Source organism: Capsicum annuum, unplaced genomic scaffold (genome assembly GCF_002878395.1).
Source record: "Capsicum annuum cultivar UCD-10X-F1 unplaced genomic scaffold, UCD10Xv1.1 ctg4861, whole genome shotgun sequence".
NCBI lineage: Eukaryota > Viridiplantae > Streptophyta > Magnoliopsida > Solanales > Solanaceae > Capsicum > Capsicum annuum.
Genome location: NW_025856328.1, coordinates 243,466 through 315,554, shown reverse-complemented (window position 1 = coordinate 315,554; position 72,089 = coordinate 243,466). Strand labels below are relative to the sequence as shown.

The window sequence follows — 72,089 nt, the reverse complement described above, 5'->3', positions numbered from 1 at the left end:
TGGCTCATTCTAATTTAATGTTGCATATGTTAAACAAGTTGTTCCACATAATATTACACATTCAAACCATAAGGAACTCATTTAACACACTAGAATCCATCCAAACCAACTAGACACACACTTAGCTCAAGCTAGTAACACTAGTTTTCTCGATTAAACTCTACATAACTAAATTAAGTGCAAACTTGTTTGGAAAACACTTTGAACATTGTAATCACGTCCTTTGAAACTTAAATGCTTATTTATATCAATATTAACACATTAAGCACACGAAATACTCTCAAAACAAGGCTAAATAAGCTAGAATCATAATGCTAAAGTTTATAAATACACCCAACATCACCACCTTACACGTAAAGCCTTGTTCATCCTCGAAAAACTCTTAAATATAAACATCATAAACTAAGGAAACTCTAAACTTCTACTATATGCAAGACACTCAAGCTACTACTATAATGAATACACATAATGCAAGTTTCTACACTAAGAATGTTACAACACAATTGAAAGCTCATGAACACCACTCCAAAACATCATAGCCTCAAGAATTTACTCACAACATGGCAAACTCATGCATATTGCTCAATCAAGGACATCATATAAATCACCCATATTCATCAAACATGTGCCCCTCACAACATGAGATTACCCATAATAACTCACATAAAAGTAATTCATAATACAATGGGTATAAGAATCAAATTTCGCTCACTCTCACAAGGAATTCACAAGTTACACACAATGAACCATAGGCTTTCCCTTAGTGTAGTGCTCCACTAATATCAGAATGATGAATATTAGGATCAAATAGGTTTTTCTGAGTTGTAACGTAGGGTAAGGGATGGGTAGAAACTATTTTTGGAATAATAGTGACTATCTTCCCTAAGTACTTTTAATACATCATTTTTTTACAATTACAACCAATCTCCAACAACTAAATTACACCATCTTTGTCTACCCTATTCTTTTATTTTTCACCCCATCTTTTTAAGCTCATTTACACACACTATGGTGGGATTATTTTATGCATAAATATTCACTTTGAATAAATTTATATTCTTTTGATTACTCACTCCCAACCATACATAAGAATTCTTTTTGAACACCAATAGCTATCACTTTAGAGGCTTCAATGTCACATTATTCTTCTTCAATTTCATACTCCTAACCTAATTGATATTTCATTAAACATGTAGGAGCTTTGGATCAAATTATGGTCTATCAAAGAAGGGATTAGGATACTTATGTAGTTTCCAAAGAAAAAGATAAAGGATCAATGGGGCATACAAGGATTATGCTCAAGGGTAAGTCAAAAAGAAGGCCTAAAACAAGGCTATTAAAGAAATACCTAGATCATCTCCTAAACCCACACTCTTTATTTCACTTTACACACACATCGGGCAAGTTTTAGCATCACATGCAAAAAGAAATATACAACACCTTACACGTACATGGCACATACTCAACTCACATAGGATCATCATTGACTCCTAACCAACTAATAGAATGAATTCAAATTTAAGCCAAAAAGTACAAGTCATAAAAATTAGCCTAAGAATCTTAAAAGTAGAAATTCACTCATTCAACATGCTTTTACAAACCAAAACACTTGTGCCATGCAATCAAAATAGCACCAACAAGAATATCTTACATAAAAATTTTAAAATTGAGCCCAAAATTGGGAATTTCCCCACCCCACATTAAAAATATACTTTGTCCCCAAAGTGAAATTTTAAAATAAGAGAATGAAATACTCTATGAGGACTATAGGCCTTAGTAGTAGCATCTTTACACATAAAAGAGGTCCATAGAACTCTATACTCAGTCTTTGCCATGCTTCTTAGCTTACGTTTCTGGTGCTCAGACTTCTCATCAACCCGTGACTGAATCAAAACAAATACGTGAAATAAATACTAAAAACTTAAAAGAAAACATGCCTACTTAACTTGGGTTGCTTCCCAAGAAGTGCCTGATCTAGTGTTGTGGCTTGACCCAACTACGACATAGTCATTTTTTTTCCTTCTCTTTCTCACACTTGATCTCTATATTTTTAATTTTTTTACCCCTCTTGGGTGTGGCTTCTCAAGGGCAATAAATTTTTAGACTTTCACCATTTCAAGCCCATCAATTTCCATTATGTCAGGTTATGGTGTTGGAGGCTTGGGTTTCTCAATGAGGGTGTCCGAAAAGGTCCTTGGCACCCACACTTATCCCCTTCAACAACAGTAATCATGCACAAGTCTTTATAGTGGGATAGTGTGTTCTGTGATTTATAAACTTTAAAAACTACCTCTTCATCCTCCAACCTCATTTTAAACATACTCTCTCTTACGTCAATCAACACTCCTCTCGTTGCTAAGAATGGAAGCCCTAAAATTATTAGTACCTAGTTGTCAGCCTAAAAATCTAGGATAATAAAGTTAGTAGGAACAACAAATTTACCAACCTTTATGAGGACATCCTCAATAATTCCTTTAGGATAGGTAATTGACCCATCTACCAACTGTAGTCACACAGAGGTAGGTCTAGGATTTCCCAAGCCCAATGTGTGAAACAAAGATAGGGGCATCACATTGATACTTTCCCCAAAGTCACTCAATGCGTGACCCACCTCACTATTCTCAGTTTGGATAGGGATAGTAAACTTCCCTAAATCATTCAATTTTTTGGAGATTTTTTGTGTTACCATCGAACTACACTCCTCAGTGAGTGTTATTGCCTCCACATCCTGCAATTTTACCTTATTAGCAACCACATCCCTCAAGTACTTAGCGTACTTAGGAATACCCTCCAAAATATGTAACAAAGGTAAGTTAATATGAAGCTTTCTTAATGTGACAAAGAACTTCTTAAAATACTCATCCTCCTTTGCATTCATATGCTTTTGTGGAAAGGGAAGTGGCGACATCTTTTTCTCCTCTTCTGCAATAATTATTCTTTTGAATAGTCAAACTTTCTCAATTTTTCAGCAACTCTAACATTTACCTATTCAGCCACCATATCAGCATCTACGTCCTTAGTTACCTTTTGAGGTTCTCCTTGAATCTCTTTACCACTTCTCAAGGTAATTTCCATAACTTGTTTTGGATTTTCTATATCTTTATGCAAACTACCTTGAGGTCTTATTTTTTGTATCTGTTGTAACTGTCCCAACTATAACTCTAAACTTCTTATGGCAGCTTGCTGATTTTTTATTTCTACCTAGATACTCTTCATATCCACAGCCATTTGTGTTTGACCAGCTAAGAGTTGTTTGAACATCTCCTTCACATTGCTAGTTGACTAATTTCCTTGTGCCTATGGTTGCTAAAATTGTTGTGGTTGTTGGGTGTTCTATGACTGATAGTGGCTGAGATTTTCACTTTATGTTGTAGGTGTTACCAAAATTATGCCTCTGAACATTGCCTACATACATCATAGATTCTGGATTTGAAGCACACATGGCCATAGAATGGCCAATATTCCTACAAACTTCACACCAAACTGTAGCTTGTTGGATTGCATTGACTGTGGCCGCAGGTCATGCTACTCCAAACTTTAAACTTCTTATTTGATTTTGCAAGGTAGAGATCTAAGCAGATATAGCAGTGAATTGATCAACCTCTAATACACCTACAATTCTCTTTGTGGATCTCCTCGAGTCTGAATCCCACTCAAGATTCCCTTGAACAATGTGGTTCAATAAAGGTTACAGTTCATCGTATGTCATCTCAAGAGCTTGACCACCTGCAGCTGAATCTAGTTACATGTTTGTATTGTGATCAAGAGCCTCTACAAAAGTATAAGCAAGTGCTTCATTGGACTGTTGATAGTGTGGACAGTCTCAAAAAAGTTCTTTGAAGTGCTTCAAAGAATGATAAAGATTCTCGTGGGGCTTTTGTTTGAAGCACATTATCTCACTACAAAGACTCATAGTCTTACCAGATGGAAGAACCGGGTAAGGAATTTTTGTGCCATACTGTCCCATGATGTGATTGAATTATTTGGTTCCACATTCAACCACTTTTTTGCTTCCCAATCAGTGTAAAGGGAAATAATGGCATCCTTACATAATCTACATTCATATCTGTGGGGATGAATGTTTCACTGATTTCCAAAAGATTTCTCAAATAGACCTATGGATCTTCATGTGAAATCCCTGTGAACAGTCCACTGTAAATTAGAAGTTGTACCATATTCTGTTTAAGCTCAAAATTACCTCCACCTGTCAGCTTCTGAAATGGGGAGGTCAAATTGGTTGGAAGTGGGATTGCCACATCTCTTACTGTCCTTCGGGCTGCTTTTTCATCAGCCATGATGGCAGGATTCTCTTTGTCCTCTGTAACTTAAGGAATATAGGGGAGAAGGATTGTTTCTCTCCTTTATTGATAGGAACGTTGCTCAGGTACGAAACTTAGTTTAGCCAAGTCCTGATCCCTTGATGGATTACTACTTTGAAAAACTATTTTCTGCAAAAACAGAACCAAGACCAAGCGTAAAACACCAAAGAAATATCAAAGGCAAAGCAAAAATTAAAGAGTTGCCAAATTTTCAAGTGCCCGACAACAGGGCCAAAAACATAACAGCGTCCAAGCAAACACGCAAGTGTACGTGTTCTACCAAGTTGTAAAGTGGCCTTCAAGAATGTAACGCCCCAGAAAATGGGTCCCAGAGCATCACACGGTGGTTGAGGCTACGAGTAGCCCCAAGCTAACCCTTTGAGCCATTTTCATTTAGTTCAACACAAATCAATGGGGTTTCTATAAATAACCCTCAAATATCAACAGAGTAATCATCATCCAAGAATAAAAGAATTTCAGAAAGATAACAAAATATGACTTATTTAGTCAACTCCCAACATCTATACTAGTCTGACAAGCCTCTAAGAAAATTAATAATACCAGTGAGCCATTGAGACATGCCCCAACTGACTCATACTGAGTTATCAAATGTAAATAATTCTGTGAAACCAACATCAGACATCACATCCTCGGAACATGAGGACTCACCACAACAGAGGATGTAGAACAGCGTCCCCAAATAATCACTGTCGAACCTAGAACTGAGCACCTGAACCTATATTCCGAGAAAATATAGCCCACATACGAAGATGTGGGTTAGTACCATGGAAAGGAATCAAGTATTGGGGGTGTATGCAATTGTATAAACATCATCATCATAAATATTTATAAGAAACATGCAGGATGTATGAAAGACTCATATAGCCCGAAGAAAATCATCATAATCATGAGAGGATGAAATAAGTACAATAACACATGTGAGTCATCATATAATTTGTTAATCACTTTCAGTTCATCAAGAATATCAATTATCATAATGTAAGTATCATTTAAATCTTTTGAAAGAATAACTTTCACAATTCCACTTTCAAATCACTTCACCATTCACCATAGACACAAGGAAACACACACACACTGGGAGATCCTATAATCGACATAAACATTTGAGCTATATAGAGTCCAACGTACAACCCACGTTGGGGAGAGTCATCCTATCCTTGCCATCGGAGTAAGACTATCGATATCAAATCCACACAAACTAGTGATTACTATATAAATCAGCCTTAGGCTCACTCCTATGGGGGCAGGTAGTTCTAGGGAAGTAAGGTCATTTTATACCTCCTACTCGGTGATAAAGATTTCTCCCAGAGTTAGGTCAGATCATTTCAAAGACAATCCACAACAAAACAATTTCAGTAATATATAAATATACACCGGGAGCCATCATGCTTCCCATCGATCAAAATCAACCATGTTGTAGATTTCTTTCACACTCGAGTTCAATATACCTCCATTATGACCAAAAGGTCAAATCATTCAAAATATATCAAATATTCAACATCAACGTGCTTATAACACACACTTTCTCAAAAAAATACAATTTCCAATGGGTATTCACGACCCAAATATCAAAATTATCGTAAATATCATTCAAGATTCATGCTTTATATCTCCACACGTGTAAATTCATCTTTCAAAATCATAAATATCAGGATTTCATAATAATCATCATAAGATATGGGTTCATGCTTAAAATTCAAAAAAATCAAATAAAAATCATGCCTTTATAAAGAAAATTACTTTTGGGCACAAGAACAAAAGAGAGTTGATGTTGAAAAACCCCACACACCTTGAATGATGAACTTTAGATCGATACTCATTTTTGAGATGTTAATCGTGCCTTTGAATGATGGTTCTTGGAGTTGTTGAACTAGGAACTTGGAATCTTGAATAAATTTGCAGAATTAATGGTGAACTTTGGAGGTTCTTAAAGTTGGATATAGGAGCTTAGGGTTTTCTTTTAGAGGGAATTTGATGAAATATAACATATAATGCCTCTAATAGGCTTTAATATATGGTTTGGATGGATTTTGGGTGAGGAGGAATGACCAAAACGCCCCTAAAAATAAAATAATTCTCAAATCTGTCCTTTGGTGGACTGTTTTGATAGTCTGAAGTAGATCAACCATAACGTTTTACTCCGATATCCAAATTGGATAAAACCAATTTCATTAGAAAGAGAACACTCATATCTTTCCATTTATATATAGTATCTCACCCAAATCATTGTGTACGAGGAGTTAAGATCATTTGAAGTTAACCCAAAAATTCACTTTTGATAGGCTGAAGTAGATCGACCATCACTTTTTTCTCCGTTAGACAAATTGGATAAAGCCAATTTCATTAGAAAGAGGACTCACAGAGCTTTTCGTTGATATAAAGTAGATCACCCAGATCATTATGTACAAGGAATTATGATCACTTAAAGTTGGAGTAAAAATACACCAGGCCTCAGTACTTTTTTCTGCACGTTTTACTGTTCAGTACTATTCACGGTTCGATCGGAATGTTCATAACTCGTCGCTCGAGTGTCTGTTTTGGATGATCCACATATTGTTCGAAAGATTATTCAATACTCTACACAATGGTGTGTCATAATCTAAGACATTCCATACGAAAAATTTATAATTCATTCTAGAAGATAGAACCCAATACGTTTACGCACAAAATTTCAACAAAAAATTTATCGGGGTATTACATCATCCCCCCCTTAGGAACATTCATCCTAAAATGATGCTAGATATGCCAAGATTAGATAGGGAATAGAGCATACAGCTGAAACCATTGGTTAGACTCATCACCACATCGTTTCTCACTCCGAATACAACATAGAATGCATAAATTCAAGAAACTATAGTTGAACACATTATAAATGACAGCTGAACTGCTGCAACTTTTATCAAAAGTGCATGATTTAGGAAAGAACGGTACCTTTGGATTGATCGAAGTTCGCAGAAAATAGGTGCGGGTACTTGTATCTTGTATCCGCCTCAGCTTCCTAAGTTGCACCCTCAACAGATTGGTTTCGCCACAACACCTTGACCAAGGGAACTTCTTTGTTCCTTAGTCTTCGGATACTGAAATCAAGAATCTCAATAGGAATCTCATCAAAAGAAAGATTTTCTTGAATGTCAGCACTCACAGAGGAATCCACTACCACAGCATCGCTAATATTCTTTCTAAGCATGGAGACATGGAATATTGGATGAATAGAGAACAACTCAGAAGGCAACTCGACCTCATAAGCTACCTTACCAACATGGCTAAGAATTTTGTAAGGACCAATATAACGAGGACTAAGCTTCCCCTTCTTTCCGAATCTCTTCACTCCCTTCATGGGTGAAATTTTCAGATACACTAGGTCACCAACTTCAAACTCAAGGTCTCTCCTTCTAACATCCGCATATGACTTCTGATGACTCTGCCCAGTTTTCAACCTTTTCCTAATAGACTTAACTTTTTTCATAGCCTCAAATACCGAATCAGGACCACTTGCATCTGCTTCACCCACCTCGAACTAACATATGGGTGATCTACACTTCCTTTCATATAAGGCTTCAAATTGAGCCATGCCAATACTAGAGTGGAAACTGTTATTGTAAGCAAACTCTATCAACGGTAAGTGATCATCCCAACTTCCCTTAAAGTCAAGTGCACAAGCTCTCAATATATCCTCTAAGGTCTGGATGGTCCGCTCATCCTGACCATCGGTCTGTGGATGAAAAGTAGAACTCAAAAGCACTTGGGTACCAAGACCCTTCTGAAAAGCTTTTCAAAATTGCAATGTGAACTTAGTACCCCTATCCGAAATGATAGACAAGGGAACTCTATGCAGTTTGACTAGATCTCGTATATACAATCTAGCATAATCCTCAGTAGTATATGAAGTATGAATAGGCAAGAAATGAGTAGACTTAGTCAACCTATCAACCACAACTCAAATGGAATCATGATGGCATCGGGAAGAAAGTAGACCAATCACGAAGTCCATATTTATCTCTTCCCACTTCCAGGTGGGAATACTAAACTCTTACATCATACCACTAGGTCTCTGGAGTTCAACCTTAACCTGTTAGCATGTTGCACACTTAGCTACAAACATTGCTATATCTTTCCTCATGCCACTCCACCAATAGATTTCCCACAAGTCTTGGTATATCTTGGTGGCACCAGGATGAATAAAATATCGCGCCCCATGAGCTTCAGCCATAATCCTCTGTCTTAGATCATCAACATTTGGGATATACAATCTACCCTGCAATCTCAACACACCATCTCTCCCTTGAGAGAAAACCTCTACTTTTTGGTCCTTGACTGACTTCTTCAGTCTGACTAAACTAGCATCTAAGTATTGCTTTTCTTTCACTTCAATAATCAAGGAGGATTCGGAACTACTCTGAACCCCTATACTACCTTCAGCAGAGTCAAACAACCTAAACCCCAATCTAGCCAAATGACGTACATTATGAGCCAACTCTTTCTTACCTTCTACCACATGCGAAACACTACCTATGGCCACTATACTTAGGGCATCTGCCATAATATTGGCCTCGCCCGAATGGTATAGCACACTCATATTATAGTCCTTTAACAATTCTAACCATCGTCTCTGCCTAAGATTCAATTCTCTCTGAGTAAACACATACTGCAGACTCTTATGATCAGTGAAAATATCAACATGGACACCATACAAATAGTGTCTCCAGATTTTCAAAGCAAACACAACAACATCAAACTCAAGGTCATGGGTGGAGTAATTTTACTCATGGGGTTTAAACTGTCTAGAAGCATAATCACCTTACCGTTCTGTATCAATACGCAATCCAATCCATCTCTCAAAGCATCACAGTACACCACAAAACCATCAACACCATCAAGCAAAGTCAAAACAGGGGTTGAAGTGAGTTGAGTCTTCAGCTCCTGAAAACTCTTCTCACAAGATTTGGACCACAAGAACTTCACTTTCTTTTGGGTCAATCTAGTCATAGGAGATACTATAGAAGAGAAACCCTCAACAAAACGGTGGTAATATCCATCTAAACCCAAGAAACTTCGAATATCAATTGGAGAAATAGGTCTAGGCCAATTTCTAACAGCTTCGGTCTTTTAGGGATCAACACTAATACCCTCGGAAGAAATGATATGACCCAGAAAAGCAACTGACCTTAGCCAAAACTCACACTTACTGAACTTGGCAAACAACTTGTGATCTCTAAGGGTTTGCAAGACCGTTCGGAGATGATCAAAATGTTCATCCTCACTACGGGAGTACACCAGTATATCATCAATGAATATTATGACAAACATATCCAGATATGGTCTGAACACTCGATTCATGAGGTCCATAAAAGCCGCTGGGGCATTAGTTAACCCGAAAGACATAACAAGAAACTCAAAATGGCCATAACAAGTTTGGAAAATGGTTTTCGGGATGTCACACTCCCTAACTTTGAGTTGATAATAGCCGGAACGAAGGTCTATCTTTGAGAAATAACTTGCACCTTGCAATTGGTCAGACAAATCATCTATTCTTGGAAGGAGGTACTTATTTTTTATGGTGACTTTATTCAGTTGGCGGTAATCAATGCACATATGCAAAGAGCCACCTTTCTTTCTTACAAACAACACAGGAGCACCGCAAGGAGAATTACTGGGCCTTATGAAACCCTTATTTAGTAGATCTTTGAGTTGATCTTTCAACTCCTTAAGTTTTGTAGGGGCCATATGGCAAGGAGGAATAGAAATGGGCTAAGTGTCGGGAGAAAGATCAATCCTAAACTCTATCTCTCTATCAGGAGGTATCCCTGAGAGATCATCTGAAAAGACATCAGAAAACTCATTGACAACGTTAACAGACTGGAGAGTTGGAGTCTCAAACTTAGTGTCTTTGACTCTAACCAAATGGTGAATACACCCCTTGGAAATAAGCTTTCTAGCTTTGAGGTAAGAGATAAAATGACTCTTAGGTGACACAAAATTCCCAGACCACTCAAACACGGGTGCACTCAGAAACTGAAACTTGACCACTCGGGTCTGACAATCAATAGAGGCATAAGAAGAATACAGCCAGTCCATACCCAGAATCATATCAAAATCTACCATGTCTAACTCAATCAGATCAGCCAACAAGACTCTATGAAGAATGGTAACAGGACACTTTTTATACACTTTCTGGGCAACAATCGAATCACCCACTGGGGTAGAAACTAGGATAGGCTCAGTAATAATCTCAAGACTCATTTTAAAATTCACAACAATTAAAGGTGTAACATATGAGAAACTGGATCCAGGATCCAACAAAGCATACACATCAAACTGAAATATATGAAGCATACCAGTAACAACATCGGGAGAGTCCTCCTGTTCCTAGTGGGATGGTAAAGCATAGAATCTATTCTGGCACTGCCCGCCAGCATTGCTAGAAGAGGTGCCCTGATCTGGGGCTAGGTGAGTCCCTGGAACTGGAGCACTAATAGTCTGAGTCTGGGTTTGAGGGTGATAGTCACGACGCCCTTGTCCATCCTGTACACAATCTCTAACTCTGTGACCCATGTCACCACACCAGAAACAACCCCTTTTCTTACCCCAACACTCACTTGAATGAGCCCTACCACACTTAGGAAACGGGGGATGATTTGGCTTACTGCCAGCACTGTACTGGGACCTGGATGCATATGACCTGCTACCTTGCTCCTGCCTACCTCTAGGCACTGGAGCACTAGCAGATAATGGTGCTGGCATAGATGAATGATCCTGATACTAAGGGTGACTCCCTCCCTGCAATCTAGTCTGACCCTGTCTATGCTGCTCGAACTTCGCTCTTTTATTCCCTCTTATTCTATCTCTCTCCTTAATTTTGTCTGCCTTAATCTTTTGGGCATGTGTCATCATCCTAGAAAGATTCATTTCACTATTCAGGATAACAGACCTACACTCCTTAACCACATAACTAGACACTCCAGTCACAAACTTACTAATACTATCCCAGTTATCAGCCACTAAGTCAAGAGCATACTTGGCCAACTGATTGAACTTTAAACAGTACTCCCTAATAGTCATACAGCCCTATCGTAGGTTCTTAAACTTTTCCACCTTTGCCTCCCTCACCTCTACCTTTCCTCCAAACAACAACCCAGTCATCAGCAAGGTCTTTCAACCTATACACACCCAACTCCATGCTATGTTCCTCAGCTACATGCATCGATTGAGTAATGTTCCGCACCTCTTCTAAAAACAACCGTGGATCCTCATCAGACTTGGACCCATAGAATTCTGGTGGATTCATCCGTATGAAGTCACAAATCCTGGAAGAAGCTAAATCACCTCCCTGCTGCTGTGGAGCTGGGGTCGGGTTGACTTGAATATTTATAGTAACAGCTTAGGCCAGCACCTGAAAGGCTACCCAAAATTCAGCATCAGACACATTTTCATTCAATAGGTCAGTGGGTTGAGGTTGCTGACCATCATTATTTCTTCTCGCTCGATGTGGAGGCATATTTTTGAAAGAGGAGAGAACGAATCAATAGCAGAGAGAGCCACTTTAAGGATGATTGACTTCTGAAAGAAAGAATCACACTTTTTCCTAAAATGTCTTGTAGCCTCTTGCTTATAGATATGGCGCGCTACACACCGATGATGAAGACTCTACTTAACGTGGCTTGTCAGACTCCCTACGATACCTTAAAACCTTAGGCTCTGATACCAAGTTTGTAACGCCACGAAAAATGAGTCCAGGAGCATCACACGGTGCTTGAGGCTACGAGTAGCCCCAAGCTAACCATTTAAGCCATTTTCATTTAGTTCAACACAAATCAACGGGGTTTCCATAAATAACCCTCAAATATCAACAGAGTAATCATCATCCAAGAATAAAAGAATTTCAGAAAGATAACAAAATATGACTTATTTAGTCAACTCCCAACATCTATACTAGTCTGACAAGCCTCTAAGAAAATTAATAATACCAGTGAGCCATTGAGACATGCCCCAACTGACTCATACTGAGTTATCAAATGTAAATAATTCTGTGAAACCAACATCAGACATCACATCCTCGAAACATGAGGACTCACCACAACAGAGGATGTAGAACAGCGTCCCTAAATAATCATTGTCAAACCTAGAACTGAGCACCTAAACCTATATTCCGAGAAAATATAGCCCACATCTGAAGATGTGGGTCAGTACCATGGAAAAGAATCGAGTATTGGGGGTGTATGCAATTGTATAAACATCATCATCATAAATATTTATAAGAAATATGCAGGATGTATGAAAGACTCACATAGCCCGAAGAAAATCATCATAATCATGAGAGGATGAAATAAGTACAATAACACATGTGAGTCATCATATAATTTGTCAATCACTTTCAGTTCATCAAGAATATCAATTATCATAATGTAAATATCATTAAAATCTTTTGAAAGAATAACTTTCACAATTCCACTTTCAAATCACTTCACCATTCACCATAGACACAAGGAAACACACACACACTGGGAGATCCTATAACCAACATAAACTATGTGAGCTGCATGGAGTCCAACGTACAACCCATGTTGGGGAGAGCCATCCTATCCATGCCATAGGAGTAGGACTATCGATATCAAATTCACACAAACTAGTGATTATTATATAAATCAGCCTCAAGCTCACTCCTATGGGGGCACATAGTTCTAGGGAAGTAAGGTCGCTTTATACCTTCCACTCGGTGCTAAAGACTTTTCTCCAACTTAGATCAGATCATTTCAAAGACAATCCACAAGAAAAATAATTTTAGTAATATATAAATATACATCGGGAGCCATCATGCTTCCTATCTATCAAAATCAACCATGTTGTGGATTTCTTTCACACTTGATTTCAAAACAACTCCATTAAAACCAAAAGATCAAATAATTCAAAATATCTCAAATATTCAACATCAACGTGATTATAACACACACTTTCTCAAGAAAACATAATTTCCAATGGGGATTCACAATCCAAATATCAAAATCATCATAAATATCGTTCAAGATTCACGCTTTATATCTCCACACATGTAAATTTATCTTTCAAAATCATAAAGATCAATATTTCATAATAATCATCATAAGATAAGGGTTCATGCTTCAAATTTGAAAAAATCAAATCAAATCATGCCTTTGTAAAGAAAATTACTTTTGGGCACAAGAACGAAAGAGAGTTCTTGTTGAAAAACCCCACATACCTTGAATGATGAACTTTAGATCGATACTCATTTTTGAGATGTTAATCGTGCCTTTAAATGATGATTCTTGGAGTTCTTAAACCAGGAACTTGGAATCTTGAATAAATTTGCACAATTAATGTTGAACTTTGGAGGTTCTTGAACTTGGATGTAGGAGCTTAGGGTTTTACTTTTTAGGGAATTTGATGAAATATAACATACAATGCTTGAAATAGGCTTTAATATAGGGTTTGGACGGATTTTAGGTGAGGAGAAATGACCAAAATGCCCCTAAAAATCAAATAAATTCTCGAATCTATCATTTGGTGGACTGTTTTGATAGTCTGAAGTAGATCAACCATAACGTTTTACTCCGATATCCAAATTGGATGAAACTAATTTCACTAGAAAAAATACTCTCATATCTTTCCATTGATATATATTATCTCACCCATATCATTGTGTACGAGTAGTTATGATCATTTGAAGTTGACCCAAAAATTCACTTTTGATAGGCTGAAGTAGATCGACCATAACTTTTTGCTCTGATAGACAAATTGGATGAAACTAATTTTATTGGAAAGAGGACTTGTAGAGATTTCCATTGATATATATTACATCACACAGATCATTATGTAGAAGGAGTTATGATCATTTCAAGTTGGAGAAAAATATGCCAGGCCTCAGTACTTTTTCTTACACGTTTTACTGTTAACTACTATTCACAGTTCGATCGGAATATTCATAACTCGTCGCTCGAGTGTCCATTTTGGATGATCCATATATCGTTGGAAATCTTATTTGATACTATACACAATGGTGGGTCATAATCTAAGACATTCCGTAAGGAAAATTTATAATTCATTCTAGAAGATAGAACCCAACACGTTTATGCACAAAATTTCAACGAAAAATTTCCTGGGTATTACAAAGAAAGACGAGTATCTATCCCACAAGGACTTGATCTAACAACAATTCAATTCTAGTTTGAATTTTAAGATTAATTTGATTCAAAGGTAACCAACAAGAATTTTAAATATTGTAAATTGCAAGTAAAGTAAACAATGCGTAAATTAAAGTCTTGAAACAATCAGTGGAGTAAAGCCTAGAGTTAAAGCACATTGAACAATCATACTATGTTATTGAACTTTATTCGTTACATTTCTTATCTTTATTGTTGATTCATAGGGTTAATTGTATGATCATGGTCTCCTGACCTCTAATCGTTTACCTAATTTGGACATTACAACTATATCGTTGAGTGGGGATGTAGTAATCAAATTAATTTCTTAAATCTATCATCCTACGGGTGAATCAAGTAAGGCATCTAAGTACATCCCTGTCCTAGACGCTAATTTGAATTCCTTATTTTATAAAATAATACAAACTCTAGTTTGTTTATCCCCATGTTCTATCTTCCTATTCTCTCTACCAAGATCATAAGGTCAACAATATATATATTCTAAGAGTTATAAATCCTCAAAATAATTAAATCAATAATAAACAAGAAACCAAATATGATAAGAAAATTAAACAAAATTAATCCAAAAAATAATAATCATGTTCTTGGCTTTAACCGTGGAAAGGGAGTTTTTAGCCAATAATATTCATCATCATGATCCAATATGAATACATTATATGAATAATTAAAAAGATAAAGAAAGAATTGTTAAACTTAAAGAATAGTAGCAGCCACCTCCACAATATTCCACCACGTCCAAAAGTTCCAAAATTTTACAAGATTCCCTCTAGAAATTGTGTAACGTGTGTGTATATATATTAAAATATCCTATTCCCTATAGGATTAAAATATATCACATGATTTTAAGCACCAAAAGTAGTGTATTGAACTGAAGCATGCAACGTGTTCATGGGAGCACTGAAATACCGCATGTGTCGCCTTTGCTGCACTGATATATATCACGCGTCGTGGCCCTTTTTGCGCCATAATATAGCATGCATCGTTGGCTATTTTCCTGATGACCCTAGAAGTTGAGCTCAAAATATTTTCTAGGTACAAAAATCATGCTTTGGATCCTGTGTCGTGTGGTAATCTTGGGCAGCCACTGGAAAATGCGTCCTAATATTTTGTTATGTATTTTAGCGTCTTTCCTTCCATCCATGCCGTTGGTGTTGTGTTTCCTTTAATTTCCAACTCATTTAACATCCTTTTTTCACCATAATTAACCCAACTAGCTTACTAAAACAACAAACAACATGGATTAGAGCTCCATACAACGAGACCTCAAGAATAGCAAGCCATAAACTCAAGCAAAGTACTAGTCTCGACCAATTTATACTTAAACTTATTGTTGACTCTTGGCTCATTTTAATTGAACATTTCACACGTTAAACAAGTTTTTCCATATAATATTACACATTAAAAACATAAGGAACTCATTTAATACACTAGAATCCATCAAAATCAACTAGACACACACCTAGGTCAAGCTAGTAACACTAGTTTTCTCGATTAAACTCTAAATGACTCAATTAAGTGCAAAACTTGTTTGGAAAACACTTTAAACATTGTAATCAAATCCTTGGACACTTAAATTCTTATTTATACCAATATTAGCACATTAATAACACGAACTGCTCTCAAAACAAGGCTAAATAAGCTAGAATCATAACACTAAAGTGTATAAATACACCCAACATCAGTACCTCTACTCATAACACATCAAACTCCTACTTTATATGGACTAGATTTGGTGTAGATGTCTTTGTGTATTGTGTTGTAACCTATCTCAAAAACTCATCAAGCTATGTCTAGAAGTCGGCACAAATCTCGGATAGTGCAGTACTCAGTGCGGTATCCCATCGGGCCTGTGCCTTCTCAAATCTAGTCCTATCCCTTGATCTCATCTACTCATAGATGTTAGTCATCTCAGTCTCAACAACCCTCACTCTAGCATCTATAGCCCTCTGGTTGTCTACTAAGCTCTATAAAAACTTGCTAAATATAGTGATCATACCTAAAGTAGAAGTTGTAGTGGATAGGCGAGTAGGCTCTAAAGGTATGCCTACCTACTCTGAGGTTAAGTTGAGTCTAAATAAGAATTAGTTGGTGTCCCCTTGCACTACATACTAGTGTCTAGATCCTCTCCCTAATCCCCTATCTCCACATCAATGGTAATACCCATATCACCTTTATATGCCTTATCAGGCTCTATAGAAACTGATGGACCCTAAGTCTGGGCCCGTGGTACTACTGCGTGTTGTCTCAATCTACTAGAAAAACTTGGACGTGCTAGATCCCTTATGGTCATAGTTTGTGCAGTCGCCATCGTAAGTACCCTCTAGTCTACACCTAGTATCTCAAGCACACTAACCTTTTCACATAGCTTCTGAATCATGCAAGGGAATGGAAGATTAGTCAACTCCCAAAAGGCTCGGTCATGTAACTAATATCTGAGGATGGCAGAAAAATCAATAGCATAACCCGCCATTATATAAGCAACCAGTGCAACTCTCTCCTACGTTAATATATTATCTGAAGTAGTGGGTATCAGTCTATATCTAATTAGCAACTACCAAAACTTGGCCTCAAATATCAATAAGACCTTCTTGATCAAAGCATGCCCCTCAATCCAAGGGGTTGTATCATCCAAAGGTGAAATATAACTGGTTATCCACCTATCCATCTCAACCCTCTTACGTTGGTGCTCTATCTCCCACATAATATGTCGATCATGTGTAATCTTTATTCTATAGTCGCACTTAGCTATAGATTCAGGAGTAATGTAGTTTGGGCCAAAGATAACTCTACAGAATGTCTTTGTCAATATGTCAACTCTAACCCCTCTAACCAGTGTGTGCTCAAGTTGTGGCTGCCTAGCAAATTTGATCAGGCATGGATGTTTGTGAATAGGAAAGACCCCTGTAGCTATATAGGAGGCATAAAATTCTTGTACCATAGCTAAGATGTAAGAACCAAGTGTCCTAGTTATCCACTCTAACTGATATCTATCAAATGTTGCCCATTGCTATAGTACTCAATCTAGCCCCGACAGGTAATCTAGCGCTTCTCATAATTACACCTTATAGGATTTCTTGCCTCTCTAATATGACTATTAATAGTGAAGATCTCTTATTTCCCTGACACACACCATATCTGATGTCCCTCCTCAGGAGGTGCATCTGAGACATGTACGGGAGTCTGACTCTGCCCCTGCTGTACAGACTTATCATGGGTAGCCTGCTCTGTACCCTCCTTAGACTGGGGTACATTATTTTGATGTACATAAGTAGAGGTACCCTCATCATATTAGGGAACCAATTATGGCTCCTCCTTCTCCACCTCTTCGGATGAATCTTAGGACCTTTTCTCAGATTGGAAGTCCTAATTATCAACCTTTAGAGTAGACTCAGACTCTGTCTTCTTATCATCATCATTATCATCAGGTAGAGGAGTGTGTGGTGCTCACATCCTAGCTGACTTCATCCTCTATTGGGATGCAGTAGACTGAGCAACCCAGTGAGTCTATCCCCTCGTGACTCTATGTGTCACCTCAACTGCAGCATCTCTACATCGCTGCCTCGGGTACTCCTCCACTGAACATCTAGGCTCAGGAGACTCTGCCCATTTTCTCAAATATCGGCCTTCGTCTTCTTCACATCTTTAGGTGCCATATGTACTTAAAAATCAATTTTTAGTTTCCAATAAAAGTGATGGATAGAAAAAGTTGAAGAAAAACTCAAAATTTAAAAAGTTTGAATTTTCCTCAATTTTCACACCCATACAACCTATTTAAAATCCTAAAAAGTTCAATGTGCACACACTTATCATAAATCACAGCTTTAAAAGTAAACAAACATGCCCAACTATTAGTATTACTTTCATCCATTCAAGTTCAACTTCCGATTGGGACCTAACTTTAGATTTTTCTTTGCAACAAGGTCCTACTTTAAGTTTTTAGGCTACTTTAAGGCTCCTACATACAAGCATGATAGTGTCAATTTATTTTGCAATGAATACACATATTAACTTATTTAAATAATAGATAGATCAATATTTAACTAATAGGAGCCAAGAAATTTAACTTTTATATGAAGAACCAGTATAGAATAATGAAGAAGTCAAGCAAACCAAAGTTGGAACCTGTTTTTAGCGTGTTGAAAAAAGTTGGTATCTCAAACAAGTGACAATTTAACCTTTACTTAAGTGTGGGATGAGTTGGTGTTTTAAGATAGAAGTTTGAATTGAAAGAGAAAAGTGAAGTTTTGAGGATTATAATGAGTTAGAATGAGGTTAAGGTTCTTTAAATATAGGAGAGGGTCTATTTTAGGTCATATATTAGTGTTGCTAGGCCAAGAATTTAAATTAAAAATTGGGCCCATAATTAGTCAACCCGCAGTAGCTACCTCTAGCCTATACTTATGGTTAGGTGATGGGCACCGGTTACACCTGCAGCTAGCACGTGCTGGGAGCATGTATTGGGCCAAAAATTTTGGCTCGCATTCCTGCAATTTGAACTTGGCGTTACAATATTTTTATCAACTTATGGTCCTGTAACCTAGGTTTGAGGTCCTAAAAGTAAAAATAGATGCCAAAGTCCACAACCTTACATATTTGGTTCATCCTCAAAATTTCAACTTTTTGGCGTATTACTCAACTTACCGTATGGGACTTGTGGCCATGATGGGTTGATCACATAGCCTTTTATCTATATATCTATGAATGTAGCACTTTTGTTTACCATCTTCCAGGTAAGTCTAAGAGCTAAAAAAACTACAAAAATGAAAAAAATAAAAATATGAACACTAAAAATACTAGGTTGCCTCCCACTCAGCATTTCATTTAACGTCGTAGCACAACATGGCTATGTTGGTTATTCAGACTTCATCAACAAGCCCATGAGTTTCCTCCTAATCAACGCTTGATTTAATTTTACAGCATGACGTGGGTATCTTAATTACTCAGAATTTATCAAGATACCCATAGGAATATCCTCCAAGATCTTAAATACAATCAATCACCGACACTACCCTCATATTGGTTGGTTGCTTCGTTGACTTTTAGATGTTAAATGTAGCGTCCTCACCATTGACTCAAAATTTAGCTCACCTTTATCTATGTCAAACATAGCTCTTTTTGTGGCCTTAAACGGTCATCCCAATATAATGGACATCTCGGTGTCAAGCTCATAGTCCAGGATGACAAAATCAGCCAAAAAGATAAAGTTATCCACCCTCACGAGCACATCAAAAGAGATTCTCATGGGCTTATTTACTGTATGGTCAGCCATCAATAGCTGCATCAAAGTTAGTTTCATAGGGTTCAAGCCCAAATACTCGAATACAGCCAGCGACATCAAATTAAAGTTGGCCCCTAAATCACAAAAGGCTCTAGAAAATCGGTATGACCCAATAGTATATAGTATAATAAATGCACTAGGATCACCCTTTTTCTACACCAGAGACCTATTCATGATTGCACTACAGTGGTACATACCATCAATATCCTCAAATGTCGTTCCTTTCTTCTTTATGACCAATTATTTCATGAACCTGGTGTATCCAGGCATCTGCTCTAATGCCTTTAGAAGAGGTATGTTCAAGATTAATTCTTTCAGCATATTAATGAATTGCTTAAACTTACCTTCCTCTTTTTTTGCTTCAATATCTGAGAAAAGGTGGAGGTGGTGTTGGAATATGTCTGATTTTTAGCTCAATGATCGGACCCTTACCAATGTCTTCAACATCTTTACCATGATCACTTGTTATCTTCTAAGACTCAATAACAGGTGTCTTATCATCAATAACTTCTGCAACAGGTCATGGGGGATCCATAGTAGTGAATCCACTCTTTGTGGTAATAGCAAGTACATAACCGCCATTTTTAGAATTTTGTATTCTATTTCTCGAAAGGGTACCTGCTACCTCTGATTTAGAGTTGCTGATATCTGACCGAACTGGTGCTCCAACTACTTAATAGAAGTGGCATGTGACTCGACCTTCTGGTTCAATCCTAAAATGTTGGCCTTAATCTCCTTAAGGATGATCTATTGATTTTCCTAAACCTTTACCAGCTTAGCCAGCATTTCTTTCATTCTAGATTTTGCATCTTTTCTATAAGGTGAAATGTACCTATCTCCCTTATCTATATAGTCCTTCTTTCTATAGTTACCATCTCTCTCTCTACTACGATCTTTATATCTATCATAATAGTTTTAAACCTTGGTTACCTTGACCTTCTCAGAAACTTGCTAACTAATGATCCAGATAATCAGTTCCACCTCTAATTCTGACTCATAAGCTTTGGAAGTTGACCCATGTTCTACTACTACATTTACTTTTTCAGAAGTCACTATTGCAAGATGCTTTGTTAGTACCCAAGATCAGTTCTTAGCAATGCAATCTGTTGTGCTACTATGTTACCATCTACTTTATGGTCACAGGAGGCAAGCAATAGCATAAGTACCAAATCCCCTCTCAGCCTCCCAAGTTTGCCACCCTCTGTTAGTGAGCGAGATCTAATCTAACATCTCTAAAGCTGTCTCCTAGCATAGTCTTATAAAAGCTCCTCCAGATATAGTGTCTACCATGGATCTAGAGATGATAATCAGGGCTCTATAGAATATCTCTTATAAGCTCATCCCTGACAACCAATGATTGGGAACCATGCTCAGCTTCTTCTTCAACTTGAACCATGCCTTATACATAAACTCTAAATTTAACTGCCTAAAGTTATAAATCTTGTCCTTGATCTGCAACATCCTATATGGAGAAAAGAACCTATTTGAGAATTGCTTGCACAACTTATTCCATATAGTGATACAGCCTTCTGGCAGTTCCCCAAACCAAAAAAATATTTCTCTTGTAAGTGAGAAGGGGAATATCCTCAGTATAAGAACTTTTGGATTTACCCCTAGATATGTATATGAACTGCAGATCCTTAGGAAATTGTCAAGGTGCAAGTTTGTATCATATGTAGGCAGACCTTCAAACGCACTGTTCAGATTCAAGAGTTGGATTATTGCGTTTGTGATATCAAACTTGATGCTTAGGGGGAAAACAAAAGGAACTATGGTTCCAGTCTCTGCCGGCTCAACATGCCCGAAGTAAATAGGAGAAAATTTGGTTGGTAGCCACATGTGGTTCATACCTACGGCCTGGTACCGGGTGTAGATAGTACATGCGGTCCTATCACTGGGTGCAGGTACAAATCGCAGGTACCGGGAGAAAAAATCCTACAAGTTTAGCTCTTGGGATTTTGGAATTTTCGTACCTTTTTTTCCTACATGCGGTCCGTAGGTCCTACTTGAAGCCACATGCTGACTTAGAAATTGTCAGGTGTCATCTTTTTAGCTCTTCTTCGATTCCCAAACATTCTTTGATCAGGAACAACCTGGAAAACATCTCTAATATCCATAATTACTCTAAAAAATGACCAAAAATACCTTTTTCGCCTTTTCTACGAACTTATCATCCAAAATATGATTTCCTTTAAAACATACCCAAAAGATATCATATCTAACTAAATGACCTCAGAAACTTGCATCTTTTCCTCATTTTAAGCATCGAAAGTGCTATATTTCTATAGTACATCATTGTGCACAACTATTATACATCAAGCAGTAATTGAAAGATTTTGGTATTGTCTCGGACACTACACCTTTAATGTGTGACAACACAAGTTATCTAGACATGGCCAAGAATCTAGTGCAGCACAAGAAAACTAAGCACATTGATGTGAGGCATCACTTTCTAAGAGAGAATGTTGAGAAAAGGGTAATCTACGTAAAGTTCTGCAAGATTAAGGATTAGATAGCAGACATCTTTACTAAGGCACTTCACAAGGAACAATTTATAAAGAACAGGTTGAAGTTAGAACTGATCAAAATAACCTAACGTACCATATGAATCAGTAGTTCTCCACAAAAGGGGTTATGATCAGGAGACAGGTATCCTTGGTAAAGTATATAGTTTTTAGTCTAACTCAGTATCATATATTTATAAATATACACCCATGAGAACATCTTTGAAAGAAAATAGATAAACTATACACAAATTTAAGAAATCACTCAAATAAAGAGAGGGACTATGTCCCGTCTCTCAAGTTATTATCATGAATGTGCTTGTTTTTCTTCTTGTTCTATTAGAAAAGGCCACATACTCTCTTTTTCTCCATGATTAGAAACTTGTCTTGTGCAAAATTGAAACCAAATTCATCTTTTCATTAACTTTATGGACCCTGCCCAAATAAACAACAGCCTAAACAAAAGTCTTCGAAGTGAAATCTGGAAATCCTATTAAAATATACCAGACTTCAAAGGGACCTGTTCCCAAGAATAAGAGAAAGACTGATGATGAATCTAGTAGGGCTTATAAAAAAAAGAAAATGACAACTACTGGAAATACAAAAATTTAGTGACTACTGGAGCAAAGTCAGAAATTTTCAAAAAAGGGTCCAAGGGTCTTTGCTGAATTAAGTAGTGAAAAAGATGATAAACTCAAGATGAAGGTTACAAGTCTAACCAATGAGGCTTTTGAGCTTCAATCCTAAGATGATCTTACTTATCTAAACCTTCTCCCCAAATCTTTCTATTTTTTTCAACTTCGGTGGCTTTTTGTATGGGACATGAAATGTAATTCTTGAACTACAATAATACATAATCTATTGAATATGAATGAGTTATTGCCTTTGTGCTCTTTATCTATTTTTGCCCTAAAAATATTCCTCGTTTTAGTGTTGACCTATGAGTTAACTAACTTATGCTTACTATTGCTTCTGGTTAACTATTTTTACTTTTTAATGATGCCAAAAGGAGGAATATTAATTTCATATGATAGGGAACAGGTGTGATGTATGATGTGTAGGGACCAGGTACCATGTAATGTACTAAGAAGAAAATGTGTGGTCATGTGTAGCATGTTGACAAGGGGAAGTATGGAAATGCGCTAGGTGAATTATGGTGCATAATGACAGAGGAAAGCAAATGAATGAATAATAGTGCATAGTGAAAGGAGGAAGACAATTTGCTCAGAGTTGTTTGCTACAAATGACAAGAAGGGACTAGTTCTTTGTGTTGATGATGGTGGAAGATTGATGATATGGGGAACATTAATCTTTAGAGTGGTAATCACACTAATTAAATGTGATGGGTGTTCTAAAAATTGTATGGTTGGTTTGTCATCATCAAAATGGGGAAAATTGTTATGTGTAGTTTTAGTGATGAGCATCTAAATTCAAGGGACTAGGTCCCTGGATATGCATGGTACAGTACAGTTGGCACACGTGTCTGCATAGTTTTATCCTCTTGTATAACAAACTTGCAGGTGTTGCTTGTACTGAATAGGACACCTAGTCCAATGAGATTTCATCCCTAATAATCACCCATCTATAAAAGAAAAATGAGGCTTCTTTATCAAATTCTTTTTTGCAAATACATAGAGTGAAGAGAAGCAGCAAAAACTCCATTTCAACACTACTGAAGTTCTTAGTTGTTTATGTGTGCTTAAATAGAAATTTTTTGTGAGTGAGTTCTAATTTTTAAATAAATTACTCATGATATAAGAGTAATGATCTTTTCTCTTGGATTAGAGAGTGCTTAGGTAGAGTTGTCTAAGTTTTGACACTGACTAGAGTTAATCAGTGTAGAGGGTCCTTGGCAGAGCAATCAAGATAAGCTTATAGTAGAGTTATTACAAGAGAAAGGAACCTAGAGTTAGGTTCATTGAAGGTTGTAATCAAGAGGTTGATTATAGTGAAGTTTAGAGAGCTTGTTAGGGCAACCCATGGTTTTTCTATTCCTTGAGTAAGGGGGTTTCCACATAAAAATCTTGTGTTGTTACTCTTCCTGCACTATTTTTTGATTTTTGCTTACTTTACTTCATTTTGGTTGTGATTTACTTTGAGAGACCTAGTCCCTCACTGTATGGTGCATCCCTCAAGATTTCTACAACCCTCCAAAAAGTTAATTTTTGTGAATGTGTGTGTGATGTGAATATACGAATTTTGTTATAGAATTAGGACTAGGGACAATAATCATAGTTTAGCATTTACATGGACTAGATAGGAAGTAGTTGGTAATATAATCTTGTCTCTACTTGCATGAGATAGTTTCCTTTGTAAATTTAATCTAGAACGTGCATAGTTAGTCTTGCCTAGGTTGTAGGATAGTTGATTAGTACGTGATCATAGGCCATTTTTTATTTATTTCACTTTTAGCCTAAATGACTATCCAAATGTGAATATATATCTCTTGATCCCTGAATTTGAGCCAATATTGACATACTTTTTGTTTTCATCTTTCACCTTCCTAGTTTAATTACAATGGACCTGTTTTGGCCTTAGTCTCTTCTTAGACATTTTGCACCTCAACTTAGGCAAATCTCCCAAGTTGAGGGTGGCTATCATAGAAGTGCATAGCTATAATTAGGTATAAAGAAGGGTTTGAATAAGATAAAAGAAAATATGGTTGGGTGTGAGGAAAACAAAAAAGCAAAAAGAAAGAAAAATGAAAAAACAAAAAAAAGAATAAAGAAACCATACCCAACATGAATAAGCAATAAAAAAAGGAGAAATAAAAAAAATTGGTTGAGAAGTTGACCCCAAATGTAATTGTAGTGTCAAAGAGGGTTATTCACTAAGTCTCAAACGTACCATACCAACCCCCAAGCCTACATTATAAGCCGAATAAGTCTTATAGTGATCCTAGTCCGACTATCCAAAAAAATTAAGGTAAAGAAAATAAGGGAAAAACTATGGTATTCTATGCACATTGATTAGAACTTTATTTTTTAGTGTGAGTATCTTAATATCATCCCTGCATTGACATGCATGATTATACTGTGAGAGATGGGACTTATTTCTGTGAGGGTACATGGGTTGTGTTGCTAGTTTGTTATCTGTTCGGGTAGTGTATACTGCTTATTTTCTTTTCATTATTGCTAATGTAATGCCATAGATTGATTCCTTTGTGTCACATTGTTGTATTAATAGATCCACACAGTAGTTTTGAAAAGTTAGAAATAAGATAGGGTAATTTTTTTTAGCTAAAACTGAGTTTACAGCTCATAGGTACCTTAGGATTCTCTAGGTTAAGCATCGTGTTATTTTGTTATTGTGTTTGTTTCTTGAGGACATGCAAACGTGCTAAGTTAAGAGTGTTGATATGACGTGATTTCATGCCAGTTTCGATGCTTAAAACTACGAAAATATGCAAATACATAGGTCATTTTGTTAGATATAATGTGTGTTTGTGTCTATGTAATAGGAAAACGGGGTTGGAAGTGATTAGAAAAATATAAGAAGAAAAATCTTTGAAAAAGTGAAGTCACTGGTAAGACTACAAGTCGTTGGGTGACTCTACGACTCGTAGCCCATGTCGTTAGGATAATATTAAGAAGTTATGAAAAGAGGAATAAAGTTGAAGTTGTCTATGACCCATAGGCATTGATTACAAGTCATAGGGAGGAATCATTCAGGGAACACATGGTGAAAGATCCTGAGATATTAGAAGTTGGAGCCTAGTGGAAACGAGACTGACAACAACTCGTAGTGTCAGGCTACGACTCATAGTGCTAACCATTCTGAGCATAATAAGAAAGGATTTGAAAGAAGAAATTTTACTAGAAAGATGATGAATCAAGCCAATGACTTATCGGGAGACGTGACGAGTCGTCACCACTAAATATAGAAGACAGGAAATGGATCTGATAATGAGTCATTAACAATCCAGACGACTTGTTTTCTAACGCGTAGCCACTGCCAAACTTGTTTTCTTAGTTTGTTTTGGTTAGGTTTTCTAGGTTATTTTATGAAACTATAAATACTCCTTTGATGTTTTTGTTTTAGTTTACGCACTTTTATGCACTCTTTAAATTCACAGCATTATATTGATTCTAAGACTTGACTTTTGATCTTGGAACCTATTATTCTTGGTTTTTACGGTTGATTATTAATTTGAGATTCTAAGTTTTGTTCTTCAATTATTGTAAGATTATTAGTATGCTTTCCTTATTGAATTCAATAGATGTTCTTGCAAACATGAGTGGCTAAACCACCTAACTAGAGTTGTGGGAACCTTGGTAGAATAACGAAGTAAAAAAGTGCAAGGTCTTTCTAAATATGTGTTTATGCATGTATTCTGATCATCTTCGATTTGATTGTTTTCTTAACTACTACAGAAGTTAAGAACTGGTCTGTATTTGAGATAATCTTCACAAGAGAGGTTGAGATTAGGAAAAAAGATTGCAATAGTAATTTAAGGCTACCAACCTTTGTCTAATTAACTTGACACTCAAATAAAGATAGTTAAACTAGGATCCACGACAAGGGTTAGTAAGGAAATTTACTGAGACTCACCAAGTGAAGAGTAGAATTTACCAAAGGCGTTCACAAAATGGTTAATGATACATATTATGTCAGATTCTTCATATAAGGATTTGAGTTAGTTTGACGGAGCACAATAAGTCTACGGATTTAGTAAATCATGGGGAACACAATTCTAGTAGTCATCTCAAATTTATTTCAACCCAAAAACGACCAAGATTTGTTAAACTTGATATTTTTCTCACCAAATTTCCCCATTTACTTTTCTGCATTATTTCAGCTACTTCAACAAATTCATGAGAGATATTCAGCCTACTCCCAGTGGGTTTAACCCCAACATCTGTTGAGTTACTATATTTGATAGAGACCACATTGTGTTTTATATAGAGGTATAACTTGGGTGACATCGACAACTATAAGAGTCTAAGTGCTTATAAACTAAGTTACATTCTTTATAAGGATAAAATACTCACCTATATTCCAATTGGTAACATAACTACGGCCTCAGACCCAAAAGTATAGAACTAACATAAAAGTAATACTATAATTTGTGAAACTATGATCAAATTGAATAAATCAAATAATAAGTCTTATACTAAAGGATCCTTAATATTGAACAATGATTATCACGCTTATAATCTAGGGTGATAGGATTCTATGTCCATAACAAGTATTTTATACTAAGGTTCGGGTCATATTTCTACCCCTGATTCACTAACTAGGATAATTCATGATGTACTATTCATAATCATATCACATAATCCCTATCTATTATACAATCTATACATACACCATCTCATAGAGAAAAGTAGACTAAAGCCTACCTCGATGCCAAGCCAAAATCTTTGCATCGTCAATCAATCTCTCTCGTCTTTGTTCCACAATCCTGAAACACAACCACGCTATAAAAATAATAATCTACACGTTAATAGAAGTAAAATAAGACCCATATTTCTATAAAAATATTTGGGTCAAAATTTGGATCGAGAATGGGCCTAAGTGGCTACAAATAAAATCTAAAAATTAAGTCTATTACAAGGTCCCTCGAAGAAAAAGGAATGTGTGCTAAAAAGTTAAGCACAAATAGAGCATAAATTAGGGTCCAAATTAACCACTAAAGTCTAGGGATTTTAAGACCTACTTTCTATGAATTTAAATTGAGAAGGAAGAAATTTGATGGGGGAAATGATAGAAAATGACCAAGGATCATAGAACTAACTTACCTTATCTTCAATGGGTGATTTTCCATACTTTTCCTCTCTTCAAGCTCTTAAAATTGGGGAAAATGGCTGAGAAATAAATGGGAAATTTGGGTGAAGAAGGGGGGATTTGATACCCCAGGTGTCGTTAAAGCGGTCACTTGGTCGTTTAAGTGACTATTGCTCAAGCGGCATAAGTCTGCTAAAGAGATCGAGCAAGAAAAGGCAGGGGTCGCTAAAGCAGCATCCTTGCTGTGAAAGCGATCAATGAGCACTTAAGCAACTCTCATTCAAGGCCACTAAAATGGATCAATTTTGCTAAAGTAACTATCGCTTAAGCAGTCATTTGTCCACTTATGCAGCTGCACTAGTAACTTGAGGCATCTAATTTTTTAAGTCCAAATGGACTCCGATTGAGTACTCGAAATTCGTTTGGACCCCATATGCACAAACAAAATATGCTACCATATCAAATTCTATATTTTGAGCTTAATAGAATCATCAAAACTTTCATTTGAGACCATTTGGCCATTTGTGGGGCCCACACCTATAGTTTTATTTTTTATATAATCCATCCAATAGCCCAAAATAAGTCTGAAAGCTTTGGGACATGAACTAATGGTTCCCTATCCTAAAATCAACATTTCAAAGTTGATAATGCTTTAGAATTCTCATCTGAGGTTGTTAACTAAGAGTTTTTGTCTCAGATCAATAACTTAACAGCAATAGTTCCAAAATAGGAAATGAGCCTAAAACCCAAATGAATTTTCTGATAATCAAACCGAACCAACAGTTTCGGCAAGTCCTAAATGACCTGTAGCCACTATGGACGGATCAAAATACCAAAAAGGGATGAAAATTGAGGAAATGATCTGAAGGGTCATTACACCTTATTATTCCTATTAATTGATGTTTAGTAATAGATATTGAAAAAAGATTTAAATAATAAGTAATTAATACTAAGAGTGAAATATGAAAAACATAACGTTTTATGGCTTTGTCAAAAATGACAAGTACAAATGAAAATCAAATTAAGAAAATAGTGGCAAATCAATCCGAATAGAGGGGGTACTTTTTATATTTAGGAGTTAGTAATTTATTAAAGGGTGTTTTCCAACTCAAAAGATTGACTTACTATTTAGGAATGGAGGGAACCATTAACTTTATATTGATACTAATCATATTTGTGAAGCCACATCACATGTAAACTTGGTGCTTGTAAAGAACAAAAGCTATAAGGTCTGTGGAACATGATGGGCTTGAACAAGGACAAGCGCACACTTCATTTGAAGCACATAATATATGAAAATTCTTACAATATCAAATATTTCTCTTGTAATCAATTTGCGATAACAATTAATATCAGTACGAAAAATATCAATACTAATCTAACACCTCAAATATGATATCCAAAGAATGGTGATCTTCCCCTACGCTTAACTAGATTAATAGAGCACATAATCTACTATACTTGCTAAAATATAAAAAAGAATAGTAATGTTGGTACAAAATTAATGTTGAGCCCATAGATTACACTGTTATTAAGAATTTAATACCGTTATTGGCTTAACGCCTTGAATTAATTAATATGATGGAAAAAGAAATTTAGTAATTGCGGCATTTCCATTTTTAAAATTTTGGTGAACTCAAAAAAAGGAGCAAATCACACTCAACTCTCATTTTTATTTTTCTGAAAGCAGTGAAAAAGTTGGTCAAAGTTTTCATCAATTTTAATTTTAAAACTTATTTGTTACCCAACACTTAATTTTCTCAAGTATGCATACACTCTACCCTTTTCAAACTCCACTTTGTGAGATTTCGCTGAGTATGTTGTTATAGTTCTTTAAAACAACTATTGATGTTGTCTTTACTAAAAATGAAAGGGCCTTTTCAAAAAATAATTGCTATGAAAACATGCGCAAAGAAAATAAATGGACAATTGCCCTTGCCTTTATTTAAAACAAGTTATGAAAATTAAAAGAAAAAAGAACAAAAATTTAGGCTAGAAATTATATCAATCAAATCAGTTTATTGCCATTTGGAAGGTATGCCATCTTTCCAACTTTATAAACTAGAGTAGAAGTGTTTCTCTATATATCTATTAATGGTTTTCCTCTTTCTATATGTGAAACAAAGTCACTTACTTCATTAAGGCCCCGTTTGGATATGAAAAATATAATTTTTCGAAGATGAAATAAAGTAGGAATTGTATTTGAAGTTGGAGTTGTGTTTGGCCATGAATATAAATTGAATTTGTTTTTAAAATTTTGTGAGAAAAGTAGGAGTTAAAAAAGTGAGAACAAGTTTTTTCTTGTTTCACTTTTCCAAATTGTATTTGAAATTTTCATGGCCAAACATTATTGTTTTACCTTTTTCACTAAAGTGAAATAATTTTTCAGAAAAAGTGAAAAACTACTCATGGCCAAACGGCTACTAAGTAACCCAACAAGAATTGATCGCTTCTAGAATCTCTTTGAGAAGGAAATTCCATGGTATATAGTACATGATTTTATTTTTTGGCCCAAAAATTTTTTAAAGATAAGTCTCCGTCCTTATTATATATAATACAAGTATATTTTTTTCCTCTACACCACAAATATTTTTTCACATTGGTAAAACCTTCATAATATATGGTTTTATATTTTTGTCCCCAATAAGAAAAGTTTTAAAGATTAGTATTCCTATTTTAAACCTAAGCCAAAAGATGGACCAAAAATATTTAGAGAAGACAAGAGATGTGACAGCGCCCAAGCGCACATGTAAGTGTACGTGGTCTAATTAAGTAGTAAAGTAGCCTAATAAAAGTCAAGTATAGATTTCACAAGGACTTGTTTAAAAAACAGTTTAATTTTTGTTCATGATTTAGATTCAAATGGTGAAAAAGTAACCAAAGGAGAGATTGGAGTTTGTAAATTGCAAGTAAAGTAAATAGGGTGTAAGGCAAAGATTTTGGACAATCAATAGGAGTAAAACCTAAGGTTGAAGAACTTTAAACAATTGTACTATGTTATTGAATTTCATTCATTAATTCACTTATCTTGGTTGTCGATTCGCAGGGTTCATCGCATGATCATGGTCTCCCGACCTCTAACCAATTACTTAATGTGGACACTACAACTACTTTGTTGTCCGGGGATGTAATAATCCAATTAAGTTCTTTAAGCTATCATCCTACTTTTGAATCAAGCAAGTCATCTAAGAACATCCCTATCCTAGATACTAATCCATATTCCTTATTTCATAAAAGAATACGAACCATACTTTGTTCAATCCCACATTCTATCTCCCTATTCCCTCTCCCGAATTCACAAGGTTGAAAAGGGGTGTATTCTAAGGGTGATCAAGCCTCAAAATAGTTAAAATAAGATTGATATTCTAAGGGTGATCAAGCCTCAAAATAGTTAAAATAAGATTGAACACACAACCAACAATGATAAGCAAATAAATGAAATTTTACCAAAGAAATAGTACTCATATATTCGGCTTCAACCCCGGAAAGAGGGCATTCAGCCACGCATAGTCATAATCATAATTACTAGTTTGTAATTAACGACTAAGAATATGTATGAACTAAATTAAAATGATAAAAACTTGAGTTATGAAGTTGTAGCAGCCTCTTTGATGTTCCAATACATCCAAAGATCAATAAAAATATGTACAAAGATGTATTTATGGTAGACAACAAAGCCCAAGCCGTATAGGATTCAAAGTGTAACATTTTACCTTGTTTGGATGGGGTCGCGACGCGAGGCTGGCTTGACTAGAGTAGGGTTCGCAATACGAGGATTGCATGGGTCAATTAGGGGTCAACACGTGAGGATGGGTTGAGTCAAATGGGGGTTGTGACTCGCCCCTATCGCGACACCTCTCTGGAATTTGCTTCTCGAAAATTGGTTAAGTATTGGATGTTCCTCCCTTCATCCTTGACTTTATGGTGTCTTGGTGTCTTTTCCATGGTTTCCCAGACTCCAACTCATCTATATATCATCATAAATAGCTTACAAAAGATACTTAAAAAACACACCACATGAATTAGAGGTTCAAACAACACAACATCCATCACAACGAATCAAAAACAAGAGCTTAGACTAGGTTGATCTCCAAGATCTTCCACTTCATGTTTCTACTATATACTTGACTCACATGAACTTTGTAAAATACCAATAATTTTCTCCACATATAATGAAACTATTGAAACAATTTAGAACACATTAAACACCATATAATCCAACAAAAGAGACTAGACAAGCACCAACCCCAAGCTAGTAACACTAGTTTCATCGATTGAAGTCTAAGTGATCCAATTAAACCCAAACTTGTTTAGAATACACTTTGCACATTGTAATCACACACTTTATCACTTAGATGCTTATTTATATCAATATCAACATATTAATCACTCAAGTTATCCTCAAAATAAGGCAAAATAAGCTAGAATAGTAACACTAGAGTGCATAAATATACCCAACATCACCACCCCACACTTAAACCTTGTTCGTCCTCGAACAACTCTTTACTCTACGCATCATAATTTGAAGAGACTCTACACTTATACTAAATACAAGAAACTCAAGATAGTACTACAATGACTATATAGAATGCAAGATTCTACACTAAGCATGTTATATACAAAATTGATAACTTATGAATACTACTCCAAAACATCCTAGCCTCAAGAATTGACTCACCTAAGTGGCAAACTCATGCTTATCATTCAATCAAGGACATCATACAAATCACCTACGTTCATCAAACATGTTCCATTCACAACAAGAGTTTTACCTATAATAACTCACAATAATACAATGAATAACACAATGGGTAGAAGAATCAAGTTACGCTCACTCTCACACAAGAATTCACAAGTTACACATAATTAACATAGGCTTAGTGCTCCACTAATATCATAATGATGAACTTAGTATCAAATAGGTATTTTTTGGGTTGTAATGCGGGCTAAGAGATGGGTAAGAGCTATTTGGGAATAGTGACTAACCTCTCTAAGAGCTTTAATATATTACATTATACATTTAAACAATGTCCAACAACAAATTACACCATTTTTTCTATCCCTTTCTTTTGTTTTGCCCCATCTCTTTTTAAGCATTTTTATGAACACTTGGTGGGCGTATAGTTTATCACCACATGAATCAATTTTTCTCTTTTTTTACAACCATGTCAATATTTCTAGCATAAATTATATCACACCTATCCACTATACATCAATTACCAACACCAATAACAGTTACCTTGGGGTATCATATTCACCTTTTTCTTCTCTAACTTCTCAAACTCATTACTAAATCAATTTTTCATTAAAGCACTTAGGAGCTTTTTAGATTAAATTAAGGTCTATCAAATAGGGGGATTAGGCTACATATAAGGCTACCAAAGAAAAGGCTAGAGGATCAATAGGGGTTTACTAAGATAATGCACAAACGTTAGGACAAATAGAAGGTATAAAACAAGGCTATCAAAGAAATGCCTAAATCATCTCTTAAAACCACACTCTTTATTTTGCTTTACACACACACCGGGCAAGTTCAAAACATCACATGCACCGAGAAATATACAAATATCTCACATCACGCATGGCGCATGCTTGACTCCCATAGGATCATCATGGACTCCCAACCACACAATATCATGAATTCAAATTTAAGCCAACCTGTATAAGAGACACAAATGAGCCTAAGAGTCTCAAAACTAGCAGTTCACTCTTTCAACGTGCTTTTATCACTAAAAAACTTGACCATGCAATAAAAAATAGCACTAATAAGAATATCTTACTTATTTCTAACCTAAAAAAAAATTAAATTGAGACTAAAATTTAGAATTTCCTCACCCCACACTTAAAAATCTACTTTTTCCCCAAAGTAAACTTTAAAGTAAGAGATAGAAATACTCTTTGAGGCCTCTAGGCCTAGCTAGTAACATCTTTTACATTTATGGGATTTGCTGGACCCCACACTCAGTCTTTGCCATGCTTAAAGCTTAGGTTGTGAGTGCTCAAACTTCCCATTAACCTACGGCTCAATCAAAAACAAAAATTGCATGAAGTGAAAAAACTAAAAACTAAAAAGAAATCATACCTACTTAACTTGGGTTGCCTCCCAAGCAGTGCCTAATTTAGTGTCACGGCACAACCCAACTAATGACTTAGTCATTCTCTTTCCCTCTCTTTCTCATGCTTGGTCTCCATCATCTTATTCTTTTCACCCATATTGGGTGTGAATTTTTAAGAGCAGGAAATTTTTTAACTTTATCCTTTTAAGGCTCATCAATTAGCATCAAATCAGCCTTAGGTATTACAAGCTTAGGATGCTCAATTAAGTAGTTGAAGAAGTTTTTGGTGGACTATCTACCCCACACTCATCCATTTCAATCACATTGATCATACATAAATATTTATATTGGGAAGTTAGTGTGGGTGCTTAGTATATATCAAATACCACCTCTTCATCCTCTAACCTCATTTTGAGCAGGCATTCTCTAACATCAATCAACACTCCTCTAGTTGCTAAGAATGGATTCCCAAAGATGATTGGTACCTATTTATCTACCTCAAAATCAAGAATAATAAAGTCAGCATGAATAATAAATTTACCAAACTTTATGAGAAAATCCTCAATAATTCATTGTGGATGTTCCATGGATCCATCTGCCAGCTGCAAAACCACCTTGGTCAATTTAGGCTTTCCCAAGCCCAATGTATCAAACAAAGATATGGGCATCAGATTTATGCTAGCCTCTAAGTCATTTAATTCGTGGACCACTTTACTTCTAATTTTGATAGGGAGAGTAAACCTCCCTAGATCTCTTAATTTCTTGGGATTTTTTGTGTCATTACAGTGCTATACTATTCAGTGAGTGTTATCGCCCTCACATCCTGAAATTTTACCTTATTAGCAACCACATCCCATAAGTACTTTGAATACTTAGTAATACCCTGCAAAACATCTAACAAAGGTAAGTTAATGTGAAGATCTCAGAATTAATCAAAGAACTTCTTGAACATTGTGTCCACCTTCCTTTTAATTTGTCTCTACGAAAAGGGTAGTGGCGGTGTCCTCTTTACTTCTTCTGCAACCACTTTTTCTTTCAAGTACTCAGACTTTCTTGATTTTTTAGCAACTTTTTTGGGAACCTGTTGGGTCACTATATCAGTATCTACCTCCTTAGTTTCCTATGGAGCTTCTCCTTAAAGCTCTTTACCACTCCTCAAGGTGATTTCCATAACCTTCTTTGAATTTCCTGTATCTGCTGGAAAACCACCTTGTGGCCTAGTATTCCATGCTTGTTGCAATTTCCCTACTTAAATCTCCAAGCTTCTCTGAGCTGCTTGTGAATTTTTTATGTCTGCACCAATTACATCTAACTAGCTAGAAGTTGCTTCAATATCTCTTCCATATTTTTAGTTGACTGATTCACTTATGCCTGTAGTTGCTAAATTTGTTGTTGTTATGCGTTCCAAGGATGAGTCTGCCACTTCATGTTATAGGCATTACCATAATTTGGCCTTTGACCATTACCTACATACATCACTAATTCTAGATTGATGAACACATACTCACTACATGATCACTATTACCGCAAACTTCACACCAACCTGCAGCTTGTTGGATGGTATTAACTATGGCTACAAGTTGTGGAGCTCCTAATTTTAGGCTACTGAACTGAGTGTTTATCATATTTTTGCAGTGTTGCAACCTAAGCTGATAAGGTTGCGAATTGGTCTACCTCGAATATAGCCGTAATTATTTTCGTGGAACTTCTAGAATCTAAATTCCACTCTGGATTTCCTTACGCTATGCATTTTAACAATGTGTATAGCTCCTCATAAGTCAATTCTAGCACTTGACCACCTGCGGTTGAATCTAGCAAAATCTTTATATTTTGATCAAGTTCTTCTACAAAAGTGTGAGCAAATACCTTGTTAGATTGTTGGTGGTGTGGAAAATCCTGAAAAAGGGCCTCGAAGCATTCCCAAGCATGATATAGATTTTCATTAGGCTTATGTTTGAAGCTCACTATCTCACTACGAAGTCTCGTAATCTTGCCTGATGGAAAGAATCTAATGAGGAACTTTTGGGCTAAGTCATCCCATGATGTGATTAAATTGGATGGCTTTGCATTCAACCACTTTTTAGCTTTCCCCAACAGTGAATGGGGAAAAAGTGTTAGCATCACATAATCTGTACTCACCCCAGTCGAAATGAATGTGTCAGTAAGCTCAATGAAAGTATACAAGTGGACTTGTGGATCCTCGTGTGAAAGCCCTACACACTGTCCACTACTAATGAGAAGTTACACCATGTTGTGCTTTTACTCAAAATTCCCCCCAGCAGCCTATCTTTGAATCAAGGAAGACAAGTTTGTCAAAAGTGGGACTTCTACTTCTCGAACCATCCTACGTTCTTGTTGTTTTGCAGCCATTATAGCAGGGGTCTCTTTGTTTGCTTGGATTTGTGGAATTTGAGGGAGAAGGTATGTTTCTCTCCTTCTTTGATGAAAAATTTTCTTAAGTTCAGCGCTTGGTTCAACCAAGCCCTGATCCCTTGCCAGCTTTTATAACCTATTTTCTGCAAAAACAAAATCAAGACCAAGTGTAAAACCACCAAATAAATCTAAAAGTAAAACTAAAATAAACAGTTGCCAAATAACAAGTCTCAAGCAATGCTGCCAAGAACTTGGCAGCGCCCAAGCGCACACGCAAGTGTACGTAGTCTTATCAAGTAGTAAAGTGGTCTAATAAAAGCCAAGTATCGATCCTATAGGGAATTTGTTAAATAACGATTCAATTTTAGTTCATAATTTACATTCAACTGGTGCAAAAGTAACCAAAAGATAGATTGGAGTTTGTAAATTGCAACTAAAGTAAATAGTATGTAAGGTAAAGATTTTGGAAGATCAATAGGAGTAAAACCTAGGGTTGAAGCACTTTGAACAATCATACTATGTTATTGACTTTCATTCATCAATTTACTTATCTTGGTTGTCAATTTGTAGGGTTCATCGCATGATAATGGTCTCCTGACCTCTAATCAATTACCTAATGTGGAGATTACAACTACATCATTGAGATGGATGTAATAATCCAATTAATTTCTTTAAGCTATCATTATGATTTTGAATCAAGTAAGGTATCTAATTACATCCCTGACCTAGATGCTAATTTGTAGTCCTTATTTTAGAAAAGACTACGAACCATACTTTGTTCAATCCCATATTCTATCTCCCTATTCCCTCTCCCAAATTCACAAGGTTGACAATAGGTGCATTCTAAGGGTAATCAAGCCTCGAAATAGTTAAAATAAGATTGAAAAGACAACCAAAAATGATAAGAAAATCAATGAACTAGTATCAAAACCACAGTACTCATGTATTTGGCTTCAACCCCGAAAAAAGGGTGTTTAGCCACGCATAGTCATAATAGTAATTACTAGTTTGTAATTAACGACTAAGAACATGTATGAACTAAATTAAATAATAAAAACCTATGTTATGAAGTTATGTCAGCATCCTTGATGTTCCAAGAAGTCTAAATATCAATAACAATATATACAAATATGTATTTAGAGTACACAATAAAGCCCAAGTCGTATAGGATTCAAAGTGTAACTTTTTTCCATGTTTGGATGGGGTCACAGCGTGAGGCTGGCTTGACTTGAGTAGGGGTCACGATACGAGGATTGCTTATGTCAAGTAAGGGTCACAACGTGAGGCTATCTTGAGTCAAATGGGGGTCTTGATGAACTCCAATTGCGACACCTCTCTGGAATTTGCTTCTCAAAAATTGGTTAAGTGTTGGGCGTTCCTCCCTTCATCCTTGACTTTGCGACGTCTTTCCTATTGTTTTCCAGACTCCAGTTTATACATATATCATCATAAACATCTCAAAAAAGATCATACAAGAACACACCACACGAATTAGAGGTTCAAACAACATAACATCCATCACAACGAATCAAAAATAAGAGCTTAGACTAGGTTGATCTCCAAGATCTTCCACTTCATGTTTTGACTCTATTCTTGAATCAATTGAACTTTTTACACTACCAACAAGTTTTTCCTTATATAATGACACCATTAAAACCATTTAGAACATATTAAACACCATAGAATCCAACAAAAGAGACTAGATAAGCACCTAGCTCAAGCTAGTAACACTAGTTTCATCGATTGAACCCTTAGTGATCCAATTAAACCCAAACTTATTTGGAATACACTTTTCACATTGTAATCAGACATTTCATCACTTACATGCTTATTTATATCAATATCAACACATTTAGAACTCAATTTATCCTCAAAATAAAGTGAAATAAGCTAGAATATTAACACTAGAGTGCATAAATACACCCAACATCAAGATGAGTGTTTTTCATTCTTCTAAAGATCAAATGTACAAGTATTTCAAGTGTCTAAAATATGAATCCTTATGCCTCTATTTATAGTTTCATATAGAGGCATGCAAAAGGTTGTCATAAATATGACATTAACCATTAACATAATGGAGGAGGTTATGGATATGAAAGGTTACAAAAATAATGGCCATCAATGGTAGATGTTATCTTTATAATAGAGTAAAGTAATTGATATAAGTAGTGGGAGTAATTTCTAGAGTAGTGGACATCCACATTTATTTGTTTTATAACACTCCTCCTTAGATATCCATAGATGATGTGCCTCGTTAAAACCTTACTAGGAAAAAACCCCGTGAAAAAAAATTTCTAGTGAAGGAAAAAGAGTACACATATCTTATAATACGGGTTTTTTTGATGCCTCGTTAAGAACCTTGCTAGAAAAACCTATTGGGACAAAACCTAGGCCGATGAAAAAAAGTACAGCACGTATTTTACTCCCCCTGATGCAAACATTTATTTGACTTCTCAAAGATGACATCTACAATATTATATCTTTGCTTTCAAATATTGATATTAATTGTGTCGTTGTGATCAAATCACATTCATGAAGATGTTACATTCTTGAAATCATCCTGATATGTTGTTTTCTTATTTATTGGATATGTTAAGCCCATGAACACAGACAAATAAATTCTTGAAAATCACTTTATTTGTGACCTCATCATCGCAAGCCATTTGCATATTGAACTTGTTAGTAGCAGCAACCAATTAGCCATGAAAACTTATTTGCATGATAGATCAACTATTCTTCCTGCACTTGCATAACAACCAGCGTTTGACAATATTTGTTAAAAATAATAAATCGATAACAATAATATTTGATTTCACTCATATTCACATAAAAGTGAAATTATATCTATTCTGCACATTAATAAAAACTATTATCTCATGTATAGAATAGCAGGATACATTAGTGCAATAATTACACTAACACATGGTATTTTCTAACCATTTCATGAGATTGAAATTGATCTTTATTTATGATGAGTGATTTCGCAATCATTGAGATATTTAATAGATTGATTCTCTTTTAAATCCTTTAAGGATTTTTCTATAATATTTACCGTCTAGCTAGACATGATAGTCATTCGTTATACATACTCAAGATTTTCATACATTGCTAGATTTAAAGAAACCTTATTGCATCCACCGTAGGAGAACACATCTCCAAACAATAATGTCAGCACTTTGCGAATAACTTTTATGCCTCAAGGCACAAGTCGCATTTTATATCTTACGATTTTACTTTTCGCACAATCACTAATTTGTATCCCATTGAATTTATACCTCAGTCTATGGGCTAATTTTAAAATATCACTTTTCAAGTAAAATATAATATACTTGAATTATGTATTTTATCTGTCCACACTATTCAACAAATTTAAATTCAAGATCCTTGTTACCATTTATAATAGTGAGCACCATGTTATACCAAAATATCATCGATGGTTATTTGATATTGATTCCAATAAGACATAACTTAACGAGATCTCTTTATTTCATCATTTCCAGGTACCTGAATCTTTGCCAAGGTTTTATGAAATATTATGTCATAATGCTATTTTAAAGCACTTGCCTCATTATCATTGACCATATTTATCATTTGTTGGTCTCCTTCTTTAAGGAGTTTTATGTTTGGAACCGATTTATCTGTCACGCTTCAGGCGTGCCATAGACTATATCCTTCAAGGACTTTTATTAGAGCATTTATAGCTAAATTATAGCATAGGGTAAGTCTGCAATAAACTTGCAACATTTTGCAAATTATGAATTATCAATTGAACTTCAAGTTCACTATTTTTTTACGACGATCTCGATAATTCATTTTATATATTTCAGCTATTAATCATATCTCCCCCTAATGTTAGAAAATCTAACATTCACCCCATTCTTATTTGTGGATCCATCTTTGTGCGTGGTGGCTATTGGACATTCAAATTGTTTAGATGGATTCATTTGGTTTCTGACCCAGAACCAACACAGAGGGGAACTTTGGAATCGCCTCATCTCAAATTTTCTTTATGGTAAAGTTGTTCTCATAACCAATGATTTAGCTATAATTGGAGTTTGCTAAACCAATCAGCATTATCAACTTTTATAGTATGGAAACATGCTCACAATTTAACAATTTGAGCAAACAACCTTATAAAAATAAAATCGCAAGTTAATAGCAAAGCGCATGTGACCAACCATAGATGCATCTTATTTCATAACAAACGCTCTACATGGCAGGTGAACGGGCCCATATTAACCTTGTTGTATGTTCCAAGAATTTAGGAAATATAACCATAACCTAAGTGGGTGTAGTATTTTACCGTGAGAACAAGCAACATAAGAGAATTCTTGAAGAATCATTTATTTCTTCAATGTAAAACCTCATGAATTCTCAATTATCTTTGCATCACATTTGAACCGGGATGGTCAACCAGTCATGCCAAGTTATCTATTTCTTGTAAACTTTTCGTTTACTACAGTATGTGATTTCATCACCATGCCCATATTGGTATCAACAATGAGAAAATAGGTAGACTTTTCCATAAATATTTATAACCCATGAAGATACAAAAACTTTTCATAATTTAGTCTCAAAATAATAATAATTTCTTTTCTTGTCACTTTCCGGAAACGTTAAAAGTTATTTAGGAGTCTTACTACAATTTCAATATCATAAATAATTCCATTCCTCCATGTAGCAACATATTAGCTTTTCAAAGCTATACAAAACTTGTGTACTGCCTCATATTTAAAACACCATTTGTATGGTGACCATCTCCTTTTAGGGAGAAAATTATTGTCATTTAGTCAAAATCATTATATGCAAGGCCTCTTTCTTTCTTTACTCTTGCCTTTAACAATATATTTTAATAACGTTTGGCAAAGTCTTTTTTTGGCGTACCATATTTATGCAATCAATGACAAATTCATTTGACCACACCATAATATTTATTTTGATAATGGTCAAAATTTTTATAGGCAAGAATCACTTCTTGCTTTTATCCTTTGCTAGATCATGCTCAAACACACTATAGCATCAATGACCTTTTTATACCAAATTAAAATTTAATTTCCTTCAAATCTCCCGTAGAAGTGAGTTTTGATATTTATCCAATCATATATATGCACATCTTTGTTTGTGACTTTCTTCATATCTTGACACATTCACTTCATGAACGGTCAGACATTCACTATATTAATTACCAGTCACATTCTCTTCAAGAAATAGACTAATATATTCTACGTGCACAATATCTTAACATTTATCATATTTATATGATATATACCTCAACATCATTTTGAAATTCCAAGTGTATCTTCACTTTTGTTCTTTTCTCTTTTGATGGAGGATTTTTAAAACCTATCAAATTAGGTTCCACAACAACCATGTGCCAACTACTTTTCATACCAAATTGATGGTGAACAAAAATTACCTTCACCTTTTGAAGGATAATTTGGAGAACCCATAGTGTTTTTCCTTTTATGATTACCAAGGTGATGACTACTATAACTTTGTTCCTCCACGTCCACATGCATTTTTAACCATTTGTCTTCTATCAAACTTATATACACGGCTACCACATTTATATCAAAGAATGAAGAAAATCAATGTGGCATATTTTATTAATTTTCACCAAAAGTACATTTACATCGGTCATCGTTATCATCAAATAGTGCATTGGACTTAGATCCAACATCTTACCAGCATAAAGGACTTTAAGCCATAACTTTATGGGACTCAAAACCCAATACCTTATTATCATGGTGCCATTTGGACTTTAACCCAGGGCTTTATTCTCTTGATGCGACGAGGCCTTATTGTTCATTTGTCACATTTATATGACCCATCTCAACATCATCTGGAAAGCTGAAGTGTACCACCACTTTATATTCTTTTATTTGATGGAGATCTTATAAAATTTATCAAAATTGGTCACACTACAACTGAGTGCCCAATACCTTACCTATTTAATTAGTGATAAAAATAACCTTCAACTTTTGAAGGACTATTTTGAAAACCCATAATGTTCTTTCTTTCACAATTACCACAATGATTACTATTATATTTTTTGTTCCTTCACGCCCATATATTAAACCAAATATCTTTTTTCAGACTTATTACGCAATACCATCATGTTCATATCAAAGAATGGAGTATATCAATGTGGCAGATTTTATGACTTTCCATCAGAAATACATCATTTGACATAGACATCATTATCATAAATATATTTCATTGAAAGTTGAACACAACGTCCTTTCCCATAAAAGTGTGTTAATCATAATTCATAGAGACTTGAATCCAATATTTTTTCTCATGACGCACCAAAACTTGAACTGATATCTTACCCCTTTGATGCGATATGACTTGAATCTACCGCCTTACCTCCAACCAATGAGATAATTGACCAAATAAATTACAATAAAATAAATATCTAATACAATAAAACATTAATGAGTTTTAACTTAAAAGATCTCTAAGCATAAGCATAAACAAGACATATATCAAACCATGATATTTCACTGTATTAGGGATAGTAGTCCCATAAAATCAATTTTTTTTGTAAATCAACTAACAATAAAGAAGAGAAACTCACCACCTCCATGATCTAGTTGTTGAGCTAATCTTACCTTTAACTTGTGAGCTTCATGCTGATAACGTATTTTAAAACTAAGACAAAAGATGAATATTATGAATAGTAAAGTAGATAAAAAATATCGAGAGAAGACAAGAGATGAGTATTTTTTATTTTCCAAATATCAAATGTACAAGTCTTTCAAGTGTCTACAATATGAATCCTTATGCCTCTATTTATAGTGTCATATAGAGGCATGCAACAGGTTGTCATAAACATGACATTAACCATTAACATAATGGAGGAGGTTATGGATATGAAAGGTTACAAAATAATGGCCATCAATGGTGGAGATTATCTTCATAATAGAGGAAAATAATGGAGATAAGTAGTGAGAGTAATTTCTAGAGTAGTGGACATCCACACATTGATTTTATAACACTACCTTCATTTTTATTTATTTATTTATTTCTCTTTTTTTCTTTTTTTAATTCATTTGTCTCAACCTTTATTTTATCATTTCTCTTTTTTTATTTTCTTGCAAACTTTATTTTTATTATTTTTCTTCTCATTTTTGTTTATCTTTATTTTTTTTCTTCTTCTCTTTTTCTAATCTTTATTTTTTATTCTCTATTTTATCTCAATCTTTTTTTCTCTTATTTTTACCTTTTTCCTAATTTCTTTTATTTGCTAATAAATAGAAAGTTGGATTTTTCTAAACTTCTATTATTTGCTAATAAGTAGAAAGTTGGATAATCTATAGAGGAGGTTTTTTCTTTGACATCAAAGTAAATTTAAGAGCATGACTTGTTGTTTGGAAGTTTTTTGGGATAAGTTTTGCTTCTAAGACTAGAGTTATAGAATATCTCATAAATGAAGACACAATGTGGCAGTGTCAACACTTATCCACTGGATGTAACTTATTTTTTAGGGGAGGTTTGATAACGCTCAACTTACACCTCAAATTAGCGTAAGGTGATCGTCGTCAATATATTTACCCAACTTTGGAGTCAGGGTCGAATCCACAGGGAATAATGTGAGTGGTGATTAAACTAGTTTGAAATTATAGCTACAAGTTAAATTCAAACAAATGATACAAAATATAAAATGAGGTTTTAGTATTAATGTTTGTATAATATAAATGGAAAACCAGAGTTATGTTCATTGTGGGTTTCAGGAATTAACAGATATTAGGTACTACTTAAGACTCTTGAAGTAAGTAGGAACAGTAGAATATCCCTAACGACTATACTATCTGACTTATCTCTCGACCTCACCACATAATTTATTATCTAATTCTCTCAAACTTAGATAACTTATCTATTTTCAATAGGATGTTATCTTAGGTAGATTAATCCAGTTACGGCATTAATCATTAAACAGAAGGTTGTTAGCTTCCGAGTCCCTGTTGATAATTCACGTCCTCTAGTCTATTTCTCTGTTCTAGTAAATAAACCTAAGGCATAACCTATTGTTTGCAACCAATAGATTTTAAGTTAAAACAACAGAATTTCAAGACCTCCTACTACTCTTTGAACCCTTTAAGTACCTAGCAGCATATCAAACCCTAATCCATGAATCCCATATCTCGGGCTAATAGAATTAGCCGCTCATGATTTGATGAACGAAATAAAAAGTTGAATTTATAATAATATGGATAAACTTACAAAAGAATGAAAACATTAATTGTTTCTTCAATTGAATCACAAGAGAATAATCTACAATAGTTGATAAGTGTTGAAGGGAAAACAAGAAAAATACTTAACGAAAAAAATGAGGCAATGTACGTTCCTCCCAAGTTTTTAAAAACAAGATTGAGAGATTAAAGGATTAAAAAAGATTGTCCATAAAACCCTAAAAGATGCTATTTATACTTAACCCTAATTATGAAAATAAAATAACAAAAATCATAAAACTCTTCGGATTAGGTGACGCCGTCGCTGACGCCATGTCAAGGTTCTGACTCCTTACCACGGATGGCATCAGAATTGCTCCAGTTGCCTTCAAAATTTGTCTTAGGTTGATGATGTAGCTGACGCCGCATCACCGATCTGACGGCGTATCACCAACATCGTCAGATTTCTTCTTTAAGCTCAATTCTTTGGTTTAGGCTGACGCCCATCGTGATGTCTTATCAGCTCTTTGACGCCATGTCACCAATGTCGTCAGCACTTTCTCAAACTTCAACTCTCTGGTTAGGGCTGACGCCAATGTTGATAGCCTATCACAAGGCTGACGACTTATCATGGTTGCCGTCAGCCATGTTTTCAGCTCTTTTTGCTCAGATTTTAGCTCTTTTGCTCCATTGTTATTTATTTTCTTACATCTTGACTTTCCTTCAAAATCTTAAGAAATAACATCAAAAACACCAATAATTACTTAGGAACTTACAATTATTTCAAGTTAAAAAGTCTTAAATATGCTACAAAAATCTAGCACATCAACACCCTCAACTTAAAACAATTACTTGCCCTCAAGAAATTATATAACACCATACTACGATGCTTAACCATGAGGTATATAAGATACCTATCACAGTTGATTATCAATTTTAACTCTAAACTCATGCCACTCTTTGCGTTCAATTACTTATAAATCCAATTGTGGATATCAATAAAGATTAACAATGTGACCCAAAGGAATCAAGATATCGCATCAATTCAGCAACAATAACCATACATATGTACAAGTTATACTAACCGAACTAGTAAACAGCTAGCAATGCAACCGATGTGCCCTTATAACAAAGAAGTCCCTCCTCACTCATATATGAACTCAATCATATCAATGCAGGGACGGTCAAGAGACACTAACTCTCAAAAAGAAATTCCAATCAATGCATGTCAAATACCATATGCTTTCCCTTATTTTCATTACCAAGGTGTCCAGACAGGTAAGTTAGGATCACTATAGGATTTTCTTCAGCTTGTAATGTAGGCTAAGGGATGGTATGATATTTAATGGCATTTAGAGTGACTAAGCCTCCTTGGCACTACTTAACTTTTGGGGTTCACTTATTAACTTTTTCTCTATTTCTTGATCACACATTATTTAGGATGGATGTGGCTTCTGTTTTTCATTCTTTTTCTTTTCTTATTCTTCTTCCACACCACTCAGCTTTTTATTTTTTCACCTATTCTTTTCTTTTTATTCTACCTTTCTTCATACCCAATTTACATCACACACCCCTATGATGGCCACCCTCAACTTAGGTTGTTTTGCTAAGTCAAGGTGCACAGTGCCCAAGGAGGAACAGTGCCAAAACAAGTTCATTATGATCTAAACGGGAAGGTGATAGGTGTCATAGAAAAAAGTGGTCAATTCAGGCTCAAAAGAGGGATCAAGAGATATAATGCAAACAGGAAAGGTCATTTAGGCTAAAAGTGGACTAACATCAACAACAGTCTATGATCCTTTCCTAACCCCTATCTTTTAACCAAAGTAAGACTAACCGGGCAAGTTCTAAATTTAACACACAAAGGGAACTAAGTAGTATCTTACACACATATGGCACAAAGGTGCATCACAAGCTACAACCTATCCGGTTTATACGATTGTTTAGCAGTGTATATCATGTCAGTAGTACTAATGCCATAATAAGATGCACAGTGGTCAAACATAAATGTATATCATACAGTTATAAAATAGACCAATGGAGAGGTGTTTATTAGTCTCAAAAATCAACAAAAATATGTCAACTATCCTAGATACTTATTTTTCTCCCAATGATCCATAACACATCATAAAAAAAACACAATACGCCTAAACATATCAGCTCTACTAGGAACAAGAATTCGGGGAAAAGAGGCACGGCAACAAAAACCCTAGGAGGACATCAACACCCACAAGTAGCCCCACCCTCAGCTTAATATCATGCATTGTTCCCAACACGTCAAATCAAAATAAGAGAGTTAGAAATATACCTGTGGCACCATGGGTGCAAAGATCTAATTTTAATCACATAATACGAATACAAACAACAAATTACCTTGGGTTGCCTCCCAAGAAGTGCCTAATTTAGTGTCGCGGCATGACCCAACTCAGCGTTTTCCTCTATCTTGAGGATATAAACTTTGCCCCCAACTTAGAGTCCATCTTAATAGCTCGCTCATAGGGAGGTGGTATAAAGATTAAGAAGTCGAGTAATGGATGATGCATGGTAAAAAACTCAGTTTTAAAGTGAGGTATGTTTTTGTGTTTCTTATCAAGTGTAAAATAAAGAATATAGGATTCTTGTTCCTCATCTTCAGAGTCTTCCACTATTTTAGATGATTCCATAGACAAGATATCATCTAAACATAATGTGGAAAAATGCTTCGAGTGTGGCCCAACAAATCCTACTTCAAAATTTACACTATCTTCTACACACTCACTTTTATTCATCTTCTTAATATCTTTACTTTGAATTAGGCTAGAGTCTTCATAAGAGATTGGCTTGGCTTCTTCTTTTGCCTCCAGCACCATTCCCTCAATCTTGGCATCATCCCTCATGGTTGGCTCGGTTGGTTGGGAAATCTCCAAGGGTTGATCAACATCAAGCTCATCATTAGTATAGAAATCTTGCTCTTCATCATCACACTCTTTCATTATTTAAAATGATTCCACAGATAAGATATCATCTAAACATAATGTAGAAAAGTCTTTTCGATATTTAACCTCGATATCTATCTCTTCTATCCTTTCTCTTCCCTCGTTAACTGCCCTAATGTCTTAGCGTATGTCACATAGGGTATCATTCATTGTGTCTATACGATCCAATATTAGTTGTAGCATAGCTTCAATGTCATTCTTTCCAGTGCTGCGTTCTTCCTTTTCTTGACCATAAAACCTGTCATACTCATAAGAAGAACTAGAACTTGGGTTAGCGCAATAGGGGGAGGAGGCATTTGGGCAATCACTCCAATGTCCATCTTGACCACCGCATAAAGAACAATTATACTTTCGATAGGATAGAGATGGTGCATACATCTCTCTCCGGGGAGCATATCTATAATTTTTCCAAAAGTGGGGTCCATCACAATATGGACATGGATCATCAGATAAGATTTCCAACCATCAAACTTACATTCATTTCATGATTCCATAGTAAAAAATAAACAAAAATAAAGAAAATCTACCCAACACAAGAAACAAAGGAAATCACAATAAATATTTACAAGTTTGAATTTAAGCAAGTAAGCTAACATTCCAAACTAACTCAATACGCCAAATTATTCCCTAGAAACGGTGCCATTTTTATAATGCTCAACTTATACCTCAAATTAGTGTAAGGCGATCGTCGTTAATATATTTACCCAACTTTAGAGTCTGGGTCGAATCCATAAGGAACAATGTGAGTGGCGATTAAAATAGTTTGAAATTATAGCTACAAGTTAAATTCAAACAAATGATACAAAAATATAAAATGGGGTTTAGTATTAATGTTTGTAATCAATATAAATGGAAAACCAAAGTTATGTTCACTGTGGGTTTTGAGAATTGACAGATATTAGGTACTGCTAAAGACTTTTGAAGTAAGTAGGAATAGCAGAATATCCCTGATGACTATACTATCTGACTTATCTCTCGACCTCACCAAATAATTTATTATCTAATTCGCTCAAACTTAGATAACTTATCTATTTCTAATAGAATGTTATCTCGGGTAGATTAATCCATTTACGGCATTAATCATTAAACAGAAAGTTGGTAGTTTCCGAGTCCTTGTTGATAATTCACGTCCTCTAGTCTATTTCTCTGTTCAAGCAAATAAACCTAAGGCATAACCTATTATTTGCAACCAATAGATTTTAAGTTAAAACAACAGAATTTCAAGAAGTCCTACTACTCTTTGAACCCTTTAAGTACCTAGCAGCATATCAAACCCTAATCTATGAATCACATAACTCGGGCCAATGGAATTAGCCGCTCATGATTTGATGAATGAAATAAAAAGTTGAATTCATGATAGTATGGATAAACTTACGAATGAATGAAAACAACAATTGTTTCTTCAATTGAATCACAAGATAATAATCCACAATAGTTGATAAGTGTTGAAGGGAAAACAAGAAAAGTACTTGACGAAAAAGATGAGGCAATGTACGTTCCTCCCAAATTTTTAAAAACAAGATTGAGAGATTAAAGGATTAAAGAAGATTGTCCATAAAACCCTAAAAGATGTTATTTATACTTAACCCTAATTATGGAAATAAAATAACAAAAATCATAAAACTCTTCGGATTAGGTGACGTCGTCGCTGACGCCATGTCAAGGTTCTGATTCTTTATCACGGATGGCGTCAGAATTACTTTAGTTGCCTTCAAAATCTATCTTAGGCTAGCGATGTAGCGACGCTGCATCACCGATTTGACGGCGTATCACCAACGTCGTCAGATTTCTTCTTTAAGCTCAATTCTCTGATTTAGGCTGATGCCCATCGTGACGCCTTATCAGCTCTTTGATGCCATGTCACCAATGTCATCAGAACTTCCTCTCAGACTTTAATTCTCTGGTTAGGGCTGATGCCAATGCTGATAGCCTATCACAAGGATGACAACTTATCACGGTCGTCGTCAGCTATGTTTTCAGCTCTTTTTGCTCAGATTTCAGCTCTTTTTCTCCATTGTTATTTATTTCTATGCATCTTGACTTTCCTACAAAATCTTATGAAATAACATCAAAAACACCAATAATTACTTAAGAACTTACAATTATTTCAAGTTAAAAAGTCTTAAATATACTACAAAAATCTAACACATCAAGGTTCTTGGGCTAAGTCTTGTCTTAGAGGCAAAACTAATAGAGCATCTCATAAATCAAGATACAATGTGGTAGTGTCAACTCTTACTCATGGGCTATAACTTGTGGGCTAAGTCTTACCTTTAAAGCAAGAGTTGTAGAACATCTCATAAATCAAGACATGATGTGGTAGTATTAACACTTGCCCATAGAACGTAACTTGTTGTTTGAAAGTCCTTGAACTAACTCATTTCTTTAAGGCAAAAGTTATAGAACATCACATGAATCAAGACATTATATGGTGGTGTCACCTCTTACCCGACGGGCATAACTTGTTGTTTGAAAGTCCTTGATTTATAAAATATTTCATAAATCAAGATAGAATATGGTAGTATCAACTCTTGCCTATGAGACGTAACTTTTTGTTTAAAAGTTTTTAGGCTAAGGCTTGCCTCTAAGGTAAGAGTTACAGAGCATCTCATAAATCAAAACATAATGTAGTAGTGTCAGCTCCTATCTATAGTGTATAACTTGTTGTTTGAAATTCTTTGGATTAAGTCTTTTCTCTAAGATAAGAATTATAGAACATCTCATAAATCAAAATACAATGTGGTAGTATCAACTCTTGCCCATCGGGTGTAACTTATTTCTTGAAATCCCTTAGACTAAGTCTTGCTTCTCAGAGATGAGTTATAGAGCATCTCATAAATCAATACACAATGTGGTAGTGTCAACTCTTGCTCGTGGGACATATCTTGTTGTTTGATGGTCCTTAGGCTAAGTCTTGAGTCTAAGGAAAGAGGTATAAGTATTTCATAAGTAAAAAAATATAATGTGGTAGTGTTGACTCTTGCCTAATATACATAACTTGCGGTTTGAAAATTCTTAGGGTAAGTGGTGTCTCTTAAGCAAGAGTTACAGAACATCTCATTAATCGAGACAAAATGTGATAGTCTTAACTCTTGTCCGTGGGGCATAACTTGTTGCTTAAAAGTCCTTGGAATAATTTCTACCTCTAAGGTAAGAGTTATAGAATATCTCATAAATCAAAATACAATGTGATAGTATCACTCTTGCACATGGAACGTAAGGTGTTATTTAAAAGTCCTAACTCTTGCCTCTAAGGTAAGATTAATAGAACAAATCATAAATCAAGATACAATGTAGTAGTGTCAACTCTTACCCATGGGGCATAACATGTCATTGGAAAAGAGTCGAAGAAAAAACAAAGAAAAAAATAATAAAATATTGCAAAAAAATAAAGAAAAATATTTTAAAAAATGAAAATCAAAGACAGTGAAAAGGGAGAAAAAGAAAGTAAAGAAAATATAAGTTAAGAGAAAAAAAAAAAAAAAGAAAAAAAAAAAATAAAGGAAAAAAGAAAAAAGAAAAAAGAAAATAAAAATTTAAAAAATAAAAGTTGAGAGGAGAAAAGAAAAAAAGTTAAGGTTGAGAAAAAGTAAAAAAAAGAAGAAAAAAATGAAGAAAAATAATAAAAGAATAGAGGTTGAGAGGAGAAAAGAAAAAAAAAACAAGGGTTGAGAAAAAATTAAAAAGAAAAAAAAATATACAAATACAAATGATAAGTTTGATACATTTGATAGGGTTTGCATTCACTGATACACCTATATTCATTGATACAAATATAATGATACAACGGTTGCTCAGCAAATGATAGAAATGATATGCTTTTGGTGCATCAGTTGCATATAATTGATACATCAACTATGAATCATAATTTTTGATAATGATGTTGTCATACCCCTATTTGCTGATAGGCTATTTTCTATAAGTTAAAATAAAAAATAAAAATAATAAAAGAATAAAGGTTGAGAGGAGAAAAGGAAAAAAACAAAGGTTGAGAAAAAATTTAAAAGAAAAAGGAAAAAGAAAAAAGAAAAAATAAAGAATCAAAGTAAACAAAAAAAAGAAAAAAATAGAAGTTGAAAGATAGATAAGTATGGAGTTGTTTAAAAATATTTGAAATATAGGGGGACAAATAGGTATTTGTCTTATAAATTAAAAAAAAAAAAAGGAAAACTAGTCTTGTAGGACTTTTCTTATGAAGGATAATAAAACAAAACCACTCATTATGAGGGTCATTTATGTAGTTTATTCTTTTTTGAATAGCAAGCTACTTAAATGGGTATCCAATTCATTTCAGATGGGTCAGAGGGTGATGATGGGGGTCGGGGTAGGGGTAGGGGTGGGATGATAAGAAAAAGAAAACTTATAGTAAATAGCCTATGTTTCAGCAAATATGGGCGCGACAACATCACTATCAAAAATTATAATTCATAACTGATGTATCAATTATATGCAACTGATGCACCAAAAGCATATTATTTGTATCGTTTGCTGAGCAGTCGTTGTATCACTATATTTGTATCAATGAATATAGATGTATCAGTGAATACAAACCTTCTTTCTCTCCCTCCCCCCTCCTTTTGGTATTTTACATTTCTTCTTCTTTGTATTTTGTATATTTACCCCGTTCTCTCTCTCTCTATCAAATGTATCAAACTTATCACTTGTATTTGCATACTAATAAGTATATGTATCATTTGTATTTGCTTTACTCAATCATATACAAATACAAATTATCATTTGATACAAATGTATCATTTGTAGTTGGATGATTCAATTTGTATCAACGAATACAATTTATATCAAAACCATATAAAATATAATACATATTGAAATGGAACACAAAATGCATGAAAATAGAATACAAAATATAAATACCATGAAAACAAAATACAAAGTACCCGAAAACATAGAGTGCAAGAGAAATAGAAAGAGGTGAGGAGCAGCAAGAGAGAAAGGCATTGATCGAGAGGGGATGGGGGGGAGGCGAGCGAGTTTGGGAAAGAGGGATTGGAGAAGAGAGACTAAGGATTGTATTTAATTGAAGAAAGAGGTTATGAATTGTATGTAATTAATTGAAACTTAGGTCGTGTAGGATAATTAGGGGCTTATGTTTGCTAAACCCTATTTTTTTCCTAAAAAAGAATATGGGGATCGGGTGTCGGGGTTGGGGTTGGGGTAGGTTAAAGAAATAAATTTAAAAAATTAAAGTTTTTTGAGGTGGGGTGGGTGGGGGGAAGGGTGTAAGGGATTGGAGGCTGGGTTTGGGGGGCGGGGGATCAAAAATAAATAAATTATTTTAATTTTTTTAAAATATTTTAATTTTTTTTTTTGTTTGGGGGTGGTGGAAGGGAGGAGGGGTTGGGTGTTGGTGTAAGAAAATTTGCTTTTGAAGCTTTTAACAAGATCCATACTATAATATGGGAATCCATATTTACCCATATTATCTATTGGGTAAACTCATTTTTATCTATTATAAATATGAGCCGAGTTGGATATTTTATTCATTTTTGTTAACCAATTTTAAACTGATTCATAATCCACTCACCCGTTCGTTTGCCACTCATCTAAAGGTGCACTATTCCACCAAAAACGTATAACCCCTTGTTTCATATGGATCAAAGAACAAACTGGTATAAAAAGTTAATGCAAGCTTGGATCCAGAACATAAAAGAAATTACAATGGTCTTAATGTTCTAGCGTCGAATATAAGTACATCATTAACAACATAGAAAATGGAAAATATCAAGTTACAGTAGAATTGATTCTTTTATATGCATTCTGAGGTGAATTAGTGTCAGATGAGTGCCTTTCATAAGTCTGCAAAATTTCTTCCTCAGCTAGCTTCTACTGAGGCTGTGGCTTATCACCTTGCCAAGTCCACACAATGTCTTCCAATGCTGGTCTTATATTTTTCTTCAGTCTTCCTATATTCTATCGTATCTACATTTGATTTCTGCACCTCAACAAAGTGAAAATTTGGAGCTACCTCAAAGATTTCAGCATCAATAGACAACACCCCTTTTCTTCCTTCTTTAGATCCTTCCAACTTCAATAGCCCTCCCTCCTTTTTTATCACCTTCAACTTTAAATGCCTAGCTACATCCTCTAGCATTGAGATGATTGTTTTTGCTGGTTTCTTTGATGTGAATATAACTTCCCTCTTTTTGTTTCTTTCTTCAAACAAGCCAGACAAGTTAAAACCCATTGAGAAAGAGATAATATCAAATGCATTCAAGTGTGTAGGGCTTGACTAGTTCTGGCTTTGGCTCTGTATTCTCGGAGACACCAAAAACTGCATCATTAATTGCTGCCTCTTCAGGTTTCGAGTAAGTATCAGCTTTTATCGGTTTCATCTGCAAGCCTTTCCTGAACCAAGAATTCTCCATTATCCTTGAAAAGGAAATTCTTGAGCTAGGATTTCGTTCTAATATTTTTGATATCAGCCTGTAAGAATAAGGAGGGAACCAGTTAGGACATTTAAACTCAGCCTTACCTATCTTTCTGTACATCACTATTAAATTTTATTCATGGAAAGGGAGATATCCAGCCAAAAGGACATATAATATCACCCCACATGGCCACATATCAGCTTTAGCACCGTCATAGCCTCTACTGTTTATCACTTCTCTTGCAACATAAGCTAGTGTACCACATGTAGTATGAAGTAAACCATCTTGGAATTTAGCTTCTGCAAGGGCACTCAATCCAAAATCTGAAATCTTTAGATTTCCATTTTCATCAAGCAATAGATTCTCTGGTTTTAGGTCTCTGTGATAAATGCCTATACTACGGCAGAAATCAATAGCACTAATCAATTGCTGAAAACACTTCCTTGCAACATCTTCCTATAACTTCCCTTTAGCGCCTTTGTTAAATAGCTCATCTCCTTTGATAATATTCCATTACGCAATAAATCTTGTTTTTGCTGGCCATCACCTCATAGAGCTGGACAATATTAAAATGCCGAACCAATCTCATGACTGAAATCTCGCGTTTGATTTGATCAGTCATCTCAACTTTTACGATCTTCTCCTTATCGATGATCTTAATGGCCACATTTATGCCAGTCTTGAAGTCTCTTGCATGATGGACCTTAGAAAAAGTGCCTTGTCCTACCAATTTCCCTAACTCATACCTTTCTATTAGTATACACCCCCTTCTACTCTCCATCTCAACTTCAACAAAATCGAGTAATTAAATTAGCTAATTTTCGCCCAATGTAACACATTATAAGACACAAGATTTATAAAGAATTGAACCACTCAGCCATCTTCGCTAAGATTGTGATAAGATACAACTTGACTACCCTGAAAGAATCTAGCCGGGTTCGGCATTTGATGAGTGAATCTGGAAGAAGTTCGAACTAGTGGAGCAATCTCATAAAGTTTAGGGGATAGTCCAATAGAGATTCTGCTGTGTAATATACCACAATAATTAATTCCAGTTGAAAGTACAAAAAAAATGAAGAAAATAAAATAATCCTCACCTTAGCTGAGACGTCGATATCTCGCTCACTTTAAGAGATTCAAGACCACTGCGTCATAATCTCTTGACTTGTCCCCTCCAGGATACAACAGTTCATCAACGATGTACAACTAAAACAACTCTGGGTTAGTTGAAGAGTTCAAAGCTCCATCATAAGAATACCTTCCTTCAACATATATTTACTCTCTTTGTATAGTGCATATAGTTAAAGAATTAAAATATTTTCTTTGTCCTAACTCTTTTTTTCACTAATATAATTACTCTTTTTTTTTATAGTAAATATAGTTGAAGACTTAGAATATTTTCTATGTCTTAACTCTCTCTTTCCCTTATCATTTTTTTTTCTTATCTCTCACAATATACTACAACTCATCTTTTTTCTTCTTATCATATTTCCTTGTACTTGCAATAACATGCAAGACTACCTCTATTTATAGGTGAGATATTCATACTTGTATTGAATAGGAAGAATGTGGTATAGTAAAGTGGGTATATGAATGGTCTTTAGGTTACAAATGTAATGAGGTAGACTAATGGTAGAAGTTACAAGAACTAAATATCATATTCTACCATAAAATAATGAGTAAAATAAAGTGTTAATGGTTATAAGAGTTACACAAAGCATTGGAGAAGTGCAACCATCAACATCACACATTGTCAATTTGAGATAATGCACTTTCAAATATTAAAATGCACTAACTTTCCCTCAATCATTTTAACATTCATATAAGAGAGTTCATCAAATTAGTTGAAGGGAGACTATTGTATATAATGAACGTGTGCTCTGCATTGAACCTTCACTTAGTAAAATAGTATGCTTTACTCCAGAGTCAGTAGTGATCTCAGACATGAACTATGACTGCTTAAGGGAAATAAATTATCACTACTTACACACAACAATCAAGGCGTTGATATAAGCTTTAATAGTTAGCACGTTACGATCATGTGCTATCCTATTTTTTTATGAGTGTTTTTTAGAATAAATTCCATTCTCACAGGAAGCGGCCTACTTCCACACTCACATAGGTAAAATCTATCAAGGGTGGTTCTGTAATTTTGACACCCCACTCATACAAGATATAAAATTTCATTAAGTGTTTTAGACTCAATCTTCATAAATCATTACAGGAACAAGATGCTCTCACACCATATGAAGGATTAAATAATAGTGCATCCCACACTAAGTTATCATATGATTTTGTTCTTCCCATTGAACCTGGTTATAGGATCTCTAGTCCCCAAGTTGAGTTTCCTCATCTATGACTCATGATTTTTATAGGCTTCCCTCCTCCTCCTCTATGTAATTAAGACCCTTTATCTTGCCAATATGTTGGTTAGTTCATCTGTAAGATAATCACATAATTTGACATACTCAATATTAGTGGTACCACTTGTCAAATATAATATCACAATATTATTTTATTCTCACGGGTTTGAATTTATTGTTGTAATAACAACTTCAAACTTTATCAATAATATTGGTGCTATCACAATAACTCAAAACTAGAGAAATTGATTTCTCCAAATACAGTAATTGATTAATTTATTTTTTCACTAGTTGAACCTAAAATAATTAGTTCAACCTCCACGACAGAGTTAGCAAATAATAATTTTTTCTCATTTCAAAAAACAGTACCAAGAGTTCTCATTTGCATCTCAAAGTACTTTAAGTATAGCATTTTTTTTCTTTTGAAAAACAATTTTCAACTTTTGTACCTAATAAATATACATGGTTTGCTTGTATAACCTGTTTAAGTATTTTTACACAATTTCAAGCCAAGTGCAACTAGCCGTATTTCTCATATTTTATTAGGCTAGTATACTTCTTTTTTTTCCACCACTTTCACATATTTGAATCAAAAGGAGTTGCATAACTCATACAATCAACAAAATGTATTTCACAATATTTTTTTCTCACCATAATGTGACATCAAGGAAAAGTTCAGCAGATGATTTATGTATTTTTCTTTCCTAGAATGAAATTTATCTCACCCAATATTTAATGTCAAATTGGCTAGTTAATTTATCTTTATTTGATAACATACATGTTAGAGCCAAAGACATCAATATATATTCAAATAGTAACATGTGATTTATTTCAAGACTAATATATGCACTTGTAACTTTTATTCAAAGTATTCTAAGAAATGCAAAAATCACATTTTTCATGGTGGATTTTCTCATTTCATTAGCCCCCACTATTTTGAGAGTCTAAGAAAATAAACTTTCATGAAAAGTATCATTTTATTCATGAAAAATAATAGGTAACTTTTACCTTTCCTCCGCAATAAGTAGAAATTTTTTGCCTTTCCTCCGCTTGAGTTGAGGAGTAGAAAGATACTTTACGTGATCATCTCTTGCCATCTATCTTTAGAGATCTCTCATCTTGATATCCGTGATTTTTTAAATTGTAACAAAACATGAATCTCCTTAAAATTATTGATGTAATATACCATAATAATTAAATTATAGTTGAAAATATAAAAAAAAATGTAGAAAATAAAATAATCTTCTTCTTCTTGTCTGGGGCGGATATCTTGGCCTCTTTAAGGATATTCAATCCCACTACGGCATAATCTACACCGATCCAGCAGTATATCTCTTGACTTGTCCCCTCCAGGATACAATATCCCATCAACGATATACAACAAAAACAACTCTAGATTAGTTGAAGAGTTCAAAGCTCTACCATAAGGACACCTTCCTTCAACATATATTTACTCTCTTTGTATAGTGAATATAGTTAAAGACACACAATATTTTTTTGTCTCAACTCTTTCTTTCACTAATATAATAACTCTCTTTTTTGTGTAGTGAATATAGTTGAAAACTTAGCATATTTTCTATGTCTCAACTCTCTCTTTCACTTATCATCTTTTTCTTATCTCTCACAATATGCTACAACTCATTTTTTTTCTTATCATATTTCACTACTAAAAAAAGGAAAAAACCGACCACAAAAATCGACCACCTCAAATTTCCGACCACAAACCGACAAAATTGTGTGATCGGTAAATTAGTGGTAGCTTTTTTAAAAACCGACCACATGTGGTCGATTTTTTAAAAATATATATTTATTTTTAAAATTTATTATTATGTTATTAAAATTTGAAAAAATAATTTAAAAAAAAATAAAAAAAATGACCACAAGTAGTTGGTTTTTAATTAAATTAATTAATTAATTTTAATAGAAAACAGGCCAATTGTGGTCATTTTTTTTTTTGAAAAATCGACCACTTATGGTCGGTTTTCTGAGCATTTTTTTAAATCAAAAAATGTAAATGCTTTCAAAAGTGTACAACATAACACTAGTTTCAAAAGTGTACAAACTACAACATAATGTCTAAATTCAAAGTACAACAATAGTTTCAAAAGTGTTAATAATTATAACAATAGTTTCAAAAGTGTACAAACTACAGCATAATGTCTAAATTCAAAGTACAACGCATACAAAAGTCAAAAAACTAAAAGTCATCTTCATTGAATTCGTCCTCGTCTTCCATATCATCATCTGTGCTTATATCATCGAGAGGGCCTAGACCTTTTGCAGCCCGAATTGCATCACCAGGACACGGAGGAATAATCCCTGCAGTCTGAATGAAAGAGCTGAATTGCTTCTGCAATATCCTGATTTGTGATGAAGTTTGCTCCTCCTTCTTCTGCGCCCTCTCTCTCTGTTCAGCAAGCTCTTCAGTGGGTATAGAAATCATATTTTCTAGTCTTTCAATGGTTTCTCTATCAACTAAAGAGCTAGAGTATGTAGGGGTGGCCGAACACCTAATATGCTCACCAAAAAAATTATTGTGGCATTTGTAGTAATGGTCTCTAACTGCAGGACCTACAACTTTTTCCTTTATCTCCTCTACATGTCGGGGAAGTGGGTTACCCTAAATTTTAGGAGGCTGAGTACTACGATACTCACTAACGAGCTTCGTATATTTGTCCTATATTAATTCAAAGTAAAGTTAAAATTAAAAGTCAAAAAATATTAAAGTACTTATAATTAAATAATATCAAATTGGAGAAAAAGATTCATAAATTCAGTATTTGTTTCTTACATGGGCAGCTTTTGCCCGAGGTTCAACCCAGAAATCTTCATCAGTCGGGTTCTTTTTCTTTTTCAGCTAAGTCTTCTTTAATAGCTCATCGTGTGGTATGCTCCTACCCTTTTCTTTTTCCTGCATATGAAAAAATTATCAATGTTTAAATAATTAAAAATTTAAATAGAAACAAACAGTTAAAACTATAAAAGTTACATATAAATTTTTCCTGTACAGCAAGGGTACTTCTGGCACCCGCAGTATGTAGGGAGCCACCGTTAGATGATGCCCTAGATTTCATTCCTTTTCCCCTCAGTAATTGGTATTCTTCGCTATTCCAAAGGCGAATATACTGTTGCCATAAGGGTTCATTAATCTAGTCAGGTTTTACCAACTTGGTTCGGGCATAATCCAAGAGACCGTTAAACCTGAATCTACATCTTCTGAAAAAGTTCTTCCTTATAAGATATTTATTTGCATCATCCCACTAGTAAAATTTCTACAATAAAAATAAAAATTTAATATTTAATCTTTTGTTCTAATAAAGTGTTAAGTAGTCGATAAGTTAAATTCTTACATTAAATTCCTTAAACATTCTCTTCCTATCTCCCTATCAAGTTCTGGAACCTGGCGCCAACTAGTCTAGTAGCTGTTGAAGTTCCGACAAATGCATTTTCTCACAGCTTGTCCAACTTTAGCATCCGGCCTAAACCTACAACACAAGATCAAACAGTAATTTCATAGAGCATAATAATATAGTGATGAAAAAATGAATAATGTTATTATATCTAGAAATCTTACCCTGTCGCAAATGGAATGAGATAACACCTCCCATAATCATCTTTGTATCCTGACTGAGGATCAAGTGATAGTGGATGCACTGGCGTGGGCGAATCTGAAGCACCAGATGGACTACCTCCGAGCTGAAGATCCGACAAACCAATAGATCCAGCAAAATTAGTGTGTAAAGCTGCGTGACTGCTACAGAGGGTATCAATGATGGCACATGTGCAGATGTGCCAACGGCCGTTTGATAGTACTGTGATGGCCGTGGCACGGTGATAGAAGCATATTGGTCGGTGTAGACTTATGAAGTGGCCCCACATACGTAGGAGTGGGAACCGAATGCTGGGACGACCTAAAATATGAGGGCCATGCTATCGCGTCAGTAAACCGACCCTCAAATATATGAATGAATACATGTCAGTCGTCTATAAGGCAGAAGTTGTCTTTTCCTTTTTGGCTTTGTAAGATCAAATTTTCCCTTACCTTTTTCATCTCTGCCTGACATCTATATTATATAAAGTTAACAAGTAGTTAGTTTCAACAAAATGAATGTATAAGAAAACATTCCTAGTAACTAATTTCAAGTTACTAATTCACATTTCATATCGCTCCAACAACACGTGATAGACAAGACTATTTCTATTGCTATATAAATTATGGAACAACGAATAAGCTATTCAAATCGTACACCATTTTTGTCATCTTAGTATCTTGATATTCATTGTGCCCTGCAGACTTACTACTTTCTCCAACAACAAAGTTATTGTGCGCAACATCACCATGAATACCATGCAATCTTAAAAAGTCCTCATGAAACCCCTTTCTATAAAGGTATTCCTTTATAGCTTCTTCACTTACAAGATTTATACCATCACATCTAACACAAGGACAACGAATAGACCAAAAACGTGTCCAAACATCAAATGTCTTAGAATGTCTAACAAATCTTTTGACACCTATAACAAATTCCTCCCTGATACTCATTCTATTATCATTGTTCCATTGATATATCCAGCTATAATTAGGTTCCATCTTCGCAATCAATCAGATTCAACTAATTAGATCATGTCATAAAATTCAATTATCACCAACCATAACCACATTAAGAAAAAAAATACCTTTAAAGTCCCCACAATTAATCGTTTTCAACCTATCAAGTCACCAAACATAACCACAATTAACCTAACAAGTTACCTTTAAAGTCACTACACTTAACCATTTTCAACCAACTACGTCACCTCCCAAACCACATTCAAAATACAAAAATTTCCTTTAAAGTACCTATACTTATTCATTTTTAAGAAACTACGTCACCTACCAAACCACATTCAACACAAAAAAAATCTGGTTTAAAGTCCCTACACTTAACCATTTTCAACCAACTAAGTCACCTACCAAACCACATTTTAAACAAAAAAAAATCCCATTTAAAGTATGCCTCCTACTGCACTAGAACTTTCAAGTAGGCTTCCCCTTAACTGACTCATACTTAGAAATTGTGTAGTTGTGAAAACAGTCTTTTCCTTCAACTTCACTCCTCGAGGCTTATTACCAATATCAATATTTTCTTGGTGTGCATCTTTGTAAAAACCTAGAGTGACAATTCTTTCATCTCTAGTTCCAAGATGTATAAAATAAAGTAAAATAAGATTTATCAAAAAATAATTAAGAATTACATGAAGTTGTAATTTATACTTACACTTAAAGTTTGACTGCCACTCATTTGATCAGTGTAGATGCCAAATTCTATAGTCTTAGTAAAATGCCTTGAATTTTGGTCCTTGAAAATTCCTTGAGCCTTGAGCTCACTACCCTATTGACGACTCATCATACGAGTCGTTGGTGTGGTTACGGGTCTAGGGACCCAGGTCCTAACCAAACCAGTATGGAATTGGCTATGTTCTGATCTGAGTACGAGTGACTCACTACGAATCGTAAGATCATGTTACTAGTGGTCGGGTTGAGTCGAATATTGTCCAGTGTCTAATCCCTTTGGGTTTTGTCTTGGATACAACTAGACTATACGAGTTGTACGATCAGGTCATAAGTGGGATCATAGAGGAGTAAGATGGATAGTTTATGGGTGTCTATCTCATTATTTAGGATACGAATCATGGATACGAGTCGTATAATATGGTGATGAGTCGATGGGTCGACTCGTAACCAAGGACGGTCTTTATACTATTTTTAATAGGGGTTACTTTGGACATTTCCCACTTAAAACCCTTAAGGCCCCACATCCCTAAAACACTTTGGGCCATTCATTCTATACTTTACAAGATCAAAACATCCTCTTTACACTCTCAAAATCCTCAAAAGTAAAATTGGTTAGGGTTTATCCAAAGTGTCCATCTAAGGGTTCAAAAGTCAATTTCTCTTCGCGATTTTTTGTAATTCAGGCAAGTGGCTCTTCCTTAATTGTTAGTTTACTAAATTCATATGTTTAAAGAACTATTTATGAATCATTAATGGTAGTTTTGAAACCAAGGTTGAGGAGTTTGAATGCATATCATTGAATATTATTTTCTATGGTTTAAATTATGATTATGCATGTTCTTAATTATGGTTTTGCACATGTGGGTGCATGGGAACGGTGATTTAATTGAGGGGTCATGGTTGAACCCGAAATTTGATGATTTTGGCTTTGAAAATGGCATGCCCTCAACCTGTGGGTGAAATTATTAATGTGAATGATATTGTCACAAGTTGAATTGTGTTTTTGAACTAAGGATTTGGCATAACGATGATAATAATTGATGAACGACTTTGTAAAGACTTTGATGGCCTTAAATTCAATTGAAACCTTAGGGGTTTGAGTCCCAAAGTGTCGGATTGATTTATGTTCCTTTTTGAGCATTAGGTTTGAGTCGCAAACTGATGTAATAATTGTTTTGGCACATTATACACTTACAAGTGGGGTTGGTATGACCATAAAAATGGGATGCCTTTGGTAAGTTACTGGATTGATGATTATGATTGTGAAAAAAATATTTGAATTGGGCTTTAAAGCAGGATGTGTAGCCGGGGCGTTAAAGTAGAGGTCCTAAAGGACTAACACTGGAAATTGCACTAGTCAATGCAGGTGTCTAAATGACAGGGAGGTTCGAGTCCCCCGTATTGTATAAATTGCTGCTTAAGTCACTTTGATTATGTCAGGAGGTTTGAGTCCACCATAAAGGTATATACAGATATGGATATTCTCTGGTTCGTGTAGATACATGCATCGGGGCTCTTCCAGCTAGGGGAGAGCTGGGCCATATAACTCGTGGGTGCCTTGTTTTTATGATGGCTATGCTACATAGCCAAGGTTAAGGTTTTCAAAGTTTATACTAAGCCTTGCTCCTTACCCCCCAACATGTGGTATTATATTTGTATATGTATTTCATATGATATTATGCATTGAATGTTGTAATGGTTTTGAACTATTATTGTGGTACTATTTTGTTCCTTTATACCTGAGTTAGATGCCAGCTCTCCAACTGCTACTCATTTTCAGATGTTGTATCCCCATGCGATGTAGGAATCGACCATACTTTCATATCACATGCTTAGTGACTTGGATTTGGGATCAGCTAGTGAGTCAAATTGAAGTGGTGATCTTCCATCCTTCGAAAGACCCCAGTTCATATGGTGGTTTCCTTTTTATGTTTTGACTATCTTTTGGATATTGGTTTTACCTATTATCGGTGTAATACCCTGTACTATTCTTGCCTCAATTCATCTTTTAGTTGCATGTGTAAGGATTCCAAGGCTTGAAAATTCCACTAAGTGTTAGGGACTTAGTCATTTTCAAGAACCATAAACTTCAAAGATTTTTATTTGGATCTTCCCAACCCTGAGACATTGGGTTTTGAGTTAATTCATGTTCAGAGATTTAAGAAGTATGTCCTGGAGGAGTTTCATATTTTTTGAACTAGGTTTGGGGCATGTTTAGATCACAAAATCAGTGGGTCATTGTGATAAAACCGTGTAAAAACTTTATTCCCGGCCTCATGTTGACCGCATCGCGGTAAGGGATTCCTTTGATCATTATAAGAATACATCGCAATAAGGATATTGCGTCCAATTCTTAATTTAAATGATTAATGGGCAATTGGGTCTTTTACCCTCAACCCAAATCATCCATAACATGACTTGGGGAATTTTTTAGGGCATTATTTTCCCTTGTTCTCAAAATCACTCTAAAAAAACCCTCCCCCTTCCCCAAGAACAAATTCATTTCCTTTTCCCCAAGTAATCAAGAATTCAAGCCCCCCAAGTTTAAGAACCTTCAAGAAAGAATCAAGAATAGGGTTTCTTTCTAAGTTAAGAAGCTTAAGGTATGTGGAATATTCATCCATGGGTCCCTTTTCACTCGTGGAGCCCCAAAACCCCTTTTTAACTAGTGTGCTAGTGCTTAAGTTCAGGAAAAATAGTCGGGATAGGGCACCAGGCTCTAACTCCCAGGGCAGTATGAATAGTGGTCGCACTAACTCGATTTGTAAGAAATGTGGTAGAAACCACTAGGGTGAGTGTACGTGTAGTAGTGATGTATGTATTGGATGTGGCAATCAGGCCACAGGGTTTGGGAGTGTCCAGTAGTTGCTCAGATAGGAAAAAACTTATGCCAACAGGGCCAGTCTAATCTTGTATCAGCTCTAGAAGGCCGCCCAACTCAGCAAGGTGTCACCTCAAGTGCAACCAGTGGGCAGCACCAGAATAGATTGTATTCACTCCAGACTTGGAATAATTAATAAAGTTCTCCTGATGTCGTTATTGGTAAATTACAGGTTTTCCAACTTCACGTGTATTTTTTATTAGACCTTAGAGCTTCAATTTCTTTTGTAACTCCCTATATAGCTATCAATTTTGGTGTCAGTCCCAAAATATTAGCAAAGCCTTTCTCAGTATCTATCCTATTAGGTAAATCTATTATAGCCATACGGATGTACAAAAATTGCTTGGTTATCGTATCTCAAAAAATCACTTCAGTTGATCTTGTGGAGTTAGAGATGACTGAGTTTGATGTCATTCTTGACATGGATTAGCTTCACTAATGTTATGCCTTAGCTGATTACAGAAATAAAGTTGTCCAATTTTAGTTTCCCAATTAACCCGTCATTGAATGGAGGGGTAGTACCTTAGTACCTAAATGTTAGTTTGTTTCCTATCTTAGAGAAAGAAAGATGATATCCAAGGGGTGTATTTATAATCTTGTCCGAGTCAAAGACTCAAATTCTATGACTTCGAGTCTTGAGTCAGTTCCAGTAGTTAGGGAATTTCCATATGTGTTCCCTGAAGATTTTCCTGGAGTTCCTCTCGAGAGGAAAATTGATTTTGAGATAGATCTTCTTCCAGATACCAAGACTATCTTTATCCATCGTAAAAAATAGATCCAACTGAGCTTAAGAAATTGAAGGATCAGTTAAATGATCTCTTACATAAGGGTTTTATTAGGTCTAGTGTTTCTCCATGGGGCACTCCAGTCTTGTTCGTGCGTAAGAAAGATGGTTCTCTCAGAATATGCATCAACTACCATTAGTTGAACAAAGTCAAAATCAAGAATAAGTATCCACCCCCCAAAATTGATGACTTGTTCGACCAACTTCAGGGTGCCAGTTATTTTTCTAATATAGACCTCAAATTCGGCTATCATCAGCTTAGAGTTAGAGAATATGACATTCCAAAGACAGCCTTCAGAACTCGATATGGTCACTTCAAATTCCTAGTTATGTCTTTTGTACTAATCAATGCCCCTGCATCTTTCATGGACTTGATGAACAAAGTGTTCAAAAAGTACTTGGACATATTCATTATAGTCTTCATTGATGATATCCTTGTCTATTTTTGTAGTGAGAATGATTATGCATACCATCTGAGAATTATGATACAAACTCTTAAAGCTTATCAGTTTCCCCTAAATTTAGAAAGTATAAATTTTGGCTAAGATTAGTAGCTTTCCTTGGCCATATTATTTCTGATGATGGCATCCGAGTTGACCCTCAAAATACCAAAGTAGTAAGAAACTAGCCTAGATCCATCTCTCCATTAGATATCGGAGTTTCTTAGGCTTGGCTGGTTATTACAAATGGTTTGTTGAAGGTTTCTCTTCTATTACTTCCACCATGAATCGATTGACTCAAAAAAAATTAAAATTTTAGTGGTTTGACTCCTGTGAGAAGAGTTTTCAGGAGTTGAAGACTTGACTCACTTCTGCCCCGGTCTTGACATTTCCAGATAGTTCAGATGGGTTTATAGTTTATAGTGATGCTTTCAAAGTTGGTCTTGGTTATGTATTGATGTAGAGAGATAAGTTCATATACTATGCATCTAGACAGCTTAAACCCCATGAAAAGATATATCAAACTCATGATCTTGAGTTGGCAGTTGTTGTTTTTGACTTGAAAATTTTTCGGCACTATATTTATGGGGTTCATGTCAATGTGCTCATGGATTATAAGAGTTTACAATACATGTTCAAGCAGAAAGATCTGAATCTTTATTAGGGAAGGTGGCTTGAGTTGTTTAAGGATTATGATATGAGTGTGTTATATCATTCGGGCAAGGCCAATGTAGTACATGATGCCCTTAACAGGTTGTCTATAGGTAGTGTTGCTCATGTTGAGGAGAATAAGAAGAAGTTAATTCATGAGGTTCATCAACTTACTAGATTGGGTGTTCGATTGGCTTATTCAGCTGAAGGTAGTATATGGGTTCAGAATGGTTCAAAATCTTTTTTTGTTGTCGAAGTGAAAAAAAAGCAATATCGTGATCCTAGTTTGGTTAAGTTGAAGGAGGTAGTTAGAGATGAGAAAGTATACATTTTCTCCTAAGGGGAGATGGTGTGCTTCATTATTAGGGCAGGTTATGTGTTTCGTGTATTGATGGTTTGAGACAGCAAATACTTGGAAAAATGCATGGTGCGTGATACTCTATCCATTCAGGAGCCACTAAGATGTACCGTGATATGCAGGAAATCTATTAGTGGAGTGGTATGGAGAAGGATCTTGCAGATTTTGTGGCTAAGTGCCTAAATTTTTAGCAGGTTAAGGTAGAGCACCAAATTCCTAGTGGTTCACTTCAAGAGTTCAACATCCCCACTTGGAAGTGGGAAATGGTAAACATGGATTTTGGAACAGGGTTGCCTCGTATGCGTCGTCAGCATGATTCAATTTGGGTGATTATTGATAGAACAACCTAGTCAGGCCATTTCTTGCCAATTCATACTTCATACTTAGTAGAGGATTATGCCAATCTTTATATTAGGGAGTTGGTTAAGTTGCACGGGATTCCATTGTCCATCATTTCAAATAGAGGTACTCAATTTACATCTCACTTTTTAAAGGCCTTTTAGAAGGGTCTTGGAACCCAACTTTATCGCACTACAACTTTTCATCTTCAGACAGATGGTCAGGCAGAAAGGACCATTCACACCTTGGAAGACATGTGGAGCACATGTCTTTAAAGGTAGTTGGGATGACCACTTACCTTTGATTGAGTTTGCTTACTGATGTTGGGTGTATTTATGCATTCTAGCATCACTATTCTAGCCTTTTTAGCCTTGTTTTGAGGATGATTCGTGTTCTATATGGGTTAATAATGAGATTAATATGTGTCAAAGTGTTAAATCATGTGTTTATAATGTTCAAAGTGAATTCCAAGAAAGTTTGTACTTAATTAAGTCATTTAGAGTTCAACCCGGAAAACTAGTGTTACTAGCTTGAGCTAGGTGTTTGTCTAGTTAATCCCATTGAATTCTAGTGTGTTTATTGTGTTTTCAATGGTTTTAATGTTTCATGATGAGTGGAATAACTTGTTGTATAACTCCCCAAAACTTGGTCCCGAGATGTCACACGGTGCTCGAGACTATAAGTAGCCTTAAGCTAACCCTGTGTGCCTTCTGCAAAGTCTGAATCTCATAATAATGGAAATATAGACATAAAAAGTCATACTAAATGCAGAAATTTATCTAAAATAATTGAGAATAATTTGAATATAATATTCAAAAACCAAATACTGTAAGTCTGAATCAAATCTAGCAGTCTGACGAGCCTCTACTACTAATAACTAGAGAGTCACTGGGACAAACCCCCAGCTGGCTCGAACTGTCTAAAAAGAATGCTGAATCATCTAGACTAATGAACTGAAAATAAAATTAATGACTAAGTCCCCGGACCATGAGGACCCATTAACTGTCAGATATAGATGGATATGCTCGAAATCACTCATGCTGTGGAAACTGAGCACCCGAACCTATATTATAAGACAATATAACACATAGATATATATGTGGATCAATAATTTGAGGATGTAATGAGTATATATTAATACGTAAAAAATAAACAATATATCAATCATCATTATCATTTGTAAAGCCATGCATGCCAAATTTAAATGACTCACATAAGCTTGAGTAACTGAGAAACTGTAGTCTATAATCATGAGTAGTAAAATATATTAAGTAAATCTAGTGAGTCACAACATTTAGTTCTAAAAGATGTACTTGTACTCTCTCTTTAAGTCAAAATGTCTAAATATAGAAAGGACTCACTCTTATATTTGAAATCTAAAATCTGAAATATTAATTGATGACATTCTATAAAGCATAATCTGAAATAAAGTTGTGAGCCTTTACACTTAGTTTTCTAAAAGCTTTTCTATTATTTTTTTCTGTTATGCTGTAAGCCTTAAACTTTAGGGAGGTTTTTCTAACCGACATAAACCATGTGAGCTAACATGGAGTCCAACGTCTTGTTTCTCTCTGGGAAAACCTCATGATGAGGAGTGGTGTCATACTCTTGCCAAGGAGTATAACCTAATCTAAGTGATCATATCTGTATCTGTCATCCATATAGAAATGGGAATAATCTGAATCTATACCTACATTGGCTACGTAGTTCTGTGGAAGATAGGGCACGCTAATTCCACACTTCCTTCTCGGTGCTAAATAGTACTCCCTTTTTTATCTGTATGCTCATTCTGTTGGAAATCCACTTTAAAACTAGCATAATGATTTATTATGAAATCAATTATGGATTTATCTGATTCAATCTGTAAATAAAGCTAATCTGAGTTCTGTAATCTGAAATAAATCAGTAAGTGGATTCCAAATCTTATATGAGGATCAAAAGATTAATTCTTTACTGAAAATCTTAAAAAAAACTAGTCATGGGATGCTTAAAACAGTCATTCTTGAAATATCAACATACAAACTAGGGCCTAATAACCCATACTTCAAATCCATGTCAAAACATCATAATGTTTATGTTCTATAATGTAAACATTGATAATTAAATTCAAAATATAGAAATTTCTACAATATGCATAAAAATACGCAAGAAAAAATGCAATTCAACATCAACAATACTTCAAATCTTGTAATCTTTAATTGGTGATAAATGGGTATAAACCCCAAACTGAAATTCATATAATTTCATATAAAAATCAACTTTAAATTAAATTTTGGGCACAAGGATGAAAGAATTATCCTTGTTGAAAATCCCACATACCTTTTTATTGAATTTGAATATGAGTTTGATTCTTGACTCTCTAATGGTGTTTTTGAAGCTTCCTCTTGAAGTTCTTGAACCCGAAACTTTGGATTATAAGGTTTCTTGGAATAGGAGTTATGGAATTTGTTCTTGATTCTTAGAGCTAGGGTTTTGTTATTAGAGATGAAAAAGATGAATGACGAGGTATCTTTTCTATTTGGGGCTAAAATTATGAGTCTTGGGCCGAATAATTATAGGGAAATTGACTCATTTACCCCTTGGAGCGTGGATTTTAATTGCAGAAAATTTGCACCCAGTGACGCGCAAACTGATGTGCCGCATCGATGGGGTCGATGTAATGTATCGAGATTGCATCGACTCACTGGGATTTGCACTGGGAGCTGGGCAAAAATATCTAACGACGCGATAGATGATGCGACGCATCGAGATTCCATCGATTAACTGTCTTGGGCTCCCAACCATGCCTCAAATGATGTTCAAAAAATTTGAAACTCATCCGAGAACATCTGCTGACATTCCTAATCATTAATAAACCTAAGAATCAACATTCTAACGTCAGAAGGGTCAAAAAACAAGTTCATGGAAATATCGAGGACAAAATAAGACTAGTGTGAAAACTTAGCTTAAAATTTTCTAAGTCTGGAGCCTTTTTTATGCTATAAAGTACTGAGTTAGGCTTGGAAGTTTACGGGGTATTACATATTAGTAGTGAGAAAAGTTCAATTTTATAAAGTGTACTGCTGAAACAATAAGTTAAAGATTAACATGAACTAGCCTTGCTTAGCTCTTGTTTTGATTCTTCGTTATGAGTAGTGTGTTGTGTTTGTCTCCTAATTCGTGTTGTATCAGATTATAGGATGCTTTTAAAGCTGAATATGTTGATATTTTGATGTTAAGAAGACTTGAAATCCATGTGAAAGACATCACAAGACAAGGAACCAAGATGGGAGACTCAACACTTAACCAAAATTCTAAGAGCAACTTCCAGAGGCTTAGGGCGATATTGAGGCGCCACACTACCTGGAGCAGGGCAATGGGCAGGGCCCAGCCTTGCCTGGAGTAGTGATCTATCCAAGGCTCAACCTCACCTAGAGTGGGGTTATATATAGGATGATGCACCACCCATTCCCGGGGTCAATAACTAATAGTTTCTAACTTCAACACGAACTTGGCTTGCTCCTATACTATAAATACATGTTATATCATGTTTTTACATATCTCGGGACATGTTTTTTAGATAAAGGGGATGATACAACTTATTATTTAGGTAGTTATTATTTTTATTTAGTTCATTCATATTTGTAGTCATTAATTACCAATTTATGATTATGATTGTGACTATGCGTGGCTAAACGCCCTTTTTCGGGGTTGAACCTAAGAACATGAGTATTATTGTTTTGAATTAAGTTTGTTTAATTTTCTTATCATTATTGGTTGTTTGTTTATTCTTGTTAAAACTATTTTAAGGATTCATGACCCTTAGAAAAAATCTATTGTCAACCATGGGAACTCGGCAGAGGGAATAAGGAGATCGAACATAAGAATAAACACAGTTTGAGTTTTTATTCTTTTATAAAATAAAAGATTGAACTTAGCAACTAGGACAGGGATGTATTAGGAGACAAACATGATTTAAATATAGGATGATAGCTTTAAGAAACTTAAGTGAACTGTTACATCCCTACTCAATGATTTAGTTGTAAGGTTCAACTTAGGTAAAGGATTAGAGGTTGGGAAACCATAATCGTGCAACTAACCCTACGAATCAACAACCAAGATAAGCAAGTTAATAAATGACTGAGTTTTCTCCTATTGATTGTTTTAAGATCTTTAATTTTTGCATTGTTTACTTTTCTACAATTTACAAATTCCAAACTCTCTTTTTGGTTACGCTTGCATAAATTGAATCTAAATTGTGAACTAAAATAGAATCATTGTTAAATCAAGTCTCTGTGGGATCGATACTTGAATTTTATTTGGCCACTTTACTACTTAATAATACCACATACATTTGCATGTGCGCTTGGGCGCTATCAAGTTTTTGGCGCCGTTGCTTGAGACTTGTTATTTGACAATTGTTTGTTTTAGTTTTACTTTTAGATTTATTTGGTGTTTTTACACTTGGTCTTGGTTTTGTTATTGTAGGAAACAGGTTTTAAGGTTAGGAAGTTTGCAAGGGATAGAGACCCAATCTATCTCCCCTAATATCTACAAATAGAAGAAGACAGAGTAGTTCTTGCTCCAATGGCTGAAGAACAAGCAGCCCGCAGGACAGTTAAGGAAGTGGCAGTCCCACTTCCAACAAACTTGACTTCCCCAATTCAAAGACCGACTGCTGGGGCATTTTGAGTTAAAGCATAATACGGTGAAACTTCTCATTAGTAGTGGATAGTTTGTAGGTATTTCACATGAGGATCCACAAGTCCACTTATAGAATTTGATTAAGATTACTGACACATTCATTCTGAGTAGGGTGAGTATAGATTATATGAGGCTAACACTTTTTCCCATTCACTATTGGGGGAAACTAAAGGTTGTTGAATGCGGAGCTGACCAATTCAATCACATCATGGGATGACTTAGCCAGAAAATTCCCCATCAGATTCTTTCCATCAGGGAAGATTGTGATACTTCGTAGTGAGATAGTGAGCTTCAAATAGAAGCGTGATGAAAATCTATATCACG

General features: G+C 35.1%; 1 long non-coding RNA gene and 1 pseudogene across 1 annotated transcript; both read right to left on the bottom strand.

Annotated features, from left to right (window-relative positions):
• Nucleotides 1-38,363: 38,363 nt before the first annotated feature.
• On the bottom strand, nt 38,364-43,222 carry LOC124892575. Its single transcript, XR_007050326.1, has 2 exons — nt 43,068-43,222; nt 38,364-39,192 (listed from the first exon to the last, which is right to left on the bottom strand). It is a non-coding gene; the product is annotated as an uncharacterized LOC124892575 (long non-coding RNA).
• A 10,224-nt stretch (nt 43,223-53,446) lies between these two features.
• Nucleotides 53,447-54,772, bottom strand: LOC107841458 (annotated as a pseudogene).
• Between the last annotated feature and the right edge of the window lie 17,317 nt (nt 54,773-72,089).